Below are 72,089 nucleotides of genomic sequence, written 5' to 3' on the forward strand. Positions count from 1 at the left end.
TCTCTATTGATCCCTGGTTCCTGCGCTATGAGGCTGAAGTGATCTGAGAGGGAGGTTGATATCTCATTGTGGTCTCTGAGGAGTTCCCCTTCATTGTTTTTCAGTTCTAGGATTTTGTTGGCACTTCTGTAGTCCATGGCTGATCTATGGAAGAACTTGGTATTTTGCTCCCCTTCCTTCAACCAGAGGATTCTTGATTTTTGCTTCCATAAAGATTCTTCCTGCTTGCATCTGTTGTGCCATTGTTGAGTAAGCTCGTTTTCTTGTTCACTGGTATCCTCACCTCTACATCCGGCCGCACCATCCTTGTGAATTTGTTCCAGCTTATTTTCGATGATAGCTTTCTCCTGAAATATATTTCCGAAAACTGTTTTATTCCAGTCCTTCAGTTTCATTTTGATATTTTTTAGTTTCTTTTGAAGATTGAACATTTTGGAACCTTCCTCACCTAAAGGTTCTGACCACCATTTTTCCACCATTGTGAGGAAGGTAGGGTGTTCTATCCAGAACTTCTCGAACTTGAAGGGTTTGTTTCTGGGGGTACCCTGAAGCTCGACAGCTAGTGAGATCGGCCAGTGGTCCGATCCTCCGCTTGGGAGGATGTTCGATTCAACAACCGTACCCTCTAAAATTAGGCTTTCCGAGACTAAGAAGCGATCCAGTCTGGAGGAAATGAGTCTTTCGCCCCCCCTTCTGTTGTTCCATGTAAATTTACCACTCTTAGGGTATACATCTACCATTCTTGCATTATCAATGAAACTTATGAAGACCTCCCCATCCCTGTTTAGTTTTCTGAGGCCTCCTTTTTTCTCCAGGAGGGAGGTGATCATGTTGAAATCTCCCCCCAATATGTATTTAGCATCAGGGTGCCTATCTATGAATTTGGTTAAAGATGCTAGGAAACTGATCTTGTCTTCTAACTTCTGAGGACTATATACATTGATGCATAGAAAAGATTTGGAATTACCTGTAGGTTGCACTTCCAGTGCCAAGTAATTTTTGCTTGCTTCAGCTGTTATAATCTGGTATCTTCTTGTATCCCAGAAGGTAGCTAAGCCTCCTTCTCTCCCTTTGCTTTCGATCTCTAAGACTTCAAAATTCCTTCCTAACTTAACTCGTAGCCTATCTATGAGAGCTTTATTGCATTTGGTCTCTTGTAGAAACAACATATCCGGGTTGTATTTTTGCATCTGCCGCTTCAGAATCCTCTGTTTGGCCTGACTATTTATCCCTCTTGCGTTCCATGATACAATCTTCATATTTAAACAGTTAGTTGGAAGGACGGATAATCACTTAGCTGCCTTATCTTACCTGCATTGATCAGCATCTCTCCCAGTTCCTGCAGGTGCTCTCCACTTGACTTGCGGCCTCTACGGCGTTTGTGTCTCGAGCTAGAGGTTTTTCCCAATATTGCTTTGTAGTGTGGGATGCTGCCTTTGATTATGCCTAACTTTCTCTTCTGTTTCTCTATTACTGCCTTCTGCCGTGCTATGAAGAGGTCATTGTGTTGGAAATAATACTGAGAGGGGGGGTGAATCAGTATTATCAGATCAATAATACTTTTCAATTTCATGCTCAGAAACATATACGCGACTTCAGTTAAGTGAACCCGCGTGTACACGCGACTGTGTCTAAAGCAACTAGCGTATATTCAGAGATCTTATGATTCAGTTAGCTTATCTTCAGTAAATGCATCAGAACATTATTAACCATATTAACAGTAAACAGGTGCAGTATAACAGAACAGATCATCACACATAAGGCACACACATGAACACCATGATATAAGGTGGAAACCCAATGTGGGTGAAAACCACCTGCTGCAATTTGTTTCTATCTTCCTTTAATAAGAAACTTCTTTTACAATGTACTGGTGCAGTCCTTTACCAGCACGCAGGCTACAACCTGCAGAGGGCTACAACCCTCATAGCTCTTGTACTAGCCGATCCATTTACTAGTACGTAGGTGCCTACCTATAGAATGCTCCAACCTTTACTCGTTTTCCAGCTGCTCCTAGAAGGGAGCTACAACCCCCTGGCTCTTGTACTGGCTGATATGTTTACCAGTACGTAGGTGCCGGCCTACGATCTTCCCGGGACCACGTTTCATCAATTTTCAGACTGGATCCATGAAACTATCACCATTGTAGAACAACCTGTATCATCAATCTCTGAATCACCCAATACTGAATCACTGAAACCCTATCAAGAACACAGATAACATAACAACAACCAGATCCAACTCCATCTTCATACTTCACATTGTATACGCCACTTCGACGAACCCAACCTGTGTGTATACGCTCTTTTACCAAAGCCAACCCGCGTACAGATCTGCAAATTCAGACTTAAAACTCCGCAGCTATATCAGACATCAAAACATACCCAGATCATAACAATAAACATGCGTCAATAGATCTAGTCTATCCACAGTCAAACCATAAGAAGATAATCATTCCAAGCCTTGAGATCTCGTTCCATCATTCATCATCCTCCACATGAGTGAAACCTTGGTTCAGATCACCAACCCATAACCAGCACTTGGATCTCACACTACCTCAGATCTTCACACTCACACACATTCCATTCCTCTTTGCCTAATGATCTTCTCCTTATATAGCCTTAGGCCCTTCACAATACCACGGTCCAAAACCATAGAAATCCAATACCATCAACTTCAAAACTAGGGATCAACACGTCCGTCGAGACGCCAAGGTCCAAAACCATAGGCACAACTTCCAAGGAATAACCGCCGTGGACCAAAGATAAGTTTTCCACATACACGCGCTTTTACTGAAGCCAACCTGCGTGTACACGCGACTTGGTATATAGCGAACCTGCGTATACGCGACTTGGTATATAGTGAACCTGCTTGTATACGTGACTTGGGCTTAATGAACCCGCGTGTATGAACTTTCTCTTCTTCTTATAGTCTGATCATCAATTCCTTGCTGCTAACCTTCTGCACTATGATTTGTCATCATTGTGGTTTGCCATCAAGGACAACACTTATCTCATAATGCCAACAATCTCCCCCTTTGGACTTGATGACAAAGCTAACTTGTCACACTTAGAACTATCATCTGATTCCTTTGAGCTGTCCTCCATCAGTCACATCTGATATCTCTTCTGAAGATTCATCCAGTTATACATAAGTGAGATATTCTTCTATGAGAGGGTTGCCATCAAGTACAACACATGCATCATAATGCCAACACATTGACCTTCCTTATTTCTTCCTCCAGTACTGCTTCAATCCCTTTGGCTCTCCAGCTTTCTACAAGCACTGTAAGGTCCATCCCTTCCATAGCTAGGGTTTCTTCGAGCTCCAGATCCTCGCTCCCTGCTTCACTTGTTAACATCTCTGTTTCTTCGTCTGTTTCTGCTGTTCTGTCCTGCATGTGGATTTCACCAGTGAATGCTCCTTCCGCCGTTCCTTCTCCTGTCGGTTCTTCCTGTCCTTCTTGCCCTGCCTCCACATTAGGTTTATTCTGCTTTTCCTCCGAGTCAGTCTCCAGGTCTAGGATCTCAAAGGGGTTACTGAAGTAGTTTCTTTCTGTATTTCCTTTAGTATTCCTTCTTCTATTGGCGCGCTGCCTGTTCTTTGGTTTGGTGAAGATGTTCTTGTCTTTGTTGTTCTGTGTTTTCTCTTCTTCTGCCTCCTTTCTGTTCAATGGACAGTCTCTTACCAGATGTCCATGCTCGTGGCATTTCCGACACTTGAAAGGTATTTTATCATAGTCTAAAGCCTGAAAGTATTCCTCATCCCTGTACTCGAGCCACAAACCTTCATGTAGTGCGCCTGACACGTCCAGTTCCACACAGATTCTAGCATAGGTGGTATATCTTTTCTGCATGGTTGCCTCCGAAGCTTTAACAAAGGTTCCTAGCTTATCCCCTATTTGCTTTAGGGCATTCAATCCCCAATAATCTATTGGGAGAGAGAAAAGTCTAATCCAGACCGGTACTTGAGTGAAGGATTCCTTCTCCGGGACGAAGTTTGGCTTCCAGGGTCTCATATATAAGCCTGCTGCGGCTAGGAAATACGGGCCACCTTCGAACACTCTATCTTTATCTTCTAAACTTGTAAAGACTACTGTGAAAAATCCTTTGGCTCCCAGATGTAACTGCACATCTCCTTTTGGCTTCCACTGCTGTCTTATCCATTGGCACAACGTCCTTTCAGATGGCCAGACTCCCATAAATTTACAGATGATGGCATGTTCAGCCATGTGCTCCCTGTAGGCCTGGATTTCAGGGTCAGTGATTGTCACCCGTAGGCTATCTTTTTTCTTTGGCTTACATGCACTGCTGGTCACCGGGTTTCTGTTGGGGTTCGCGCTGGACTCCCCCTCCTTCTCCGGTAGAACCTTGCTTTTGTTTTTTGGTTCTTTGTCTTCTTTTGGTCGTTCCTCCTCATTTTCTGAGGGCTGCGACTTGGCATCTGTTTTGTCTTGTGTGTCTGCACGGTTCTGCTTTTCTTTATTCCTGTCTTCTGAGGTATTGTCTGTCTTGTCAGATATTATTGGTGTCTTTTCCTTGTTTTTCCTGCTACTCTGCATCTTGTTGTTCAGTCCTTCGATTCTGACTCCTTCTTTCATTTTCTGTTGCTGTTTCTGCAAGATGACCTGCTTAAAAGTTGGGGTCCCACTGGACCCCTCTGCTCCCATCCAGTCCGACAGCAGTTGCCCCTTTCGAAACAATGCTGCCAGTTTAATTCTGTGGTGTTCCAGGCCTGTCACAACTGCTGGATCGCATAAACCCTAGCGCGCGCTCCTAATGTGGATCCAGAATCATTTCCAACGAAAGGTGTCTCAAATGAAACCTAATCGGCAAAGTCTTTAGTTAATCTGTCATCATTGCTTCCAAATGTTATATCATCCAAATATACCTCGATAATCATTCAGTTATCTTGATCCACTTTCACATAGAGATTATTATCAACACTTCCTTTCTTGAATCTTTGTTGATGTAGATACCTATCAAGATGACCATACCAAACCCTAGGAGCTTGCTTGAGACCATATAGCGCCTTCTTTAATCTGCAGACGTAGTCTTCTTTGTTAGAGAGCAGAAAACCTTCAGGTCGTTCAATGTAAACTTCTTCCTCCAATTCACCATTTAGAAAAGCTAACTTAACATCCATTTGGTAGACCTTGATTTTTCTCGAGCAAGAATAAGAAAGAAACATCTTGATAGCTTCCATTTTGGCAATGGGAGCAAATGTTTCTTCAAAATTGATTCTGTAGTGCCCACTCTAGTTTCCTGACCCTAATACGACATTATCTTAGACACTCTATTCTTCGAGGACCTCAGATTGAGGATCTGGACCCATGACACTATTATTAGCGATTGAGATATTCATGGTTGTGATGTTATGAATGCTTTCCATTGATATTATGGTAGCATGAATGGTTATGTATCTTATCTATCAGTATTCTGATGATTGCAATATTAAATAGTTAAGTTGGTCTCTATTTGAAATTATGACGAGGGTAGTAAAGAATATGTATGCGCTCTACTAAAAGCATAATGAGGATAAATTTTATGGATAGGTATATTTCTATGATGTTACGATGTTGATAGCTTAATGAATATGTATATTTCCATTGATGATTATTGATGATAGCCATGAGGGATGTGTCCCCTATGTTACCTACTTCCTTTAGTTCAGACTTACAATGGACAATGATGTGAATGACCAAGAATTGTTAATGATGTTATTATGATAATTGACTAACATTGAGAAACCTTGTTACTGCTGATTATTGAGTATGGCAGGAAACCATCAGAGGCACTCGCATATGACATGTCGATGACACCTGGTTTGATGAAAATTTATATTACTTTATCTTTGAAAGTCTAATACGATCTTGGAATTTGCCATATATGTTTAACTATATTCTGATGATATATTAATGGTTGCAGGCACATATTAGTTGCTTGACCGAATGACTCACATATGGGTGATGGGGTTGTACAAGTGGATGGAACTACATGGGAGGGGTGGGACAGAGTCCCTGATCTCACCCACTAGCACTCCTGTCGTGACTTGGGCTGGAAGGGTTGAAACACCTTCGCCTTGAAGATCACGATGCCATGAGGGCAGGTTCCAAAGTTGGCTCGCTCATGAGGACTTTACCGGGGGGCGCGCATCAAGGCGGATTCCTTGATCCCCGACACCATTAGTCTCACTATAGCAGACAACATAAGAGATGATAGTGGTCTATGACGTTGCACTATACTTTCCCCTCATAATCACTAGATGCTTGAAGGGCAAGTGGTGTGGCACCCTTGGAACTTCAGGGGAATTTCTTGAAGGGCACGACCAACTTGGCACCCTTGGAATCACAAATAAACTATTAGGTGTGGCACCCTTGGAACTTCTAGGGAAGTTCTTGAAGGGCACAACCAAACTGGCACCCTTGACATCACAAATAAGCTATTAGGTGTGGCACCCTTGGAACTTCTAGGGAAGTTCTTGAAGGGCACAACCAAACTTGGCATCCTTGGAACCATTAAAAATAAATAATAATAAATAAATATAAGCAAGGAATGAAAACTAGGTAAATTTACATCAAGGGTAAATGATGATTAGAAACCAATGAAATTAAATCAAAAATAAAACTTGGAATAAGGAGGATCATAGGAAGAATTAAAATAGAGTACCTTAAAAACTCTACCCTTCCCATTTTAGAAAATACTAGGAAGATTATGTGGTTTAATTAGGAAAAAGGGGAAAGACAAACATAATGGTAAGGAGAAAGATTAATCCTAAACTAATTTAAACCTAATTAAGAAAAGAGGAAGGTGAATTAAAATGAGATTAATAAATTAAATTTAGAGAAATGTAGAGAAGCTCCATGTGTCAACAACCAACATAAGAATATCCATCTAGGAGATAACCTGAGTTAAATTAGGGAGTAGATTGGGGATAAAATCTTGACTCATTAATTGACTTCAAGTAATGAACACAAATTAAGGAATAAAAGGGGGGAAATAAAGAGACAACTAGGAGAAGAAATAGGAATCTTGTTGAGGTGAGGAAACTATTAGTTTTAAATAAAAATTTAAGTAAATAATTTTGGGAGACCCTTGATATGAGAATGGCACATGGGTGGGTGAATAATCAAGCTATTGAATTATAAAAAAAATATTAATTATGCATGACATGACAAGTGTCACCCGAGGACTCCTATAAAAGAAGGGGCAAGCCATGGGAGAAAGGACTTTTTTTTGGAACCCTATGGTTGGGTGGATGAGATGATGTCAGAGCAGTGATTACGAAGCTATAGTGAGTTTGGTGAGGTAGAGGATTTTAGAGAGGGGACTCTTGAGCCAAGGTGTGCTCTCCTCTACCAGCCAATGCTTTCCTCCATTGTACAACCCCATTGTAGCTCGAGGGTCCACGGGGAAGAAGATACCCAAGGAGTAGGCTGGGAGGTTAACCGGTGGGTCTTCGCATTCGGATCAAGTGCGTCATCATTCACTCGCGGAGGTGACCGACTACAAGGGAATACCAGTAACAGCAGAGCAAGCAGAGTCTCGCCTTCTGGTGAATGGTACACATGTATTTCATTACTATTGATCTTAGTTAAACATATGTAAATGTATGTTATGATATGTTTTCCTGAAATGAGTGTCAGGAATGTGTGTGCTAAATAAATTTGAAATCTCAATGCGTTTCTTTTCTGGTTGCATTTAAAAAAAAAAAAAAAAACTGGTCTGAATTGTGGTCCTTACACTTGGTATCAGAGCCTAGGTTGCAGCACTGAGCCTACATGGGCTAGAGACAGAGCACATGTGCAAAATAAATAAATAAATAAATAAATAAATAAAATAAAATAAAATTTTTGGAATGGTTGCCAGCTGCTTGATAGTTATCAAATAGGGAACATGGAGCTTCTAGGTCAATTGCATTGTTCATTCACAAACAGGGGACAACACTTTGACCCAATTCGTTTTAAATTAGCAATATTCAGCTTTATAGGGTAGTTTCAGTGGTTGGCGTAGCCCTTAGGTAGGGTTTCCAGAAATTACAAGTATGGGCTTCTGTTTCGACAGGAGCTGTTCAGAATATTGGGGACTTGATGATAATACAAGGAGATCGGGGCACTTCCTGCTAATTGTAGAGTGTAACTTCATTCCACTAGATCTACATAACACACTTCTATTGAATGCACATAGCTTCTCATATCGATCATAATGTTTTCTGCCTGCATTGATATTGCAACATTGCGATTATCAACCTCGTCTACGTCTGTGTGAGTTTTCGAGTAATCCATGGCTTCTTTTATCAGTCTTCTTCTGTGTGGCCTACTATGGAAGTGACATTTTGTCACAATATCAAAATTCAGAGACATGTTTACGTTTATATGTTCTTCACTACCTTCGTTGTTTCTGTTCCTGTTTTTAAAGCCGATGAAGCAAAGATACATATGATTTCCTTTTCCAGGCATGTTCACAGATCAAATCCCTTGGACAGCTCCATGCTGACATTTTTGCAAATGGACACAGCCAGAACATGTTTTTAACAACCAAACTCGTGGGTATGTATGCTGTATTTGGCTTTTTCAAGGATGCATGTAAAGTGTTTGACAAAACACGTCAACGAAATATATTCATATAGAATGAAATGAGGGCTATGCCTGCGATGGATCATGTGAGGAGGCTCTTTCGCTCTATTTCCAATTGTAGCAGGCAGGCATACAACACAACAGCTTCATGATTCCTTTTGTTTTCAAGGTCTGCGCAGACCTTGTGGCTCTACAGTGGGGTATGGAGATCCATGTGGAAATAACTAGAAGGAGATTGGACTCGAATGGTTGTGTAGGGAACGCCCTGATGGATATGTATGCTAAATGCCAGAGAATGGATATTGCATGCAACCTACTTATCCAAAATGTTTGATAGAGATGTGGTCTAGTGGACGATGATGATCTCTAGGTATGGTTAGGATGGGCATGCCAACGACGCCTTGATGCTGTTCGTCAAATGAAATCGAGTGGCATGATGCCGAATTTCAATTGAGTTACCATTCTGAGTACAGTCCCAGCATACGCTGAGTTGGGTGATCTACAGGAAGACAAAGACAATATTCTACATCATCATTGCCACATGATTTTCCAAATATAAAAGCATCATGAGTCAGAAGACGTATTTCCATTGTGTTTTCACCCAAAAGCCACTAAATTGTGCTTGTTGGCGACCGTTTTTATTTAGCAGAGTTTTGGCATGATACTGCCCACTGGTTATGGGTGCATCCTTTCTAGCTCATTTATGAATATGGTTACTTATTAGTTGAAGAATTCTCGCAACGATGTTTTTGTCTATACCTGATATTAAATGGTACCCTTAGCAACAATGAAGCAGCAACCATTGTGCAGCCGGGTGAAGGGTTTGGAATGGAATGAATTTATATTATATACTGTTTATCTGTAACAGCATATAATGTAGAAGTATCCCTGCACAAATTCCATCCATATACAACATTCAGCACAAACATGTGGTATAGGTTTTCGAATGTTGAAATTTTGCAGCCTTTGGAGCCTTAGTATGTGATGAGCCAATTGAAGGTACATAAGGTAAATAAGTAGGAAATAAATCATGCTAGAGAGAACATAGAGTGAACAAATATGATGGAGGCATCATATGGAGTTCTGTGAGAATGGTTTACTGGATATTTAGAACTTGGTAGAAGAGGTACATGGGTTCAGAGAGTTTTAGGAAGCCTTTATCTAGGGATTCTATTTTGTTTATTCCTTCTAGGAACAAAGCAATTCCTTTTTAACATACGTGCTTGATCATAACTTGAATTCTGTGTTCCTTTCTAATTCTTCATATGTTCAGGGCGCTTGAGCAAGCTCTTTGGTATGACATTTTGATTTACTCATTTGTTTTAGGCGCAAAGTAACACCTTGTTAAGAACTGTGCTTGTTAGTTTTGATAATGTTTTGGATTGTCCCTCAACACTTTCTAAATATTCTAGGTTACCACAATTTTTTTTTTTTAATTTCAAGTTTATTCTGAGGCTTTTGTGATATGTAAACTTGATCATGATATCCATTAATATTGTGTGCTACTAATTTGCCATTAAAGGATCTTTGTTTGTGGTAATCCATGACTGTCCAAGAGAATATATCAGTTAGTTTGGTACTTTTTAAAGCAAACAGTTTGCTTTACAGATCACTTGCGAGCCAGACTTCCACAATCGGAAATTGGTATTAACTTCTCTTCATGGAAACCCTGTGGGCAGTCTGTATGTAGTCTGGGACATGTATGTATCCAAGTAAATAGTATCTGAAACAAAATCTCCGTTTCATGGTATAAGTGCTTACAGTTGTACAAAATTTTACTGTGGGAAGCTTTTATATTATGTTCCATGCATTCCCAAATTATTGAAACTTGTCAGATCCAAATTACATGTTCCCTCGATACACAGAGAGGAGGGAAACCTTGAGGGATCAAAGTGAGTGTTGGTAGAAATTTGAAAACATCAGAGGGTGTGATGGAGAGGATGAAGCAGTTAACAGGACTGAAAACAGTGAGAAGAGGGTGAAGGGCCAGACCTATAACTCTACTAGTTTTATTATTTGGGACTGTTTTTATGCTCTTATTACTTCAATGGTTATACTCCATCCCACCTCCCAAGTTCAGCCCATAAACGTGCCCATCATGCAGATATAGCAAGGAAGGATATGTTTTGAAAGAGGAGTCAATTTGTACAGAGACTTATGGAAGAGTTTGTTTCCCTCGTATGACTTTCGGTCATTCTCAAGTCACAATTTGTGATGGTCAACCTCAATTTTATTCGGAGATGCCCAAGAAAATGCGTTTTCATATGGATGAACCTAGGAAAAAGGTTCCCGTGAGAGGTGGGTTTTGCCCTGGATGGGATCCTGATAATTAGAGGCCCCTAGAAAAGACAAACCAGGGACAAGTGGGTATCCGAAAATAAAGCATGCTTGGTGGATTCATGGATTGCAAATGGTAGCAGATCTCACTTTGATGCCTCATGGGAATGCTGGACCCAACCCACATCATGAGTCTGAGAAGGTCATCCCTGCCATTCTCATGTCTCAGCTATACTCACTGAAAAATTCTAACTTTTGCTAGTTTACAGACCCCTATGACCCAACATCCATTAGCATGTGGCCTAAGGGCCTGCTTAAGGTTTTGCATCGCAAATGGAGGTGGAGTATCTTCACCCCATGGTTGCAGATGAATTTCCAATCTGCTTTAAGGATCCATAACCTTTGTTGGATTGACTAATGCTGCCTACATTCCTAATGAATTTGCCCATGATTGGTTGAGACAGAAAGTCTTGGCACTGTAAAAAACTCCTTGTATGAATGCTAGAAGGCCTTTGTTGGATGTTATCATATGCAATCAGCCTAATTCTCCAAGAAATATAGCTAATTTTAAAGAAATGCAGGAGTTGCTTGAAAAAGAAATGCATCTAGCAGTAAAAGTAATTGAACCTGGACCACTCGAGGTCTGTCAGCAAGTTAGGCTGGTAGCAGAGGTAGATGTTCTGTTAACTCCTCATGGGTCCCAAAATGCTGCAGTTTTGTTTTCATGTCCTAGCTCTAATTTTAGAGGTTTCCCTCTTCCCGATTACATTGATTGGCTTGGAAATTTGTTGCATGCTGGAAAAGTGTATCACTATGAACTTTATAGGACATGGACAACTGAAAGGTTGGGAATGCCTTTTCAAATGCGCCTATATGCAGTTATTTTGGGTTGGAAGAGATGCTTTTCTGTGAGGGGATGCATGAATTATGGAAAGAGAAGATTTTTGTGGAATTAGATCAATTAGAAGAGATTTTACACACCTTTACATACAACTGTCGTCTAGCAGTCCATGGATCAAGATGTCAGAACATATGAAACACAATTAATTTTGCCTCTTGAACATTAATATTCTTTTAAATTTTTCATTCCTCAATATTTTTTTAAGTATATTTGTCCTAGATGATCTCGAGAATTTCATATAAACTTTGCACATTGTGCTTTGTGAACTTGAGGTGGCTTTTGAATTGGTGAGCCTTCCAGAATTTTGAGGGCATCTGAATATATGCTGCATTCATCTTACCCTTAGATATTAAAAACGGTTTTGTTCTGCTTTAAATCCTTCTCGCTTTTGCTCACATGGTTTTGTTTTTAAGGATGTTCTTGTCGATGAACTCCAATAGGTTTGGAGCACAAGGTTATAGCTTTACTTCCATGGTCTAGCACATGACATTCAACACGTTTTCTGAGAAGAGAGAACATTATGAATTCATTATTTATAACAAAGCGCTGTCTAGCTTTGTTTGTTAAGTGTTTGATTTGACTCAATGCTCAAGATCTATGCAAATTTGTTTGGAAAAATGGAGAAAAACGTTCAGTGCTTTAGGGCCCAATGAGGGTAAGAAGTTGGTAGATCTGGCAGTCATTAATTTCGAGGGAGGTGATTGTATTTGTCATGACTTAAAGTGAGATATTTGTACCTAAAAATGGTAGTCAGTGACAGTCTTCTTCCTCACGCATAATTGCTTCGTGTAGCATGGGATCAAATGGTTTTCCAAAAGTATTGACCACATCAACATTAAATCCTTTCATGATTTCTACGAACTGTTTATAAATACTCCAGGAAAATTAGGAGCATTATTAGCGTCTAATGGAAGCCAATCTGTAAAGTAAATTGGAATGATAGGATTGACGACTCCTTCATTTCTAAATTGTTTTCGTGCCTACATTGCTAAACTATTTTCGTACAGGGGTTCATAAAAGTAATAATAAGCATTATAAAAATATTTGATAAAAAAGTTTAAGGCATATCTTAAACAATTTAAGAAAATAACAGGGGTTCAAGGCATATCTTAAACAGTTTCTATATTTTCAATTCAATTTTCCAATTGCCCGACATTAGCCATCTTACTGGCTTTCTTTTTAAGGAATTCTTGAACATATATCTCTTTGTATTCTGAGTTTACCAGTTATATGGTGACGTAGAACTCTCAGTTGTCACAATTAATTCCTACATATATTGTTTCTATGCTTTATTGCCAAAGAAAAATAAAGTTGTTGAAGAGTATTCAGAAGCCTTTTCCATTCATTAAAACATGGAACATGTAATCATATACATTCGACATTTTCCATTCATTAAAATTGGGTAAATCTAGAATATTTAAAATATCTTTCTTCGATATTTGTATTTCAATTTTCTTTGCAACGATTTTCCATTTCAATTGCATTTACAATTTATGGATTCTGTGCAGTTGGTCAAGTATTTTGGTCTGTAAATTATTTGATATTTTAATGTTTTCGAGCATGTTATTTTGCCATGGAGAATTTAAGTGAGATATATTGAAGGTATTATTTTTAATTGAAATAAAATTTCCAATAAAAAAATTTACAGTGTAATTCTAATTATTTAGTTTCTATTAAGTATTCAACTTTCTTGACTTATTGTGATTTTTCTCTTGATGTTTAGCTTGCTCATTTTGGTTCTCTATAAATTGATACAATAAAAAGTAATCTAATATATAAACTTAAATCATAATAGTAGTAATAGAACTATATTTATTCTTGAAACTTCTATAAAGAATTTATCAAATTTATAATGGAATAAACCCCTTGCTGGTAGATGAAGTTTGATTCCAAGAGTTCAGCCTTATTTAAGATTTATTTTATCCAACAACAAAGAATGATCCAGCAAAGAGTGATTATGTACATGCAATGTCTAAATAGGTCTTATTGTTTATCAATGGTAAAGGATTAACTGAGACTAATTCCTATTAGAACAACTGAAAATGGACCAGAACAACAAGAAGCAACATAGGAGCATATTACAATCATGATAATATTATACATTGTAATATTTATGATTTATATCTTAATCTATGTTTTGGCTCTTTCAAAATCGTCCATCATAGGCAACAGATTTTCAATTACATCACCTTGAATGTTAGGTGCCAAACTTAGTCGTTCTTTCTCTGCTCTCTTCCTGTAATCTCACAGGGAGTTTGAGCTTCTCTTTGTTTGATTTGATTGACTTCTTTGTTCAATGTTTTGTAATGTAACAAGAAAACTTTGCCTTTATGACTTTTTGGATTCTTTGCTAGTTCGTAATGCAGAAATAGAGCTATAGTATTGGTTTATGGTTATCTGGAGCACCATACTTCTACCTATGCCATTCGATACAGTCAATGATCATTTTAGACATGGGTTTCTCTCTATTGTTTTACATTCTGTGCATATCTTTGGCTTCAATCCATATAGTTTTTAGTTCTGCTTGGAATGAAGAAAAGACTGGTAAATGATGTTTGCCTGCCATCTTTGGTCACTAGTGAAACTTGCTATATGCTTTGTCTTCCATTAGCTTGGATGGCCAAACTGCGAGAATATGCATTCCTCATCACCAGGAAATTAAGAGCCTTAATAGTCACAACACCTTTAAAGATTGCAACAATATTGCACTCCTTATCATTAGATTCAGTAGGATTAAATGAAGATAGGCCCCAGATAGCCTCACTCGCTTACCCTAGCGAAAGGAAGTAGGGTAGCTGGGTTTGAAGGGATGAAGGTTTGGACTACTCATTCATTGCAAGTTATGATTACGTTCTATGTAGTTAACATCTTTTTATCTCTAGATAGTGTGTACCATTAGGTATCCACTAGAAAGGAGTGGTATGCATTTATTTTAAAGTGCAAATGGTAGTTGTACAACATTGAACTTTCAAAACATGGATCATGAAGGTAAATCAAGTCTCTAAGAAGGTGTAGTAGGCATTGTTAGGTCCCCCTAGCAAGCAGTGGCATATGTTTATTTTCAAAGTACTAATTGTAGTTCCTAACAAAATTGAAGATTTAGAACATGGTAAACAAAGGTGGATTACGTCATAGGTGAATATCAAACAAAAATTAACACAATTATTATTGACCATTACAAATATTCAAGTCCAAGCTTAAGGTGGGTAGTTCCTCCTATGAAAAAGGCATAGGCATCCCCTATGAATTTGAGTTAATGCAAAATTATTGCTATCTTAATTGCATGATTGAATGAATAAAACTAGAGAGATTTCTCCTAAATTAGTCAATTTGTCATTTGAAGGAAGGTGGGTGTTATGAATTGTTGCTTTAAATAGCTGTGATTTTGATTATGATGATTTTGTTGGAAAAGTTTATGTATGACGCTTCCTTTAACTATTAATTTTATTAATATCTATAATGTATGTTTTGTACATTTATACAAAAAGTGGGTTGCAATGTTCCCCAGATATAGTCCTTCAGTTATAACGGAATTCGTGTCATAGATACCTTGGGAAAATTTTAACCTGCCCACCAGAAGGTTGGCAAGAGTTTCAGGAAGGGTTCCTAAGATTATGTGTCGTCGTTTCTCCTTTATGTTCTAAGGACTTCGGGACGAAGTCCATTGTTAAGAGGGGGTGTATGTAGTGCCCACTCTAGTTTCCTGACCCTAATACGACATTATCTTAGACACTCTATTCTTCGAGGACCTCAGATTGAGGATCTGGACCCATGACACTATTATTAGCAATTGAGATATTCATGGTTGTGATGTTATGAATGCTTTCCATTGATATTATGGTAGCATGAATGGTTATGTATCTTATCTATCAGTATTATGCTGATTTCAATATTAAATAGTTAAGTTGGTCTCTATTTGAAATTATGACGAGGGTAGTAAAGAATATGTATGCGCTCTACTAAAAGCATAATGAGGATAAATTTTATGGATAGGTATATTTCTACGATGTTACGATGTTGATAGCTTAATGAATATGTATATTTCCATTGATGATTATTGATGATAGCCATGAGGGATGTGTCCCCTATGTTACCTACTTCCTTTAGTTCAGACTTACAATGGACAATGATGTGAATGACCAGGAATTGTTAATGATGCTATTATGATAATTGACTAACATTGAGAAACCTTGTTACTGATGATTATTGAGTATGGCAGGAAACCATCAGAGGCACTCGCATATGACATGTCGATGACACCTGGTTTGATGAAAATTTATATTACTTTATCTTTGAAAGTCTAAGACGATCTTGGAATCTGCCATATATGTTTAACTATATTCTGATGATATATTAATGGTTGCAGGCACAGATTAGTTGCTTGGCCGAATGACTCACATATGGGTGATGGGGTTGTACAAGTGGATGGAACTACATGGGAGGGGTGGGACAGAGTCCCTGATCTCACCCACTAGCACTCCCGCCGTGACTTGGGCTGGAAGGGTTGAAACACCTTCGCCTTGAAGATCACGATGCCATGAGGGCAGGTTCCAAAGTTGGCTCGCTCATGAGGACTTTACCGGGGGGCACGCATCAAGGCGGATTCCTTGATCCCTGACACCATTAGTCTCACTATAGCAGGCAACATAAGAGATGATAGTGGTCTATGACGTTGCACTATACTTTCCCCTCGTAATCACTGGATGCTTGAAGGGCAAGTGGTGTGGCACCCTTGGAACTTCAGGGGAATTTCTTGAAGGGCACGACCAACTTGGCACCCTTGGCATCACAAATAAACTATTAGGTGTGGCACCCTTGGAACTTCTATGGAAGTTCTTGAAGGGCACAACCAAACTGGCACCCTTGACATCACAAATAAGCTATTAGGTGTGGCACCCTTGGAACTTCTAGGGAAGTTCTTGAAGGGCACAACCAAACTTGGCATCCTTGGAACCATTAAAAATAAATAATAATAAATAAATATAAGCAAGGAATGAAAACTAGGTAAATTTACATCAAGGGTAAATGATGATTAGAAACCAATGAAATTAAATCAAAAGTAAAACTTGGAATAAGGAGGATCATAGGAAGAATTAAAATAGAGTACCTTAAAAACTCTACCCTTCCCATTTTAGAAAATACTAGGAAGATTATGTGGTTTAATTAGGAAAAAGGGGAAAGACGAACATAATGGTAAGGAGAAAGATTAATCCTAAACTAATTTAAACCTAATTAAGAAAAGAGGAAGGTGAATTAAAATGAGATTAATAAATTAAATTTAGAGAAATGTAGAGAAGCTCCATGTGTCAACAACCAACATAAGAATATCCATCTAGGAGATAACCTGAGTTAAATTAGGGAGTAGATTGGGGATAAAATCTTGACTCATTAATTGACTTCAAGTAATGAACACAAATTAAGGAATAAAAGGGGGAAATAAAGAGACAACTAGGAGAAGAAATATGAATCTTGTTGAGGTGAGGAAAATATTAGTTTTAAATAAAAATTTAAGTAAATAATTTTGGGAGACCCTTGATATGAGAATGACACATGGGTGGGTGAATAATCAAGCTATTGAATTATAAAAAAATAATTAATTATGCATGACATGACAAGTGTCACTTGAGGACTCCTATAAAAGAAGGGGCAAGCCATGGGAGAAAGGACTTTTTTTTGGAACCCTATGGTTGGGTGGATGAGATGATGTCAAAGCAGTGATTACGAAGCTATAGTGAGTTTGGTGAGGTAGAGGATTTTAGAGAGGGGACTCTTGAGCCAAGGTGTGCTCTCCTCTACCAGCTAGTGCTTTCCTCCATTGTACAACCCCATTGTAGCTCGGGGGTCCACGGTGAAGAAGAGTACCCAAGGAGTAGGCTGGGAGGTTAACCAGTGGGTCTTCGCATTTGGATCAAGTGCGTCATCATTCACTCGTGAAGGTGATCGGCTACAAGGGAATACCAGTAACAGCAGAGCAAGCAAAGTCTCGCCTTCTGGTGAACGGTACACATGTATTTCATTACTATTGATCTTAGTTAAACATATGCAAACGTATGTTATGATATGTTTTCCTGAAATGAGTGTCAGGAATGTGTGTGCTAAATAAATTTGAAATCTCAATGCGTTTCTTTTCTGGTTGCATTTGCTGCAAAAAAAAAAAAAAAAAAAAAAAAAAAAAAAAAAATTGGTCTGAATTGTGGTCCTTACAGATTCCTTCAACTTGTGCATATCCTTTGCAGACTAATCTTGCCTTGTTCCTGGTAACCTGTAGTCCTTGAACTATTTTGCTCCCCCTGAACCTGTTATGAAACTTCCATCTTGTTCAAACTACCTTCCTATCAATAGTAAACTTGTGCAATATAACATTGCATAGAATCGTCCTCTACAAACATTAAGGAGTCAACAATCCAGATTGTTCAAAATAGTGAGTCACCTAATGGGCCATCTTGACTTGAGTCATTATCTGAAGCAACTGCTAATTCCTCATGACCTTTTTCTTTTATAAATCCTGAAAGCATCACTGTTGATGCCTTGTTATCTTCTTTGTCTTCCTGTACCTATTTCCTTTTTCGAACCTTCTTAGTCCTACAATCTCGAGCCATGTGCCCATAGTTATGACACTTGAAGCATTCAATGTTGTGCATAGGGGATTCCATCTGATATTTGCAACCGCGAGCGCTATGGCCATATTTATGGAATTTGAAACATTCAATGTTTGGCCCATCTAACACGTATTCTCTTTTGACAAATCATTGTGGAACCTGTCTCGTGATCCTGCAAACTTGCTTCTAGGGTTTTGCAAATAATTATTGTACCTGTCAAAAACTTCACAATACCTAGCCATATGTCCGTAGTTAGCACATAAAAAGAAAAAACCGTTAAATAAATGTGTGTACCTATATGGTTCATTCGGATGCGATGGTCCTTGATAGTTGTTCCTGTCAATAAATTTACAATCCTTGGCCATATGTCCATAATTTGCGCGTGAAAAACAATAACCATTAAATAAACGAACATACCTGGAAGATTTTTCATTCTTCTTTGGAGGCGGTGTTGTAGTTTGTTGTGGTCCTTTGTTCTTGATAACTTTGATCTTGTTCTTTGGAGTTGCAACATTCTTCGTTGGCTTTTCACTTTGATCAACTTCCTTCTTAGAATCATCCTAGGAAGATGTGGAGCTTGTACCTTCATCAACTGGAGCTTTACCATCTTTAACTGCCTTCATTTTTGCTTCTTCATCTGTCTTATCTTCTAAGCGTTCTTTTTGCGATCCCTTGAGTTTTTTGATCTCATCACGGGTTGCATCAAGTTCTTCTTGATTTCGAGAAAGATCTTCTTGAAACCATCTTTTCAATATCTTCCTTCTATTTTCTGTCTCATCAATCTGTAGCTTGAGAAGAGTGGCCTTCTCTACTTTTCTGTTGAGAACCTGTATTTGTTCCTTTTGCTTCTCATTTTCAATCTTGAACCTGTTTATTTTTACTGAATATGTTTCTAATTCCTTTTTCTTTTGGTAAACAACGGATATGTATCTTTGATCATATTCCTTCCTTTCACTTTCTGCTTCCTGCATCTGTTGTGTGATTCTGCTAATATTTGCAAACTCTGTGTCGTGTTCTTGTTGCTTATGTTGGACTTCTCTCTTGAGGTCTTGTGTCACTGTATTCTTGATTTCTTCCAATTGATTTCTAAGACTACTAATCATCTTCTCAGACTCTTTATTTTCTTTGATGAGTTCTTTTGATGTCTTCAGTTCTGCTTCCAAAAGTCTTGTCTTTTCCTTTTGACTTTTGAGTTCCTTTATCACCTTGATCACTTCATTTTGAAACTCTATTTTACTCATTTCTCCCATTTCTTCATCATAATCAAAAGGATCCAAATTTTCAATAACATCTTGACCTGATTGCTTTGTTGAATAGAGATTATAAAGCTTTCCCCAAAGAGCTTTAGTTGTAAAACATTGACCAACTTTTGATTTCACAGAATTTGGCAAAACATTTAAAATTACATTCATGGCCTTTGAATTTTACCTTTTAGCTTTGTCGGTAGATGTGTCTCCAGAAACAATTGATTCCCATACTCCATGTGCCTGCAAATGTACTTCCATCCTGGATTGCCATATCTAGTAATTATATGCATCAAAATCAGGGGTTGGTACACAATACTCACTTTCTTCAAATTTTGTTGTACCTGTACCTTCCTTTGAAATCATTGTAGCTTGCTTCTTTGACTTTCCCATCTCTATGCTCTAAAAACTGACTTCCAACGGTTAAGCTGTTACTGAAGGAAACAAGCTCTGATACCAATTATTGGAAATACTGGGGGGGGTGAATCAGTGTTCCTTAGCAATTAACACTTTTAAATCTTTTCAGAGCATGAGTTAATCTTCAATTATTATTAATGTTTATGCAGTAATAACAGTAAATAAAAGAACGCAGTAGACAAAAGAATTTTAGGTGGAAAAACCCCTCCGGGTCAAAAACCACCGAACTCTTTTCTAATAAATTCTTTAATCTTTAGCCCCAATTGAAATGAAAGTAGCAACTTCCTTGAATTATAGAAAAGAATTCTTCTCCAGCTCCCACTGGAAGGACGCCCCAACACCCTGGTTTCTTCAATAGTCAAAAGAATGGATGCCCCAAAATCCCAGACCAACCTACCACCCTGAAGTGTTCACAGGCTCCACCTTGTAAGCGACTTCATGCACCAGCCTAGCACCTCCCTACCACCCTATAATCATTGAAATGAGACAAGAATTTGGATTCCATACCAGGGACAATGATCCATGATACAATATGATTTACAATGATTTTGACCGAACACCCAATCACACTATGACCTGAAACCCAACCATGACATCATCCCAACAAAGACTCCTATACCTACCAAAAAAGCCTTTTCAAATCTAGACAGATTGATTCTTTTATAATAATGACTCTTCTAAATGTGACACTTTTACAAATGACTCTTTTACAACTTTATAATGATGACTCTTGGCCTTGACACTTCTTCACAATATACAGATGGTTGTCATGTCTTTAAAGGATGTCCCGATGCAATGCTTCCTTTGATTTGATACTTCAGCTCTTGAATGCTCGCTTGATATTGTACTTGAATCTTCTTCTACCTGCATGCAAATTTTCCCAGCGAAACCCAATCTCAAAAGGAAAAACAAAATACCCTTCAACTTACCTCTGCCTGCAAAACACATGTAAATGCATAATAATGAATAAATACAAATCAAAATTACAATGCGTACCTGAAATGTTCTTGGCACTTCTTTTTTTTGACTTGTTGCAGCAGTAGACAAAGACTCTCACTCTTGATATAGGCTTGGACTCTATGCAAGACTATATCCAAAACTGACCTAAAGACATATACAATAGAAATTGATGAAAGACCCTACACTTGTGATGAACCAAGTTCTAAGTACAACAACGGAGAACATTCTATCAACTATGATAAGACAAGTAACATGAACATACACCATCATATAGATTTAGCAGACTTGGTGTAGCATCAAATGTGTAGTATCAAGAATAGGAAGTCCGAAATTTGGTATCAAAACTAACTGTGACATATAGAGACATAGAGATATAACTGAGACCCGTTATATACTTACGTTGTCCTGCAAAAACATATGCCAGAGATGATACTCAAAATTAAAATGCAAACACTTAATCATACATACCTTGCTTTAGGAGACTTACCCTTGACTGTTGATGTGTGGTCCTTACTGTAGTGATCCTTGAAAGCATGATGTTTCTTGCCTTTTAGGAGCTCGATATTGAATCTATTGTATCTATGTAATGTCAGATCTCTAGGGTCTGAAATTTCGTCTTGTAGTAGCCCTTTGATTCCTCTTTGCAACCCCACAGGTCGGATCAATGTTGGATTCTTCAAGGAAGAGTTATGTCCAATCTCTACAATGACCTGATTATAGCCTGGTTCAGTAGAGTGAACTTGTATGAAGTGCCATGTGTCATTATTGCAATCTTCGGCCCTGAAAATTTTACTCAAAAAACTAAATTTCTTCTTATTTTTGTGACTATTTATGAAATTTGAATCCAATTCTAAAAGAGAAAGTTATGACGACTTTCCCTACGTCACTTGTTTCACATGGAATTCAAGAGCCTGCAAAAACCCTAACTTCCTCAGATCATATCTCTGAAAACATAGTGAACTAAGATATAAAATTCGGTCATGAGGTTAATCAAGATTTCCAATCAAATGGGTTTTAATTTCAGCTTCTGAAGCATCGCAGAAAACAATTTATAGTGAAAATTCCATGATGACCTGTTTGAAGCCACAAAATCCCTACAAGAGGAGGATATGAGGGTCATTATTTATATGAATGTCTTGAGTTGAGAGGGTCCTCAACAAGTGAAAGTTGGAGGGATTTTAGGAGCAAAAAAATACTATTAACTATTGACTATTCAATGACCACAACCAATTATGAGTGCCATGCCACAACCCCATAGGGTTTTAGCCCACTAACTGAGGTTACTAACTTCAAACACAAATAACTCTCAAACCATGAAGAACTAGGAGGTGTACCATATATCAATTTAAACATCTCAATGATTAGAATCCATCGATAAGATATTTGATGCAAAATGATATGCGTTTTCAAGTCAAAATTCCCTTGCAAGATTGGGGTAACCCTTGGTGCTGCTTGGGTTGACATCAATGACAACCACTGATCAACATTTTCTTCATCAAAATGGGATTCTGAAGGCATGTGGCGGTAAAAAGGGTAAAAATACACCATTTCCCTTTTGAATCACTCAATTTGGCCTTAAAATGAGTTCGTGGCATATGTTTTTGTTGCAACATTAGGTAGCGTGAAGGGTGAAACAAGGCAGAAATTGATTTGACCATATCTTGCAAATTGTGCATCTGTTGGTCCTAAATTTTTTATGGTAAATGCATTGAGGTAGGGTAAATAAATACACAAAATTTCAAGAAATTCCAGTGTGTATTTTTCAAGAAATTTGTCACTTTTACCTACAACCATTTCTCATTTTTCTCAAGATCTGTGCACCCATTGGATGATATATTTGGGGAGAATATGCATAAAACTAATGGTAACAACCTCAAAAAAATTAAGGAGAATCTGATTTTTCATTTGAGAGATATTTGAAAAAAAATTGCTACAAGAAGGGGACAAAATCTATGGAACAAGGTCAAAGTGATGGTCAACGCATCATGCAACAACAGAGTACTTGAGCCAAATCAACACCTACATCCAAGGATAATTTTAGGGGCGAATGTTCGCCCTTTGACGAAATTAAGGGGTTTTAAATTTTTAGTGGGCGAATATTTTGTATCATAGTACATTTTTACAAATCACCTCAAATAGCCCACCTTATTTTAAGGGAGAGGGTAAAAAAGGTAAATTTAGCCCTTGAAATTAGGACTTACAACCTTCCATTCGCCCATTTTCAAGAATAGGTTTTATTTAAGTGAATCCTATGGGCCAAATACCATATTTATGAAAGAGGTATGGTAAATTAATAAAAATATAAATAAATGAGAGGTATGGTAAATAAATAAAACATTTTTTATATTTACTCCATAAGTCACCTTATATACATGTAAGGGTGTAAACAAATAAAAATATAAGTAAAGTGGAGGTATGGTAAATAAATAAAACGTTTTTTATATTTACTCCATAAGTCACCTTATATACATGTAAGGGTGTAAACAAATAAAAATATAAGTAAAGTGGAGGTATGGTAAATAAATAAAATGTCTTTTTATACTTACTCAAAAGGTATGGTAAATAAATAAAAATATAAATAAACTAGACGTATCGTAAACAAATAAAACCTCTTTTTATATTTAGTCCATAACCCTCGTTCTATTTATGAAGGCTCAAGAAAGAGGTTTTATTTAAGTGAATCCTATGGGCCAAATACCATATTTGTAAAAGAGGTATGGTAAATTAATAAAAATATAAATAAACGAGAGGTATGGTAAACAAATAAAACATTTTTTTATATTTACTCCATAAGTCACCTTATATTTACGAACACTCAAAAAATGAGTTATATTTAGGTGAAACCTATGGCCAAAATACTATGGGACAAATACCATGGACTAGATTGTTATTAATACCAAACAAAAAACCATTATTAACCCTAATATTAGAATTAATAAAAACAAAAATGGCACATGGTATTGACCCATGGTATTCACCAAAATGGCACATGGTATTGACCCATGGTATTCACCTGGAATGTAGCCTATTCGAATGAGGGAATTAAACTAGCATGTAGCCTATGCTAAGATTCACTAGGACTTTACAAAGTTTTATTTTTTAGTGAATGACTCGCCAAGATCTTACAAGATTTTATAATTGAGTAAAATATTCGCCATGCTTGGTGAGAGATTCGCCAAAAAATTATATATACATATTATATTATTGATAAAATCGCCTTCCATTTTTCCTATATACCATGGAGATTCGCCCATTTATTATATTTATAAATTTAGGGGGGGTTCTTAAAATTTTCCCTGCCTACATCCCCTACTTCAGCATTTCAAGTTCTTCAAAAGGTAAACTTGAGGTAAAACTAACATTAGACTTTTTAATTTGTTACAATTTTTGGCAATTGTAATAAGAAAGCTATTGAAAACATGTGATCTATGTATTTCACCCTATCATATTCACATTCTTCAAACTATTTTTTTCAATCCTTCATCCCTACTCTACTATTTTCAACCCTCATACCTTATTGGATGCTCTACCAATGTTGTTATGACTGAGTCCCATACTACGGTTTCTTAATATTTTCATGAGATATTATGTTTACCTTTTCTTTTCTTGTTGCATTATAAATTAATTCATGCTTATTCGATGAACAATCTCACCTTTTGGCCTTTATTCACGCTTTCCTTAATGGTCCATAAACATGAAATTCTTGAGAAAATAAATTATTTTACAGATATAGCAAGCTTGACTTCATGGTACATGTTTGTAGCACATGATCAAAAGGTGGTGGTCTGTTTACATACAACATTCATGGTGCACATGGATATCATTCATTATTTGGGTTGGAAAGCACATGGATGTAGTAAGAGTCTTATTGATGCATTCCTCACAATATGGCATGTTGGATATTCTACCAAGGATTAAACAATTTGTGCAAGATTGAGTAAGTGAAAAAAAATTCATAAATTATTTCTAAGATTGAATTTGCAAAGGCTTTAACAACAATGACAAGTACTTGGATATGCTACTTTATGGATACCCTTGTCTTTCACACAAGTTGTATATGATAATGTGTAGGGGATTAATAAGTAATGCAGATATATTTGTTTTATTAAAGGAGAAAAAATTAGTAGGCATCATATCATTCATGAGTAGCATACTATGGCAAGAATTTCAACAAGAGGATGGATAGCTCTTCTTTTTCATTTTGCAACTATCAAGAAATAAGTGTAGAAACAAATATTTGTGCTACCAGATGTGTAATTTTGGAGAATGAATTCATTGGTTCACTGAACAAGAGAGAAAAACAAATCTTACCAAGATAGATGATCTACACTAATCCCTTGGAGCTTTGGTCAAGGATTCAGTTGAAATGACAAAATAAAGGATTACCGAGAACTAGTTGAATTGTGAAATTTTGCAAAGCTTTGTTTGCATGAGGACATGCAAAAACTTAGGTGTGGGGGAATGTTGGGCCTCCAATTTGTCATGATTTTGCTAATCAAACCATCCATTTTTGCATCATTCCACTCACCCATTGTCATCATTCTTAACCATATTAAACGCACCAAATTCTGGCATAATGTTTACATGGTTTGTTATTATTATTTCCATTATTTTTAATGACTCTTAAGAAGAACTTTGATTGGTTTTACTAATGATAGTTTTGCCAGTGCAAGTTTTTTCAACTCAATCAAGTTTTCGTAGCTATCTCCATGATTGAGGTAGTAGTACCACTCTAGAAGGAAATCTAGCACATGGAAATTGTTTCTAAAGGTTTCAATATGGATTTGTACCGGTTAAATTCCACTCAGATCACACGTGTGGACCTCTAGCATCAAATCAAAGGAAATACATGGCAGTTTTAACTAGTCAACTTCAACCGCATTTTCTGAGCAAATGAAAGAAAATTTCGAAAAAAGAAAACATGGGTATTGTTCAACACAAGCCCAATTAAGTTCTCATTGAGCAATTTTCTCAAATTTGTTATCATTTGAGATATTTTCGAGGTTCTTTGGAGCCTTATTTTGCATATTACGTGGATAAACAGTTTTTCAATTCATCATTTAATGCACAGTCAACAAAGAGGCTAGAACGAGTTGTTATTTAGAAAATTCGTGGCAAGAAGATCATTATGAACAGATCTGGGCTCATCTTTTATCCTAAAATCCTTCAAAACATATTTGATTTTATTCTCAAATTGATTTGTTGAGATCTCATGGCCAGAATTCATGCAATGAAATTCTGAGTTTCTAGTTGCTTCAAAAATCTATAAAACATTGTAATCTATTTGATAAAGGAGGAGATTTTCAATGTATTAAGCTTAGGTCTAAAGTTGTAATTATTTTTTAAAGTTATCATTGTGAAAACTTTGTTTACACGCTGCAAATAATACAAACTTTGTCCATGGCATTCATGTAATTGTTAATTGTTAATTGATAATTCTCTTCTCTTGATTTGAATTTTCAACACCTCACAATCCTTAGGAGGGCACCCTAGAGATCTATGAGAATAATGTAGATGTTTTCCTTTTCTTTCTGCTCTACGCTTAAATAAAAACTATATTTCATTTTAATGCTTTGTTGCTTTAGATTGAATTCATTTCATTATGTTTATGTGTTTGCCTATATTTTTCCTACACGACAAACACTTGTTAAAAGACCAAAAACAAACAAAAATATTTACTTTGACTTTTCTTTTCTAGCTTAGTCTCAAATGTATGTTTAGTAGATTATGATTTTCTCTAGTTCAAGTTCATTCATCATAAGGTTTGTTATTCCTTCTTTCTAGATCTATTTCCACAATAATGATAATCAAGGTTTATTTTTGAAGTCTCATAGATTAGCGTTGCCTTTAATCCATAGACTAAAATTGATTTTTCAATTTGATAGATTAGGATTGCCTTTAAATTTAATAGTGATTTCAAGCATGATAAACTAGATTTGATTTTAATTAAAATAGACTAGCATTTGCTTTTATGATTAATAACATAGAATTTCAAGAGATTTCATAGTTTAGAATCAATTTTCTTTGAATCTCCTTACAATTCAATTGTCGATTCGATGTTTTTACTAGATAAAGTCTTTGAAAAAAAACATGTACATTTGCTTACCAAGATCTCATAAATAGAATCTAATTTCTTTTTGAAGTTTCCAATTCATTTCATTTATGCATAAATATTGAAATCTAATCTCCTAGCACATACAGTGTAGTGTACTTCACAAGCTCATGTACCCAGATTGACATATAAATGCAAGTAATTTAATAGTCAATTAAATTACCCAACAAGTGGCATTCATGAAAATAGTATAAAAGCTACATGAAATCTTGAAGATTATTGTAAGTGCATAGATCCAATTTTCACAGGAAATTTTTGAACTGAACTATTTTTTTGTTTGATTATTCAATTAGCTTGCAACTTATCTTACCGTCCTCAATTTGATGGGACAAACTGAGATTGTGAATACATGTTTATAAGGATGTCTTCATTGTTTTGCATCTGGTAAACATATACAATAGGTCATTGGCAACAATGGTGGTTCAACACATCCTTCCATACATCATAAAAAATGTCACCATTTGAGGAACTTTATGGATATCGTTCTCCATCCATCACATCACCCTTGAAAGGGACTCCAAAGACTGAAGTAGTAGAGAACCACATAGGCACTAACAATAGGTTCTCAACTATTGAAGGACAACTTGGTTATAGCACAAAATAGGATGAAACAAGAAGCAAATCAAGATCACATTGAAAGAGAATTTGAAATATGGAATTGGGTATATGTCCCTCAAGCAATAAAAGAAGGAAGCTAAATTAGCATCAAGGTATTATGCCCCCTATAAGGTGTTAAAGAGGATTGGAAGTATGGCTTACAAAATGGAGTTACCTCCATCTTCACTTGTACATCTAGTGTTCCATATTTCTTGCTTAAAGAAGGTAATTGGTGACAAGATCCCAATCTAAACTATTTTCTCAAATATTAATGAAGTGAAAATTATACTGTAACTAGAAACAATCCTTGAAGCAAGGATCAAATAGCTAAGAAATCAAGAAATTATTGAGTACCTCATTAAATGGAAGAACCTACCGATGGAAAAGGTGACATGGGAAGATGAATTATTCATATAGACACTTGTTAAACATAAAACCTCTTATTAATCCCTAAATATTGAGTTATTACAATTGCATTGTTATATTATTATGTAAGCCAAAACTTTTCATTGCACTTTTTTATTATAATTGTACCTTTGTCTCCTATATATTCCAAGCAGATCTACCCTTAAGATCATCATATCTTGTCTTGTTTTGTTTTCATTGTAAAAGAAGGTTCAACCCTTGAAGTGGATTGTATTCATTGACTTCTTAACAATTTTAAGGCACATGATTTATAAATATAAATAAATTACAACTAGAAGATAAATGGTATAAGTTAGGATGAAATTAGAAAATGAAGTGATGAAAATACCAAAATATAAATTATATACATAGGATGATGATAATTTACTAATGCATGCCACTGAAAGATCATATTCAAAATTTAATCTTAAGAGAAGTTCATAGAATAGTTTATATCACTCGTCTAGGAGTAAAGAAGATGAATGTAGACTTGAAACAATTGTTCTTTTGGAAGTAAATGAATAGAGGTATGATTAATTATGTAGCTAAATGCCTTGAATGTTAGGAAGTGAAGGTTGAGCATCAATACCCAACAAGATTTGTGTGACCACATGCAATATTAGAATAGAAATGGGAGGTAATTTTGATGGAGTTTTTAGTAGGATTACTTATGACATCGAGGAGACATTATTTTGTCTTTATAGTAGTAGACATTTCAACTAAAATTGCACATTTTAATCTAATAAAGAATACTCATCAAACACCATAGATTGCAAGAGTGTCTATTACAAAGATAGTAATATTGCATGGAATTCCAAAGAAGATAATGTCTTATAGAGGGTAAGTATTGAAAAAAATATTTTGAATGAGTTTTAAAGAATGGTGGAGGATAAAACTTAATTTTAGTACAACGTACTATACTAAAATTGATGGAAAAATAGAAAAAGTAAATCAAATATATAAGGTATGTTGTGTATGTATGTAATGGATTAATACAACCATCATGAATAATTTTTATCCCTTGTAGAACTTGCATATAATAAAAATTATCAAAGCTCATTTAAGATGACATCATTTGAATTTTTCATTCTAAACCATGTAGGACACATATTAGTTGTAATAGGATAAAGTTCTAATTAGACTTGAAATAGTCTAAGAGATGGAAGAACAATTGAAGATGATGCGAAGAAGGTTTAAAGAAGCATAACATATGCAAAAGAGTTATGCCAAAGTCCGTTGAACTGATAAATGTTGTAAAGTTGGGGATAAGGTATTTGTGTGAATTTTACCACATAAGGCTCCATTAAATTTGGAAACATAACCAAGTTTTTTCCACCGTATGTGAGACCATTCAAAGGATATTGCATTGCCTTCAAAATTAAATCATATGGATGCTATTTTTCCTATATCTTTTTTATGTCATTATATTTTAGACTATTCTTATGTTATTTGATGGGTCCAACCCTTTTGAACCTCGCGATTAATCAACAATTAAGTTATGATTAATGTGGTGATTACAATTATAAGGCTCTCAGTGATTTGGTGGTTGATATTTTTGATTGTTTAATTATTTGCTGGTAGTTGTTGATTGATGTGAGGGGAACACCTATCCCATCCTTGAAATACGCTATTTCGCCTTTAGATTACACACCTGACCTCTATTCACTTGGCATTTCACTTCGTTCTCCGGTGGATGAGAGGGTTTCTCGACTATTCCTCTGCGACTTTTGGTGGTTTGTTTCAGTGGCACTTGACCTGCATGTGGCCTCGACCTCTACTCTATTCACTGGGCTCTGTTTCTAGTCTTTAATCTCAACCCTATTATGTTATCTGGGTTCTGTTAATGAGATGGCTCTGTTTATACTTCTCGCTCCATCAATGAGCTCGAGAGGCTCAAGACTTGATCCTCTGTGGTCTGCTACTGGGCTTCTCTGCCTTATAGTTTTTGTGGGTGCTATTTGTGGTTGCTATTTTCTGAATGCATTTGTTCCTATACTGTTTTCTTTTATCATCGTATGTACTCTGTTGTTTAACTGGTTATTTGACTGTGGTATTAGGTCACAGCCATCAGGGGACTCGGCGTTCGGCCTCAACTCGTCGGCTATACGGTGGTAAGTCCTCCCTCTATGCTTTAACTGTTCAGTTGGTTTTCTAGTTATGCTAAGGGACTTGCTCCTATGTGAGCAGGGTTCCCTTGCTGGTTGGCGACCGGTCGAAACCTTTCTCCAGTTCGACGCTGCTCTTCTGGTAAGCATAAGCTTACAAACCCTCACCTTGCATTACTCTGTTTCAGGGTTTTAATGTTCTCACAATTCTAACGTATGGTTGTTGTCCTTGCAGGTGGTTTTTCAGGTGCTTCAGGTGTGGACTTCAATTCTGTTGTTGCTGGCCCAAACGGGTAGGGTCTTTTCCTGTAATCACTTGTTAGCAGTTAGGGTTTCTAGGGTATGAGCCTCGGCTCCCCTTTCAGTCATTTTCTGGGTCGACTTCGTCAATAGTTTTGGTATGGGTACTCTCTGTCTGTAAGTGGTTTGGACCTGTATGCGGTCGCGGCTCTTAACTTGTTAGTCGGGTCTTCTCTAGGTTCAGGTCTTGGCATTCACAATTAGTTTGCTTATTTCCAATACTAGGGTTTCGAACCCAATCCCTTTGTCGAACATGCAATGTATTTTTTCTATCTTGGGACTGTAATGATTCAGATATTTGTATAAATTTGCCTGTATGATATTCGTAAGGAAATTACAATGTTTCAGTTGGAATGATACCTGGTGATTACTGTAATGGATTTGTTCTTGTATGAAACCCTCCGTCTACTCTGGTGATTTCTTTTGCCAAAATGCTCAGCGTATTCTTGTAATTGTAGGTCTTTATTATTACTGGATGTCTTGGTGTTTGACTGTAGCCTCATTTGTAGATTTGATGTAGTCACTCCCACCTGCTCTTGGCTTCGTCAATTTTGTTGTTTCTTTGATGCCTGTAAAAACAATTATTCTGCCAGTTCTTGCCACTGTTTGTAAATGCATTCAATTTATCATGAAACAGAAAGAAAATATGTTCATTTACGAATGGACTCAAATGATCTTGAAAAATCTCTTGTATGACCCAAGACAAAGTCCAAGCTGACTAAGTCCCACGGTCTACTCGGAATAGGCAGTGGTGTGTAGAGTCTCGTATTCTGACTGTGTCCTTTCGCCAATTGACACACTTTACACCTAGTTACAAATCGTTGCACATCCCTTCGCATATTTGGCCAGTAATAAAAGTGACTGAGCTGATCTAAGGTCTTATCAATGCCGAAATGTCTGGCAAGACCTCCACTGTGCTTCTCCCGAAGGATGTTCTCCCTCATCGAACAGTCGGGAATACATAGTTGTCCTCCTTTAAACAACAATTTCTCCTGTAAGTTATAGTCCAGCCATGGACTATTGTTCCTCAACAAAGGATTCTGGTAGGCTTCATAAGCCTCCTTGAAATCCGCATCCGTCTGATACAAGTCTTTCAGGTGTTCAAAACCCAACACTTGTATCATGCTCTCCTGCAAGAGAAAAGCTCTCCTGCTCAACGCATCTGCTACCTTGTTGGCCTGTCCACTAATATGCTTCAATACGAACGTGAAGCTCTGCAAGTACTCAACCCACTTTGCATGCTTGTGGTTCAGCTTATGCTACTGCATAATGTACTGCAATGCAGAATTATCAGAAAACAAAACAAATTCATTACCGAGCAAATAGTGTCTCCAATGCTTCAATGCTTGGACGACAGCATAGAACTCCTTGTCGTAAGACTAGTACTTCTACCTGCTTTCATTCAAATTTTCATTGAAATAAGAAACCTATTTGTCCTGGCTGTGTACAGCCCCAATGGCTGTACCACTAGCATCACAACGAACTTGGAACAGTTTTTTAAAATCAGGTAACCTCAAAATCGGTCTTTCAGTGATCTTCTTCTTCAAGATCTGGAAGCTTTTCTCTGCCGCTTCAATCCAACAGAAAGGCTGACTTGCCTTTTTTATTGTGTCCAACATAGGTGTGCAGATCTCACTAAAATTCCTTATGAACTTACGATAGAAACTTGCCAACCCATGAAAACTACGAACCTTGAACAGAATTTTTGGGGATGGCCAGCTAATGATAGCTGCAATTTTTTCTGGGTCCATTTTCAGCTCATTTTTTGCAATCACAAAACCCAAATAAATCAATTCCCTCTAAAGAAAAGAACATTTTTTCAGATTTATCAGCAACTTGTTTTGTTGTAACTTCTCCAGCACACTTCGAACATGTCGAAAATGTTCTTCTCTGGTTTTACTGAAAATCAGTATATCATCAAGATATACAATCACGAACTTTCTAAGGAATTCTTTCAACATCTCATTCATAAATCGCATAAAAGTACTAGGGGCATTGCTTAACACGAATGGCATCACCAGCCACTCATACAAACCTTCATTGGTTTTGAAAGTTGTTTTCCATTCGTCCCCTTCTCTAATTCTGATCTGGTGGTATCCACTCTTCAGATCGATTTTCAAGAAATACGTTGCTCCACTTAAGCAGTCCATCATGTCATCCATTCATGGCAATGGGAACCTGTACCTAATGGTAATCTTATTGATGGCTCTTGAATCTGTGCACATTCACCACTCTCCTCCTTTCTTGGGAGCTAAAACTGTCAGAACTACACAGGGACTTAAACTCTCCCTTATCAACCCCTTATCCAACAATTCCTGTACCTATTTCCTGATCTCCTCATTTTCCTTAGGACTCATTCGGTACGCTGCCTTGTTCGGTAAACTAGCTCTGGGTATAAAGTCTATGTGATGATTGATACTTCTCTTAGGAGGCAATTTATCTGACAAATCATCCACCACAATGTCGTTGAACTCCTGCAACATGTCCTGAATTTCTTCAGGAAAATATGCAATTTCAGTGTGTAACAACACTGTTTTTGGCCTCCTCACAACAACATATTTTATTTCGCTGTCTTCGATCTATTTCAAAAATTCCTTTCCTCCCACCAGTAATGCTTTGACTCCAGTAGTTTATGTTGTCTCCTCCTCCTTAATGGGTACAAGCATGTGTTTAATCCCATCTTTAATCCCATATTTGATAAATTTGTAACAATTTGTCTTTCCATCATGCACTACCTTTCTGTCATACTGCCATGGCCTTCCTAGTAGTATGTGACATACGTCCATAGGCATAATATCACAAATAACCTTGTCCTTGTATCTGCCAATATGGAACTCAACTTCACAATTTTCATCAACCAGTAGTTGATGGCCTTTCTGCAACCACGACACATTATAGGGGGTGGGGTGCTTCAACCGTTTCAAACCCAACTTCTCCACCATCTCTGTGGAAACTAGATTATTCGTGCTCCCACTGTCGATAATCAGCTTGCAGCATTTTCCGTGTGACTTACAGACTGTCCGGAATAATGCCTTTCTTTGGGTTTGGTCAGCTGTCTCCTTTGCTGGTTTCAGCAGTACCTTATTCAAAATTAAGGCCTCCCTTGTCTCCAACACATTCTCTACCTCCTGGGGTGGTGCCTCTACTTCCTCTGGCTGTGCAACATACACTCCTCTTGGGCCAGCCTGTTCTCCTTCAGGACACTCAAAGGATCTGTGCCCCCACTTGTGGCACTTGTAGCACTTGTAGGCAGCTCCTCTGCCTCTACCATTTCCCCTTCCTCTCTGATATGGCCTTCCTCCTCTAGTGTTGCCCTCTTTTTCTGTTGTCCCTGAAGTCTTGGAACTACTGCCCTCTTCACTATTGTTGGTAGCTCTTCCTCTGCCAAAGGATTGTCCTTTCCCTCTGCCAGTTCCTCGTCCTCTCCTGGCATTCTTCTTTCTTGTGATCTTCTCTTCTGCCTTTAAGGCACTCTGGTATGCTTCTTCTATGTTCCTCAGAGAAAGAATACTTATCTCATCCAATATCTCTAGCCTTAGGCCATTCACAAACCTTGTTGTCTTTTCCAGGGTGTCTTCCGTATAACCAGCTCTCAAATTCACCCGGTAGAATTCTTCAGTATATTCTTTCACCATCATTCCTCTCTGCTTCAAGTTCTGTACCTGTCGATGCAGAGCAATCTGGTAATCTTTGGGCAAAAACCTGCCCTTCATCTTGGTGACCATTCTAGGCCACTTCCTAATTGGTAATTTATTCATCCTTCTTCTCTCTGCTTGGACATTGTCCCACCACAAGGCTGCGTGTCCTTTCAGCTTGGTAGCAGCGAATTTAACTCTCCTATCTTCGCTGACCTCCTCACATTCGAAATATTTGTCCAGCTCGCTAATCCAATCCAACAACACTTCTGTGGACAAACTGCCATCATAGTTCAGAATCTCAGGCTTGGGCTTACTGCTAGCCAACAAGACTGACCTCAATAACCTGATTTTAGGTCCTTCCTCATCCGATCCATCTGTCGTAACTACAGCTTCTTCTTCACTGTCATCTCCTACTTCCAGATCCCTTCTCCTTCCTGCCTCTATTGCCGCCAAACGGGCATTCAGGATCCTAATCTCTTCCCGTAATCCTTCCTCTGCTACTCTCTGAATACCTCTCCCACGACCTCGTCTTCCAACTTCCATTTCTTATGAAAACTCAAACTTGCTCTGATACCAAAAATGATGGGTCCAGCCCTTTTGAACCTCGCGATTAATCAACAATTAAGTTATGATTAATGTGGTGATTACAATTATAAGGCTCTCGGTGATTTGGTGGTTGATATTTTTGATTGTTTAATTAATTGCTGGTACTTGTTGATTGATGTGGGGGGAACACCTGTCCCGTCCTCGAAATACGTTATTCCGCCTTTGGATTACACACCTGACCTCTGTTCACTTGGCATTTCACTTCATTCTACGGTGGCTGAGACGGTTTTTCGACTGTTCCTATGCGACTTTTGGTGGTTTGTTTCAATGGCGCTTGACCTGCATGTGGCCTCAACCTCTACTCTGTTCACTGGGCTCTCTTTGTAGTCTTTAATCTCAACCTTGTTCCGCTATCTGGGTTATGTTAATGAGATGGCTCTGTTTATACTTCTCGCTCCGTCAATGAGCTTGAGGGGCTCGAGACTTGGTCCCTTGTGGTCTACTACTGGGCTTCTCTGCCTTATAGGTTTCATGGGTGCTATTTGTGGTTGCTATTTTCTGAATGCATTTGTTCCTATATTGTTTTCTTCTATCGCCGTATGTACTCTATTGTTTAACTGGTTATTTGACTGTGGTATATCAGGTCGTCGCCATCAAGGGACTCGACATTCGGCCTCAACTCATCGGCTATACGGTGGGTAAGTCCTCCCTCTATGCTTTAACTGTTCAATCGGTTTTTTGGTTATGCTAAGGGACTTGCTCTTGTGTGAGCAAGGTTCCCTTGCTGGTTGGCAACCGGTTGAAATCTTTCTCCAGTTCAACGCTACTCTTCTGGTAAGCAAAAGCTTACAAACCCTCACCTTGCATTACTCTGTTTCAAGGTTTTAATGTTCTCACAATTCTAACGTATGGTTGTTGTCCTTGCAGGTGGTTTGTTGGGCGCTTCAGGTGTGGACTTCAGTTCTGTTGTTGCTGGCCCAAACGGGTAAGGTATTTTCCTGTAATCACTTGTTAGAAGTTAGGGTTTCTAGGGTATGAGCCTCGACTCCCCTTTCAGTCGTTTTCTGGGTCGACTTCGTCAATATTTTTGGTATGGGTACTCTCTGTCTGTAAGTGGTTTGGACCTATATGCGGTCACAGCTCTTAACTTGTCAGTCAGGTCTTCTCTAGGTTCAGGTCTTGGCATTCACAATTAGTTTTCTTGTTTTCAATACTGGGGTTTTGAACCTAGTCCCTTTGTCGAACATGCAATGTATTTTGTCTATCTTGGGACTGTAATGATTCAGATATTTGTATAAATTTGCCTATATGATATTTGTAAGGAAATTACAATGTTTCAGTTGGAATGATACCTAGTGATTACTGTAATGGATTTGTTCTTGTATGAAACCCTCCATCTACTCTGGTGATTTCTTTTGCCAAAATGCTCAACGTATTCTTGTAACTGTAGGTCTTTATCGTTACTGGATGTCTTGGTGTTTGACTGTAGCCTCGTTCGTAGATTTGATGTAGTCACTCCCACCTGCTCTCGGCTTCGTCAATTTTGTTGTTTCTTTGATGCCTGTAAAAACAATTATTCTGCCAGTTCTTGCCACTGTTTGTAAATGCATTCAATTTATCATGAAACGGAAAGAAAATATGTTCAGTTACGAATGGACTCAGATGATCTTGAAAAATCTCTTGTATGATTTTATTCATTTTTCTGCTATGATGGAATCAATCCTTCAAATGTCTCATTTTTTCCTTTTTGTATGATTTGTTGAACAGTTTTAGAAACTGTCAACAGTTACAAGTAGTTACATTGGATAACTGTTAATTTTTGTTCACCTAAATTCTATAATTAATTCAAAACAGTAACTAAAGGAAATTAAAATGAAATTAAAAACATAACTTGCTGTCAAGTCCTAAATGCTAGAAATTAAAGGAATTTAAAAGACTCAGGTACAATGACCTGTCAACCTGTCAACATGTAACCTGTGAGACAAACACGTTCGTTTTGTTCACCCTGAGTTGGATGCTCTTGCATCATTATTTATTCTAGTCATTTGTAGATGTTGGATGGGGGGGCCTTGATGACCAAAGCAATCCACATATTGAATTGTTGCACTCAATAGATTTGACATTATTTGGTAGTCCAAGTTATTTTTCATTTTATAACTTCGAGATGAAGTTTCTAGAAGAAGGGTGTATGTAGTGCCCTCTTTTTCTTTGACTAGTTTGACTAATTGGATCATATTAACTGAGCGCAATTTGATTACAAAATGACCTAGTTTATTGATATGTGTTGTGATGATGAAACTAAAACTCTTATCACTATTTTGGATTCTTTTCACTGACATGATAATACATATGAATGAGTTTTATTTTACTATTTATATAATGACATGTATGCCTAATATAATGTTACTAATGTTATTAATTCACACGGTTATGAAACAATATATGAATATATATTTAAATGCATTATTTTCTAGATGCAATTAATGGTTTTACAAGTGTGACGAGGAAGTAATTGGTGCACAATGATGTTAGATTGTGTCAATATCACATGGACTCTAGATCAATACAAAATGTTATGATATGGCATGAGAAAAATTATATGTTTTTAATTTATAATTATGGGACTTAATGTATTGATTTCAGTGTATGCAGATATAGAAAATATGCTTTCTATTCAATTGACAAATGAGAAATGGTACTATATCGAAGATGTACATAGTATCATCAAGAGAGGAAGAACAACATCCATATTTTCAAGTCTATGGTTCGTAGCTTGAGTGGTTGGGTGGATTGTTTGTTCTTGTTCCCATCCATGTTCAATCCCCACATGTGACAAGTTGGCATGTTGTGCTATGGCTAGAAGGGTAGGGACCCCCTGGGATATAGGTCCAATACAATGTGCCTCAACATGTCATGGCTCTTGCTAAGTCATAATTTATTGGTATATTTGGCTTGTATGCTATTTCATATACTCTTAGGTTATAGTGGTAGTCACTAGATTTGATCTCAAGTATAGCCTAGATCACACCAATGAGTTACATATTCCCATGGTTAAAAAAAAAAGTCCCTATTGCCAATGACTGCCACTCATTTCTCGTGTTTCAAGTTGAAAATTTTATGATGCTTTTACCTAAAGGTTGCATGGTGTTGTGATGGTAGGCCATGAATTCAATCACTCACAAGGTTTAGACGAGGGGTGCACAATAACATGCCATCATATTCCTTAGTGACAATGGGTCTCCCAACAAGTTAGTAATGCATTGAGTCAATGTGGTCCCAATTATTATACTATTTTCCCCACCAAATATAATTGGATATTTGAAGGGCATGCATGAACATGGTTTCAGTAATACTTATTAAAAAGGTAATTTTTGAATTGCATGAAGCATGTTACCATTGATATTAATAATATTTGCTATGCAAACCTGGAAAGCATAAATAACTTGTTGTGCCGAGAGGTGCATTCTACTCTATAGTACGAGAGAGATATGTAATTCCATCCATGCATAACCATAAGTTGACACATGTTCCTTTTAAAATAAAAATTAAATATCACTAAACAAGAAACAAAGCAGGCTATAACAAAAAGTAAAAATTTATATACATATTTGGTTGGATTTAATTAAAAACATTATAAAACATCAATAATTTCACTCTCATTGTGCTTACTTGATTCATTGATTGATATTACAACTCACTATGAAGAAGATGTGTAATTCCTTACTTACTTAATATAGAGTTGACACGTAGTATTTACTATATATATATATATATATATATATATATATAACAAAAAAAAATTTCACTCTCTACCATAAATAAAATATTTCAATATCTATATTATTTAACACAATTTTATGTCAATTTTATATAAAAATCAATTATATATATAGAGAAATAAAGTAGTTAAAAGTAAAATAAATAAATATCTCTCTCTCTCTCTCTCTCTCTCTCTCTCTCTCTCTATATATATATATATATATATATATATATATATATATTTTTTTTTTTTTTTTTCCCCTGGAAAAATCCGTAACATTTCATTAATATGAAAGATTACATATGTAGATGCTTTTTTCCCCTGGAAAAATCCGTAACATTTCATTAATATGAAAGATTACATATGTAGATGCTTTGCGCATATGCCTTGGATTCACTGTTTCTCTGTACATTTTGCTCAAAATTGCATGTCTATACTATTTGTTTTCTGTTCAGTTCTCTGTATGCTATATAGATTTTTGATGCCATTTTTGGCATCCTTCAGTCTGTACAAAAAAGATTATACATAATATACTGTCATATATAAAACTGCTGTCAAAACTGCAAGATATAATTATGTCGCATGTTGACCCGCTGTAGGGTATGTCGGGTCTATGTATGGGCGGTGATAAAATTTCCGTTCATGCTGATCCAAAAACTCGGTGATCTCCCATAGTCCATATTCCATCAGCGCGGCCTCCTTGGAAAGTTTGTCAGCATCCTGGTTATGTTCCCTGTAGATGTGAGATACATTGATTTGGTTAAAAGCCTCTTTAAGCTGAAAGACTTCATCAAGAATGACACTAAGTGTGTGCGAGTGACATGTAGAAATTCTATTGAACCAATTTGTGACAATCTGTGAATCTCCAAAGATGTTGATGCTGGTGCAATGGTGTCTTAATGCAAAGTGCAGCAAATGATGCAGGGATATGAGCTCAGCAAAGTTATTAGTTCCAGCACCCAGACCCGCTTTGATGTTGAAGTAATGGTTATCAAATATATGTAGGATGATGCCCCCCCCACAGCTTTGTGTATTGGCTGCTCCATCAAAAAAAGCCCATGGGGTACCCTAATCGATGTTGGGAGGAGGGTTTTGTCTGTGCTGTTTAGGGGGCGGTGGATCAGGTAGCTCATTAAAAGCAGTGATAATTCCCGCTTCTATAAGAGGCCAGTGTATTGCCCTCTTTTCGAAGATCGATGTGTTCCTAGTCCTCCAGATGGTCCAATTTACAATAATGGGTAAGTTCACTGCCTTCGAGCCCTTGTTTTTGTTACCCCATTCTATCCAAGCGTTGATAAGATCTGTTCCACTCCAATCCCCAGAGTAATGAGTGTATTGTTTAATGTTTTTCCATACTTGCTGTACAGAGTTGCAGCGCATGAAAAGGTGTTCTGTAGATTCGTTTTTGGCTTTACACAACACACATCTCGTCGGGCCATATATGGCACGGCGCATGAGGTTTTCCCCTGTGGGTAATTTATTCCATAGGACGCACCATGTGAAGAGTTTTGATCTGGGCGAGGCTGATAACTTCCAGATATGCTGCCACCATCTATCTAATACCTCCGGTTTCCTCTGCATGATAATCTGTTTATAACCCTCCTTTGGTGTATATATCCCACTTTCAGCCTGTTGCCAGATGAGTTCATCTGGTCCCTCCACTATTCTGATGTGTGATTCTGTAAGTGCTGCACAGTATTCTTGCCAGGTTATGTGCCATCTTTGCGGGAGGTTAAGCTGGTTGGCAGTCTTCCAAGCCTGGTGGAATATATCGGATCCCTCTTGATCTGCTATCTGAGCAATCACCCTGATACCTTGAGAAGTGAGGAATTCAACCAGCTCTTGTGGAAGCAGATGTCTCCCCCCGCAACCACTCCAGGGGTCTAATCCTATTCGAGCTCTGCCTCCGTTCCTTATACGCCATACAATGTTGTTTCTAATGAGTGGAAGAGAGTGCAGGAGGGCTTTCCATATTGAAGAGATGCCAATTTTGTTCCATGTGGGTAGCCTAGCCCATTCGATAGTATTGAGGGGCCAGATATATTTGTGAAAGGAGATGTTTGTCCATAGGCTATGCGAGGTCAGCAGAGCCCAACCCATTTTGGCTGCCAGAGCACTGGCAAAAGATACAAGATCCTTCAAGCCCCAGCCACCCCATTTCTTGGGTAGTGCGATCTTGCTCCAGCCAATCCATGCGAATGTGCGTTTCTCTTCATTGCCTGCCCAAAGATATCTATTGCAGAGTCTCTGGATCTTTGCAAGGATATTCCGGGGGATCCAAGCGAGTGCCATCCAAAAGACCAGAGTTGCTTCCAGTACTGATTTGATCAGTGTTATTCTGCCTGCTCTAGAGAGATATCTATAGCACCAGCAAGATATCTGCTTTTCCACTTTGGTGACCAACCAAACCCAATCCGCTATTTTTTGATTAGTGGGTTTTAGCCAGTAGCCAAGATATTTTAGCCCCCTGTCCAAGGGTTGTGTGGTATAAGGGAATGCTTGACTGGCTGAGAAGGATTCATTAACAGTGGTGCCCACCAATGTGATGGTGGACTTTTCCCTATTTACCTCCATCCCGGTGGCATGAGCAAAAAGCTTTAAGATCCTCTTGAATGTAGATGTATCTTGAACACTGCCATCTAGGAGAATAAGGACATCATCTACAAATAGTAGATGTGTTAGATAGCACTCCTCTGTAATTTTAAGTCCTCTGATGGTTCCTTCCCTTTTAGCAGAGATAATGAGGCGGCTGAGAGCTTCCATAACCAGAAGGAAAAGCAGGGGAGATAGAGGGCAGCCCTGTCGCAGGCCTCTCTCCGAGTGGAAGAAGTGGGATGCTGCTCCATTAATCAGGATGTTATAGGTGGGGGAAGTGATGCAAGCCATAATCCAATTGATAAGCTGATGGGGGAAACCCAGATGTATAAGAATCATCTTAATATAGAGCCAGCTGACACGATCAAATGCCTTGGAGAGGTCGATTTTGAGGAGAATGCATTTGAGATGCTTGGTCCATATGGAGTGTATGGCTTCCTGTGCAGAACCTATGGCTTCATGAATCTGTCTGTTCTCCAAGAAATCAAACTGCTGTGGGGCAATATGATTTGACAGAATGGGCCTGATCCGGTTAGCAATAATTTTGGAGATAATTTTATAGAGGACATTGCACAATGAAATGGGTCGAAAGTCGGCAAAGGATGAAGGGGAGTCCGATTTGGGGATGCGTGCAATAAAGGTGGAATTAATGGCATGGTAGAGTTGTCCCGAGGTTCTACTCTCCTCCACTACCTTCAGGATATCTTCGCCAATGATGTCAAAGAATGAGATATAGAACTCAATAGTCCATCCATCTGGGCCTGGACTCTTTTCCTTTTGAAACCACTTTATGGTGCTTTCGAGTTCTTCCATGGTGACTGGATCAGTGAGAGCATCAGTATCTTCATTGTTTACAAACCTAGGGAAATGTGAGGCCACATTGATGATTTCAGCTAGGTTTGTACCCGCAGGGTTCTTGAAGATCCCTTTGAAGTGTGATGTGCCAAGATGGGAGAGCTTGTTGAATGTGTCCGCCAGTCCTCCATCCGGGAGGGGGAGATTCCAGATGGTATTTGCCACTCTCCTCCCTTTTGCGAAGTTATGGAAGAATCTTGTGTTCTCATCCCCAGCTTTTAGCCAGAGTGCCCTGCTCCTCAGCCGGATCGATTCCTCCCTGAGCTTGAGGATGTTTTGCTTCTGCTTCTCCAAGTCAACTAGGCGAGTCTTGTTCTCCTCAGAGATGAATCCCAAGTTGTTCTCATCCAATAGGGCTTTAAGATCAGCTTCCACCGAGCTGAGCTGTTCATCTTCCATTGCCTTTTTTGATTTAGCCCACTCTATCACGATGTGTTTGAGTTCTGTTAGATTTTTGACAAAGCCTCTTGCCATCGAAGTTTCTCTGTTAATTGGGTGGGCTTGCCAATATTCCGAGACAATTTTGGAGAAGCTAGGATCCTGGAGCCAGAGGTGATTAAACTTGAATGGAGCTTTAGGTTTTGGATGGGGGCCCATGATCTCCATTAAAATTGGAGAGTGATCTGAAATACCCCCAGATCCAACCCACTGCTTATAATGATGAAGCTGGTGAACCAACGGACCTTTCATCAGGAATGGATCTAGCCTTCGAGCCAGTGCTGCAGTCCCAATCCTTCTGTTTCTCCAAGTTGGGAGGGGGTTCTGCATAGGGATGTCGATTAGATCATATTGTTCTAGAATTCTTCTCATATAATCCGTTATGGGATCTACTTGCGCCGAAGAGCCCCAGGACTCCCGAAACCCCAATGAGAAGTTTAGGTCACCCCCCAGGATTAAATGCTCCAGAGACATCAGACTCCTACTGAGTAGATTTCTCCAAAAACTTTCTCTCTGCTGGCATGGCCCATAGATATTGATGATGCGCAGAGACAGGCCCAAGTCCATAGAGAAGATGTCAGCTCCCATAAAACCCTGTCCTCCCCAGGATGAGTCCATTCTGATGGATTTTGGATTGTAGCCCATAGCTAGTCCTCCTGATCTGCCCATGGCATCCAAACCTATGAAGTGCCATCTAGGCGATATAGAACTCAGGGTATGTGTAATGGACTCAGCAGAACCTAGGGTTTCTTGAAGGAGAATGATATTCGGGTTCTCGACCTCAAAAAGTCGTTTGAGTGCTAGTTTTTTAGGGGAACTAGCCAAACCCCTGTAGTTGAAGGAAAGGAACTTCATGAGGGACCCCGCTTCGGGGGGTTTGATGCTCTAAGGACCCCAACAATGGTGGATTGACGTCTAGAAGCAACTTCAGCCCCAGCACGTCTGATAGCCTTGTTTAGATTTGATTTTCGTCCCCTGGTGGAGGAGGGTCCCGGGCCTAAAGGAACAATGCCCAGCCCATTCTGGGAATCAGTGGATGCAGAGTGAGAGGTCCGGGGACGGAGGGAGTAATGGTGAGGGGGGTTATGTCTAATAGGTGACTCAGAGGGAGGAGATGAGGGTGGCAAAAGTGCGAGTGAGAGGGAAGGTGGAACAGTGGAGGGAATCAAAGGGGGCGGTGGAATAGTACATTGTGCCATTGAGAATGTAAAAGAATTTAAAAATTCTGTTGAAAGAGCAGGTGAGATAGAGGGGAGAGAGAGATTTGTACCCGAGGATTGTGCTGCTGCAGTAGCTGCCCGTGCCCGCGTCATAGGGTGAGAGGACGAGTCCTTGTTGATCATCGCTGGACTATGCTGAGCTCCTTGGGGTACCGAGACTCCTTGCGCCGGTGGTGGAATATATGGCGCGGTCCCTCTGGAGGCAATGGGTGTGATCTTTGGAGAACTGTCCGGGCGCTTGATCATTGGGCAGTCCTTATATAGATGCCCCACTTGATGACACCGGTTGCACCGGAATGGGACTCCTTCATAGTCCAAGATCTCGACGCGCCTGTGCTTCCCCCATTGCAGAGTGATTTCCTCCTCCAATCCCTCCCTGGTATCGAGATGTACCAGGATGCGAGCCATTGTTCTCTTGCGCGTGTCAACATAGGATCGGTCGTGATCCAAATAAGTCCCCAAAGCATTTCCAATTCTGATGAAGGCTTCTTCGCTCCAGTATTGAAGGGGAAGCCCTGGAAGTCTTACCCACAGTGGCCCAGCAGCAATTTGCTCTCTCTCAAGATCGAATAATGGAGTCCATCTTTTTAACAGCACAGGTGCCGTCTCAATGTGCCAATATCTTTCAAGTACCACATTCGTGTGCCCTTCGCTAGCGAAGTGGAGGGAGAACCACCCTCGTGGGAGAACCTGTACCTCCGGCAGTTGTGGGAGCAGGGTTCCCCAGATATCTTTAACCCAGCGTAACAGCCGATCCACCGTGAAGGTACGCCCTCGCACATGACCCACCAAAACTATGCATGCTAAAGCCATAGTTTCCTCAAAGTCCGAAGAGTTGCCAAAAGTGACAGTGATGTCTTTCCTGGTAGCCCTAACACACTTCGATTTCTGCTTCTTTGAGCGTGGTGCGGACGGGTGATCAGAGAAAGGGTTTGATGTCCCAGCCGGTGTGGGTTTTGTGGGATTTATATTAATGACCGGCGTTCCGAAGCACCCTGAGGGTTTTGCCCCATTGTTCGGGGGGGGATTTGTCGAATTGACCCTCTGATGAGATAGAGCCCTCGGCTCTTCCAAAACGTTTTGAGGGTCATGCAGCGGCGATGGAATTTCATCAAGAGTCAGAGAATCAGGAGGTAAGGAGGCGAGAAGAAAAGCGGTACCAGGCGAGAGAGGCGGTGCCTCCAGACCGAGAGAAGATGGAGTAGGGTCCGGCAAGGAAACCACCGGCAAGAAGTCCAGTCCTCGCGATGCCTCTGTGGTCGGTGGAGCATATCCCGGAGTAGCTAGGTTAGGGTTAGCAAATATCGTCTGACCATCCAACAGATCCTCGGAATAATCCACGAGGTCCGTTTCCGGTTGACCCTCCATGCCGGACAGCGAAAACAGTTCCCTGATATTCGTCGATCTGGCAGCAGCTCCGAAACCCTAGCTACCGAAACCCTGATCCTGTGGTCCTACAACTGCGAACTGTAGCTTAACCGAAACCCTCGCGGTTTTTGTTTGCGAACGACGTCAGAGCCATTTCCTCCTCCATATATATATATATATATATATATTCCAAAGGAAAAAACGAAACTTTTTATTAAGATTATAAAAAGTTTACATTGCATATGCCGAAGCATCACTGTTCATTCTAAGTTCTATCAAGTATGGATTACAGAAAATTTCTGCCTTATGCCTGAAGACTGTTCCCTTTAGGAGCTGAAGCTTTCCCTGATTTGTGTTGTCTTGTGTTTCTTATGTGCGTAAAACATGCACAGAGACTATGAAACGATCATGAAGGAAAAAACTAACAAAACCGGGTCTCCTCATAATTGAGGAAAACAACCCGTCACTGAAAAGTTTAAGAAAGGCCGCATTATCGTTGTTGTTTGTTTTGTGATTTTATATATACACAAAATTTGTTGATAGTAAGTAAACAAAAAAAACCCCTGCCAGAGATATCAGAATGGTTGAATATAAGGAGGCTGGTCTGATCTTCTGATTTGGCCTTGATCGTCTTCTACTATTTTCCAGCTGCCCAAATCCTGTTGAAGACCATCTTTAGAGAGCTTATCCGCCAAGTCATTTCTTTCCCTGTAAATGTGACATATGGAAAAACTATTAAACATTGATTTCAGTCTTTGAACTTCTCCCAGAATTTGTTTTAAAATTTGATTACTGCATGAACTTTGACCGTTTACCCATCTGATCACATTTTATATATATATATATATATATATATATATATATATATATAGAGAGAGAGAGAGAGAGAGATATATATATATATATATATATATATATTCAATTTCAAGTGTGAGGAAGATATGTATTTCTTTTACTTTTTAAAAAATATTTCATGTGTGTGTGTGTGTGCGCGCGCTTTTGGATCATTGCAAAGGTTGAAGAGTTGGTCCTTTAGATGACTATTTTGTGTGGATTAGTTAGTGTTGATTAAACTTGTCCTAGAAGATATAATTGTTTATTAAATTCCCCTTGCATGGATCTCGAAAGGTGTCTTGGAAAAAATTCAATGAACATGGTTCAAGTTTATTGGTCCGGGAAGCAGGATCGAGGAATCCTCCCTTGGGTAATATGGACCAACTTAGTTATGGCAAAGCTCTTTGTGGTTGGGTCTTGAAGAATATTTTCTTATTCTCCAAATCCTTGGCTGCCAAGTGTGGGTGGATATTAATCTCTACACAAAGCTTATGGACGACGATTGTTACTCAAAAACATATAACCTTGAGTTTACTAGAAGACTGGATTAGGAGGATGGACAAGACACAAGAGAATATCTCTATGATATAGAAGGTTGTACTTAACTCATTTGAACTCATGAATAGTGGATTTTCTTGGAAATTTGGTAAGGGGGGTCGGGTGAGAATAGGTCTTGACCCCTGTACAAGAAGTGGACAAGGTCAGATAATCCCACCCCTCTAATTGATTTCTTGTGTGACATGTGTTTTTCTAAACTCTCCCACATTTATAATCCATTTATCACAAATATTTGTAACCAAGGTTCACTTTTAGTTGACAATTTAGGCTTGATGATGGTTTTCAGGGAGACATGGAATGGCTATTTGAATTCCCTTCCAATTGGTCATATCAGGCTGACAGACAAAGAATATGAATTAGCATCGAGCATTTCTCCCTTTGGATATTATACCCCTAAACTTGGATACATCTCTCTTATGGTTGTCAAAGATGATGTTGCTATCAAGTGGTGGTGGAAGGTGTTGCTGAAAACTAAGTTCCCAGCAAAATTTGAACTTTTCATGTGGTTCCTAATTGAAAATGAGGTCCAGACTTTAGAAATTCTCCATAAAAGATTTGTTTCCAAGTCAAGCTGGTGCTACATATGCAAAAATGATGAAGAAAGTGCACATGACATCTTTGTGACACGTCCTTTTTATCATCATATATGGTATGTTTGCAAAAAGGTTGTAGGTCACTCCGGGGTATGGGATGTGAAGGATTTAGAGGGGGCCTGGAGGGTCTAGGTTTCCAACCTATCTTGTCGGGCATTCAAATCTCTGCCCCTTATCATAAATTAGGGGGTTTGGATGGCACAAAACATAGCCATATTCTTGGAAAAACCTTCTATTTCTGAACACATTGTTACAGAATATCTAGCAATCTTGGAACACTTTCCACAAGAAAAGTGTGTAGCCCCTCCTAGAGCATATCAATTCAGAGAATCCTAATCATTCTAAAACTTGGGCCTTTTTTGATGGAGCATATAACAACTTAGGGTAACATAATGGAGGGGGTTTCATTCTTTTCCTTTTAGAATCGCATTCCTTTCATGTCAAAATGGGTTTCAGTACAAGATACAACAATAAGGACTAAATTTTGGCTTGAAAAAACCTACTTCTCTTTGCCTTAACAAAAGGCTTTTCTCAAATCCAAGTTTATGGAGACTCCATAATTATTATCAATTGGCTTAATAACACTCAAGCATGCAGAAGCATATCACTCTTACCTATAGTGGAGGAAGCAATTTGACTTAAAAACTCTTTTAATTTGTTCTCATGCTCTCACATCTATGGGGAAAGGAACACAAAAGTATATCGCCTCTCAAAAGAAGGTTTGTTGATGGAAAAAGGCCCATGGGAGATTTTGGAACAATGTGTTGGTACTTCCAGTTATGCTCTCTACCATAGGCCATTCAGAGAATTATTTAGAGGGGGAAAAAGCATTTAAACTCACACATCAATACATATTTGGTTTATGAATAATTTTCCATGTTTTACTGTTATCTAGTTATAATTTTATCGCTCTCTCTACAACTTTCTTACAGTTGATTCGTGTTTTTTGTAATTTTGGTCAAATATGGTTCAAACTGTTTAAATGTTGATATCTATATGTTTTTGTAAATCAGGTTGGTCTGGATGTAGGTCCCAAACTAGGTTTCCTTTTTTGAATGCACAAACAATGCGCATATAGAGAATGTAATTACATCATTTCCATAAATGAATGCAATTATGGTTTTTTTCCCAAGGAAAGAAATCAACCTCCCTCTGAGTGAGGTTTTTAGTACTATTCCAGCCATACTTACACGCACTTAAAAGTGTTTTTCTCAAGCTCAAATTCATTACAAAAATATTCATCAAGGCATCAAAGCTTATGTCATTAGATGAGATTTGAACCTAGGTGGGGAGGAAAATAATCATTCAGCCCAACCACCCAAGATTGTTAGAAATATTGAGGGGTGGGTGAATAAGTATTTCATTCCCAAAAAATATTTACTTATTTTTTTATTTTCAAAGTCTTCATGAACACATTATGTTGTATATATATGAATATTATAAAACATGAGCACAATTTAACATAAAAACAAATAAACCATAAAAGTACAACACATAGAGACACCATATTTTTAGATGGAAACCCAAAATGGGAGAAAAACATTGTTGTTGTTGTATGCTTTGTCTTCTTACTATTAAAGAAATTATTTACATCATGTATTGGTGCAGGCTTTTTCCAGTGTGTAGGCTCCTACCTACTGAAGGCTCCTACCTTGATTGATTTTTCCAGCTGCTACTTAAAGGAAGCAACCACTCCCTCTAACTTCCTATGATCCACGTTTCACAATGTATTACACTGGGACCACGTGTAATAAAAATGATCTGGTAGGTCACTAAACCAACAACACATCTAAGAAATTTATATCCTCAAACTTGTTCAAGCAGAATTCTAACTTTCATCAAATTGAACCAATACATCACTACAATAGCTCATATATCACTTTTGCATATAGATCTGAAAAAGATACATCAATAATCTTCAAGAGAAAAATCACCTTATAAGAAAGGCAACAACAACATATCATTATCAATGCATGGCTTATCTTTTGTCTCTAATTCTTCTTACCACTTCTACTTGTTGAAGGCTCCTACCTTCATTGATTTTTCCAGCTGCTACTCGAAGGAAGCAACACTCCCTCTAACTTCTTGTGATCCACGTTTCACAATGTTTTAGACCAAGACCACATGCAATAAAACTAATCTGGTAGGTCACTGAACCAACAACACATCCAAGAAATTTCTACCCTCAAACTTATTCAAGCAGACTGTTAACTCTCATCAAATTGAACCAATACATCACTACAATAGCTCATAAATCACTTTTGCATATAGATATGAAAAATATACATCAGTAAGCTTCAAAAGAACAATCATATTATAATCAAGACAACAACAACATATCATTATCAATGCATGGCTTATATTTTGTTTCCAATTATTCATACAACCTCTACAAACTTAGGATTTGTCCTTGCAACCATCACCACTAGACCATCTCTGGAAACATTATACCTCTAATTTTCTCACTGCATAAAATCTCTAAAAACAATATGCTTATGATCTATTCACTGCAAAAAAATATTTGAAAACATTATACTTCTGAACAGTTCAATGCATACAACCTCTAAAAATATATTATTTCTTACCCAACAAGACATACAACCTTTGCATTTATCATATTATACCAGGACAATTTCTTTATTTCTACAAACACTTACGATAATCACATAGGCCTTTCCTAATACCAAGATTTACACATTAGTCAAGTAGATCAAAAACTTGAGCATAAGCACAAGTAGCATACAAGAGTCTTTGTCATTACTAAATCTCTACCACACTTACAACCACATACTTATCCATGCATACATACACAATTATATTGATTTGAACCTTTTTCTCCAATATAAACAAGTGAGATATTGTTTCATATAATCATATCCCTCTAAACAAATCAATCAAAGTCTTCACTATTCTGCGTAAGTCATCCAAAAAACCTCCTTGTTTCTGTAAAACCCTTCCATTTTCCACTACAAAAATATCTCAAAAGTATACAATATACATTGCATAGTATTAGTAATACAATCAACACTAATTTCTGTAGTCAATGCATTAAATACATATAGTGAAGATCTAACCAAGTGATGTGAAATGATTTAGCGACAAATGGACATTGCTAGTACCAGATCTCATTCATTCCTTATTAAATCAAACCCTAGGCAACAACACATTATAGATATGCTCTTGTTTTCCTACTTTACACCTACATCAGACAAATTAGAGTGAGATGGATATGCCTACTCTCAAATCTCTCAATCCTAGACCTCCTCCTCGCGCTCTTGTGCACACCTGTAAGAGACAAATCAGAGAAAACTCAAGGAATGCACACACTGGCTTATCAACTTTTGTCTCCTTTTATAACCTTTATCGCTTGCCAATACCAAGAACAAATCCCATGATTTCATTGATAGGAAACTTTGACGAGATTAAATGGATTTTTTTGGATGATTACCTTGGGAAAAAACCATGTTTTGGCCCTAAGTTTTTTTGTTCTTTTCTGCGCTTAAAGGTAGTAATGTACTTCTTTCCTTAAAGGAGTGCATTATAACTCATGTTTTTTACACAATAATAGCATTACCCTAGGGGTTAACACTCCTCTAGCACAAGCAACCTATGTGACTCTATCTTCATGCCCTAAAAGGTGTCAAAACTTAGTTAAACTTGTCTTAAACTTTCTCCAACTTCTATCATGAATTTTCCAATACTGGTAGGTCATGTTAAGCTTTGATAAGGCTTCATTAATACCTTACAAAAATTAGTAAACCTTCTCCAATCCACCACCTTTTTCTCCTTAGTTGTCTTCACCTTCAAGCAACTTCAATCCTTTTCCATCCTTTTGCAATTGATCTAGACCTTGTGCAAGATTTTTCAAGTCATATGCAATCATCAAGACACATATATAATGAATAGGACACCTACAATACCTTTCCAATCACGAGGAAACGTCCTACATCCATGAACTACATCAATTTTTCATGCTTACCAATAGTGACAAAACCATAGTGACATGATGTGACCGTGTGACAAAACCACAACATAGTGGACAAGTTGACATCAAGTACAACATATTAGTCATAATTTCAACAAAGATAACCCCAATTAACATATTAAATCAATATAGATATATAAAAAAAAAAAAAAAGTAATTGAAAGGAAAAACTTTCAATTACTCAATAAGAGGAAGTTGTGTGATTCATTTCATTTTCAATAAGAAGTTGAAATGTGACATTTAAAAAATATTAAAAACAAAAAAATTCAATATGCTACATAAATAAAATATTTCAATATTTGAATATCATATATATAGACTGAGAGTGAGAGAAAGAGTGAGAGAAAATTCCTTCCCAATATGAGGGAGACATGTATTTAAAAATATATTAATAAGAAAAAAATATTTTAATGTGGACAATCTGGGCTATAATAAAATATTCCAATGTCGATGTTAGGTAAAATATTTCATTGTCAACTATGTATATATTATATAAAACAACTAACAATAAATTTTTCCTATGCTCATGTTGAGTAAAACATTTCAATGTAAACTATGTATATACTATATAGAGAAATTGAAATTGAAAAATTTCTTATGCTTAAAACATTTTACTTTAATTATCCTACATTTTGGCCATTTTCCAAGTATATTGTTTTGGTTAAATTGTCTGAATAGGGAGGTTGGAGCGGGAGGGGCGATAGTAAACCTCGAAGAAAAGACATAATTAAATTTCACATAGGCACTAGGCAATGCCACGAACAATCAAGTAGAATCTCTTTCCCTTTGGAAGGGTTTGAACATCAACGTCTCTAAGGGTGTCGGGAACTTGATAATCATTGGTGATTCTATGACGGTAATCCAAATATGCTTGAAGCTCACTCAGAATGAGAACCTCCTCGAATCTGATTCCTCCACATTCATTATTAGGATAAATTATCTTTTAAAAAAAATTGAAAATGTTAAAATGTTCCATGTGTTGCGGGAAAACAACCATGTGGTGGGCGTGCAAGCCAAAGTCAAGGTCGATTTAGAGAAAGGCTCCTTACAAATAAACCACTCCATTAGAATATGTCACATTCCTTGATTCGATATAAATATTTCAGACCAGTGCAGTATAGCTGGGGTATGTGTTTGCAACACATCAATCTGATAATTATTAAGGTCAGCTTCCCGATGGCCTTTTGTAGTGTGTTGGGAGCAGGGGTGGTTGGTAGGAAGTTATGGAATAGGTGTGATAGACAAAATTCGAAGGCCATGATATGTGACAAGTGGGCGATGTGTCCTCGATTATTTATCTAGATTATTTGTTTCGACGGTAGAGGGGATGGAGGGTAGCTATTATGCCATGATGCAGAATCAATTCTCATTAATGAAATATAAGATGAGAATGAATGTCAGGATGAACCAGTCTATTATTTATAGAAACTTATTGTGGATGGTTAATAACAAGATCTTGTTAGTTTAGGGTAGAATGGCCAAGAAAATGGCTTTTGCTAGCAATGGAAGTGGTGGCGAAGCTGGGTAGGGTCACAACCGAAATTTATAGGACATGTTTGATATCTCCTACAAGCATGTGATAAAGGAAATTGTAAAATAAATTAATGAGAATATGGAAATTATGTATGCCCAATTGTCGGGTCTCGGCAAAGACATGGAATTACTGCAGAAAACTATGGAGAGTCTATGTACAGACGTGATGACTCTGGGTCACAAGGTGGAGAACATTGAATTCAAAGTCGAGACTTCCACAGTCGGGGTATTGAAAGAAGTATTCGGATTTGCGGACGGTTATGTCCCTCATGTTCAAGGTGTTGCAGGCGTTGTTGTTTGGGACATGGAACCTGGGGTTGGTGGTGTTGAAGAACTAGTTACCACTGCATGTTATCATTCCGTAATTTCCTAGGTTGAGGAGAGAAACCTAGAGGTAACCACAAACCACTTGTAAAGCTAGGATCTAACCCTTCCAGATTCAGAGAGGTCTCTTTTTCTTTGATTTGGATTTCTGTTTTTAAGATCTTAGGCTAGTTTTTAAGATTTGAGGTGGGTTTTTCAAAAGTTTGGTTGAAAGATGTTGGAAAATTCCATTGGGAATGGAGTCATGGAATTTTGAGTAATCAATTATAAAAATAACAGAGAAACTGTAATAGGGCAGGATAGGAAAACTCTTGGATCTTATAGAGTGCTTGTGGTGTGAATAATATGATCTATATTTGAGTTCAATTAAATATAGAGCATACAAAGATGAATTTTATACTTAATATCAAAAAGAAAACATTGATATTGTTAACAAGTCAGAGAAGATTACACTTAAGTAAATTCGGCCCTTAATCTTATTGCAACAATAATGAGGGAAAAAACATATGGAAATTGAGGAAAAGAAACAATTTTACATGAAAGAACACATCACCAATTGCTTGACACAGGAATCCTGGAACAAACTTTGTCTGTATTTCTGTAAATTGATCACGCAATCCACGACCTACATCAATGTACAACTCTTTTATTCATACATAATCAAATCTTGTTTACCTTTTCATAAATTGTTTATATAGTGCTTTACATAACAGTTTTACAAAATAATATTCATCGCATAATTACAGAAACATATATTAAATATCTCTTAAGTTCATGTATGCAAGAGATAAACTTAAAAATATTATGTATTTCCTAGAATAACTATAAGAAAATATGCTTGCATTTAGGCAAAATAAATATATGGTCAACTGCTTCCCTTGAAAGTAGAGCAAGTCCATAAAATGTAGTTTTAGAATTTTTTCTAACATAATAGGTCCCTCTAAAATAATCCATCAAAATTTTTCCTTCGCTCTTCTTCAATTCTGTTGGAAAATATTTAGCATTCAAATATGGAAATTAGTTTATTAATGTTGACCCTCTGCCTTTGAATCTGGAGTGGTTGTAGTTGTTTTAGCACAAGCTTGTTGACTGTCTATTCCAAACTACCATCCCTCTTTTCTTGTGATTCAATAGCTGCAGACTCATCTGTCTTTAACACTTCTATGTTATATTATCGGAGAAATTCCGCCTTGTTGTTTTACTAACACTCCTCAGACCCTTGTGCTTGCTCCTTTGGCCTTTATTTTGTTATATAAGCGGGTGAGTGATTATCGGGTCAATTCCATAAGAGCCCCTTTATAATGTAACTTACCACAAAGTTGTGATTTTATCCTAGATCCTTTTATTTTAGCCCTTCCTGCATTTCTTCACATAGGACCGAGGGTTGTGATCATCGGCTTAACCTTGAGGTGCTAGGCATTTTATTCACTTTCAGGGGTTGTTTTCCTTTGTTAAGTGCTTTAGTGTCTTAGTTCTTTAGGTCTTAATGACCGCACGCCAACCCCTCTATCAAAAATTTTCAATTGGAGCTTTTTAAAGTGGAAAGTGTTACAAAGCGTCAATTTGCTCTGGACCTCTGACCGTCGATTATGACATCATCACTGCAACATGGCAACTCATGAGTGGTGATAGGTGTCACCCTGATTTTCCCCCTTAGGACCCCTCAAAATGCCAAAACTTCCTGCAACGTGTCTACCATACAGCCACGTCATTCTGACATCAGATGTCATAGAGCTTTATCGGAACCAATCGCATTCTGCCACTCATCCCGCTAGAGGATAGAGAAAAGGGCTTGTTTAATCCAAACTTAAACATGAACGAAAAAAACTTACAGATATAATCATAAATGCAGCAAAAAAAAACCACTTCACTTCATCAATAGAAAAATGTTGAACTATGCTTACAAACATAATGGAAATTAGATAGCTCGGGCGCAAAAAAAAAAAAAAAAAAAAAAACACACACACACACTTCACTTCATTAACAGGAAAATATTGAACTGTGCTTCCAAACAGAATGGAAATAAAATAGCTCATACGATGGTAGATTACCTCTTAGAAGAGATGTGGCAGCTACATGCCTTTGAACTATGTTATAATGAGGCTCAAGGGCCTATTTATTATTGGAAAACATGAGAAAACCCTAAAAAATCAAAACCCTAACCCCAGGAGATGTAACACCAAGAGTTCGTGGGCCCCGTTGGGGTTAGTTGGGCAACCAACTTCCCAGGGTTTAGCGTGTACATACCTTGATGGAAAGGTCTCTTTGAGTACTATAGGTTTCATCACATGCCCTTGCCAGCAACTATGGGCCTGCTGCAGACCCCAAAAAACGTCATTTAGGGGATCAAAACTGCTCCAGAAATTCAGGACCCGAAAAACTGCTAAAAATAGTAAATGTTGAAATGAACAAGGAAATAGATGAAACTAAGTGTGGGGTCTAGGTGGAATAGGCGGGTGGCCACCAATATCCACCTGGATCATTCCTCCCCCCTTAGGAAACAACAGTTCCTATTGCGTACAGAGCCTCCATGAGGTGAGGAAATTTTTGTTGAATTTGGTCCCTAGCGAACCACTTGCCCTGGTGAAGGAGTTGGCCTTCTTTGATAAATCAATATAGTTGCATCCTCTGTTGGCGAGTTTTCTTGATCTATGTGTCCATGATCTGATCAATTTTGGCATGTTCCATGTAGTCTGGCTTGATCTCTGTTGGTGTGAGTTGTTATGCAATGTCAAATGTGTCCAACAATGGTGGAAAGTATGGTCGAAGGCGGTCTACATTGAACACTGGGTGTAGACCAAGGAATGGTGGGATGTTGAGCTCGAAGGCATTGTCACCGATGGCCTTGGTGATGGTGTATGGCCCATATCGGAGCGGGTGAAGCTTGTGGTGGGGTCCAGCAAGGCGCTCCTTCTGCAAATGTAGCCAAACTTTGTCACCCACCTAGAACTTGTGCGACACTCGATGTTGATCATGGCACTACTTGTACTTAGCATTGGCTCTGTCCAATATATCATGGACCTACTAATGGATGTGTTGAATGCACTCAATGAAGTTGTTAGCCCTTTCAGCTTTGAACTGAACATGAGTTGAATCTACTTGAGTGGCTGCAAATGGTATGGCCACATCAATGGGGCATAATAGCTGAAATCCCAACCCTACCTAAAAGTGGTTGTGGCCTCTTGAGTTGTGGAGAGCTCTATTTTAGTTGTGTTGGACATATGGGAGACTTTCATCCCATGTGCGTGGATGCTTCGAGTTGTAGATGCATAGAATGTGTACAATCATCTTGTTGACAACCTCTGTTTGGCCATCAGTTTGGGGATGGAAATTCATGCACTTAGTAAGTTTTGTATCCAACATCGACCAGAGTCTTGACGAAAATTCACTCAGGAATCTGTTGTCTCGATCTGATACAATGGATTGTGGGATCCCAAAGTGTATCCACACTTGCTCAAAGAAGAGCTTAGCAATGGACTCTGTTGTGATACTCTTCTTGTAGGCCACCATGATTGCCATCTTAGAGAATCTGTCAACGACCACAAAAACACAATTGTTTCCATGCTTAGCAGAAGGAAGGCTCGACATGTAATCCATGGATACAGATGTTGGCATTATGATATTGGTGTTGTCCTTGATGGCAACTCACTCAGATGAAAGATCTAAGTACTATAGGTTAACAACAAAGAATTATTGTTCAGGCCACACATTAGGAAGAAAGAAAGGTATACGCAGGTTCAACTTGACCAACCCGCTTATACACGCAAGTTCATTGAACAAAAGGAGCGTATACGTACACATGCACTTTCACAGTATGAAAAGCACATATATCTTGGGAAAAGAAGTTTTTGGGTCCAAGGTATCTAACCCAAGGTATTTGGTCTATGGTATTGGTCCTAAGTGGTTTTGATCCATGGTATTGAGAAAGGCCTAAAACTATATAAGGAGGAGAAGATCATTAGGCCAAAGTAAGCAAGTAATGAATATCTGATGAAGTATGAGATCAAGCATGCAGGTTATGGGTTTGTGATGCTTTGCTTGATCTGAACTAAGGATGCACCTATATGGATGATGGATCAGGATCCTAAGGCTTGAAATGTATTATCATTATGTGGTTTGATCTTGAACATTCTAGATCTGAATACTGACGCATGTTTTATTATGTAAATGTGATGATATGGGTATGAATGAAGTTTGAAATAGTTGTGATGCTTTAAGTTAGCATTTCCAGATCTATACACAGGTTGGCTTTGGAAAAATAGCGTATACATGTCGATTCAGCATACAGAAGTAGCATATACCTCACAGGATGGAATTTGCAGATCTGTATGCAGGTTTCCCTTAGTAAAAGGGTGTATACACGCTAGTTCAGCTTATGGATGTAGCGTATATATTCTAAAGTATGATCTATAAGGTTTTTGTTCGATGTTGCAGTGTTCAGGGTTCTGCAGTATGTTCTGGTGAAAGTATTCTGCATATTAATATTGGTTGATTGTGATTAGCTTCAGTGTTAATGGATGAAATCTAATGATGGATCAGGATCATAATGACTTATCATTATGTGATCTGATAATGAATGGGCTAGATCTGATCACTAACACATGTTCTATCCTCTATGTATGATTATGTCTGAATTCTGGAAGTGCAACAAAGTGTTTGCAGATCTACACACTGGTTTGCTTCAGGGAAGCTGCATATACACGCAAGTTGGCTTCTGCCAAATAGCATATACAATCTGAAGCATGGTTTTAAGATGACAACTAATTCTGAATGATAATGTAACTCAGAACTATGTACTGATCTATCTGTTGCAGTTGATTGATTAAAGTATGAATGAATGATTGATTCAGTTGTGTCAGAGGTTCAGAGGTTGTCAGTGATTGATTGAGTTTGGTTGATTCAGATTGAGTTTCAGTGATTGGTTGATGCAGATATAGTTGATGGATGTATTGCAGTGGTGATTGATTTTGAGCTTCAATGTTGTTGATGGGTCCAGTATGAAAATTGGATGAAACGTGGCCTTCAGATTATGATGTTGTGTTCCAGGAGTATCCAGTCTGAAAATTTATGAAACGAGGTCCCTGGAGGATGAGAGAAGGTTGTAGCCTTCTGTAGGTCAATACCTACATACTAGTAAACATATCAGCTAGTACAAGAGCTAGGGGGTTGTAGCTCCCTTCCAGTAGAAGCTGGAGAGTGAGAGAAGGTTGTAGCCTTTTGTAGGTAGAAGCCTGCGTACTAGTATGAGTCTGCGCCAGTACAATGTTGTAAACAATTTTTCTTAATATTAAAAGAAGATGGAGACGACAACAATAGGTGGTTTTCACCCACAGTGGGTTTCCACCTTAAATCATGGTGTTCATGTGTGTTTATTATGTGTGATGATCTTTCTGTTATTAACTGCACATGGTTATTGTTTAATGTCTAATAAAGTACTGATACTCAGATTAAAGATCAACATATGATGAATTAACAGAATCAATAGTTTGTTGGATATACACTTGTTTCCTTAAACACAATTGCGTACACACGCGGGTTGCCTTCATTGAAGTAGCGTATATGAAATTGAATAAGAAAAGAAAAATATTATTGACTTGATTAATACTAATTCATCCCCCCCTCCTTCTCAGTATTATTTCCAACAATTGGTATCATAGCAGGTCCTTTGGTAGAAGCTTTATCGCTTGAAGGAGATCCATAGAACAATGGGAAAGAAGCTAAAGAAGAAAGTTCCTCAGAAGAAGAAGACATCTCAGAGGAACTATGACAGTGGAAGCAACACTTCAGATTCAGAATCACCTTAGAATGAAGATGAACAAGCCAAAGAACTATCAGGAATGAATTTGTTATCCTATGGTGATACATTTCTCCATCCAATTGAAGATTATGAAAGTGATAGCGAAACAACTAAATTTTCTCTTATGGTTGAGGAAGTAAGATATCAAAAAGAGGTAGAATTTAAAAGGCTTACGAACAAAATTAGAAATCAACAAGATCTATTGGACAAAAGGGAATGTGCCTCCAAAGAAGAAGCTACCAAACTAAAAGCTCAACTAGAGGAAGGAAACAAGGTAAGGAAGCAATTCAAGGAAAAGGAAGATCAATGTCAGAAGCTACAGGATGAAGTGACATCATTAAGAAATGGAGTAAATGAAAGGAGCACAACAATCAAGAAACTCAGAGATAGATCTAGTTACTATGAAAGTCTTGAAGCTAAGATCCTCTCGCTAAAAGAAGATCGTGAAGAATCAAATAAGCAGAATAAAGAACTACTCCAAGCTCTTTAAAAACAAGAAAACGAAGTTCTTGAATTAAGACATCAGTTCGAAGAAGGAAGAAAAGCTGAAGGAATCATGAAGAAGCAGTACCTTGAAAAGGAATAGCAACATCAGGTTGAGGTAAATATTCTAAAAGATAAATTAGAATAAAAGGATAAGCTCTTATGATTTCAAGATAGTACTAAGATCTTGGATGATATTCTTAGTAGTTAAAGGTCTCCTGCTATCAAAACTGGTCTTGGTTTTCATGAATCTGTTGAAGGTGAATCTAGTTCACAAAGTAAGACAAGGAACTCTAATACAAAATTTGAAATGCTCAACAAGGAAATGAGAGGTCAATCCCATCATCAACCAAGGGAAGAAATTCTTCAAAGAAAATATTTTACTCCTAACTATGGAAGTGATAGTCGGTTATTTCCTCAAATGAATAATGTTGAATGTTATGTATGTCATAATTTTGGACATGTTGCAGCCAGATGCAGAAGAAGAATGGTTCAAGACCATCACACAGAAAGATCATCACGTTCCAGGTACTTTAAGGGATATTGTTTTGCTTGCAATATGTTTGGTCACAAAGCCATTAACTGCTATAGAAGGAATATGAAACATATGAGATGTTATGCATGTAACAAGCTTGGACATATAGCAAAGGAATGTAGGAACAAAGTACGGGCACCATACCAAAAGGAGAAAACATCATCACACTTGAAGATATGGAAGAAGAAGGAAGTACAGTCAGAAAGAGGTGACACGGCACAATGTACAGACATGACAGACTCAGAGGGAGCTGAAAGTGTGAAACTTCAATGTTCTAAATCTCATACGCAAGTTTCATGAAGAGAAGTCGCATATATACGCGAGTTAGACACTGCACAGTCGCGTATATGTTAGTTTGAGGAAAAGCAATGGGACAGACTCAGGAAAAAGGGTCTGATATGGTTCAGTCAATTATTTGCTCTGTTTGATGATGGTTACAATCTGCTAATAATGTGTGGAAATGTATTGATACTCATAAGATGTTGTTTTTGATCCTCACAAGTTAACTTGATGTATATCTAATTGATGATGATGCCTTGATACTTCTTGCTGATATATGCATGATTAGATCTGACAGTGAACAAATGGAACAGGTTCAAGGGGAGAACATGTTATGCTTCTAATAAAGCATTGTTGGCATTATGTTTAGAAGTCTTTAGTACCTAATCAATGATGATGCTGCTTATATGGCTAAATGATACATCTTGTTATGATACGGTTATGAGTTTCCCATGAAAAAATCTCATATGATTCTTGGGGTCACATGGTTGATGTTCAGATAAGATTTATGGATGATTCTCTAATGATGCATATATACACAACTTCATTATTTGATGATGAGTCACTCATTTCTTTATGTTGTTGTTGTCATGCCTTCAAAGATGCATGAAGATCGTATAGTACAGTTATGATGTAGGATTCCTATAGTTCATAGCTCTCACATGGTTGAGGATTGTTGATGTTGATGATATCAAGAAATCTTGACAAATGACCATAAGATCATGGTTTTCTATATACATATTGCTATGCTGGATACATGGATGATTACTTAAGTTGCATACTGACAAATATTGTTGGTTGGCCAAGAGAATGGTGTTATTACAGGTCTCATGAAGACATAGCTATTTGAAGACATGGATATTCGAAGACATGGTTTACTTAGTCACATAATGATGATGAGTTCTTGCCTTATGATGATAGGTTGATACTCACATATTATCATGGTTGATGCTTATCAGATGTGGGATGTTCCCTAGTGATGATACATGGTTGATTGTGGAAAGATCATGCAGTTCTTAATGATGATGTGAAAGATCATGTGATGAGTATGGTGTTTTCTCATATGATATGGTATGAATGGTTTTGTTACTGCTTGGAGATGATTCATGGAAGGAAACGAAGCAAGTTGATCTTGATGAGATCAAGAGGATGAGTTGATACAGACATACTTTGTCACAGGTTGATGATATCTACACTGACATGGACATATACAGGTTGTTGGTCTGGATGCTGTTGACAGATGCTTATGGAGCAGATCATACATGGTGTATGATAGTTGCTAATGACTATCATGGTCTTATTTAGATATTTGGTCTATGTTATAAATGTCATGTAAAGGTCATATCAAGAATCATGATGTAATAATTTGTCTCCATCCGTTGTAGTCTTTTGATGAGTCCCTTTTTGGTCATATGATGTAATTTGTACCCCGACTATGCATGGGAAGGATGATGTAATATTTCAGTCATGTATAAACAATTTGTATATCCCCACTTGGTTGGGTGGATGAGTCAAGTTTAGTATATCCCCACTTGGTTTGGAGACTGAATGTATGTATGAGTCATTGGTGATAGGAAGGTCAAACTCACATAGTTGAGTTTTAGAGTCATGTTATTTTTCTTGAAAATATTTGCAGACTCTGCATATGCTCAGGGGGAGCAGTACATGTTACTAGGAAATCTAGTGTCTATTTAGAATTGCTAGTCCCACTAAGACGGGTAGCTATCTTAGAAACAAACATATTAAAGTCACTTGTTTTTCCTTTACGAGAGAGAGATGAGAAAGAAGCATAGAGTACCAACCTCAGTCTTTCGCTTGGATCCTTGTTTGTTTCCTTTCCCCTTTGACAGAATCTCGCCACTACATCCTTACTTGTCCCACTTCAAAGAGCACCTTGAGAGTCATAGCAGTGTAATACCATCAAAGCATAGAGATCTATCACTGTAAACAATATAGGATCAGATATATATTGACCATACAAATGCATATATCAACACAATATTCAAAGATACACAAGAATATGGAGGAAAACTCAAATAGCTTTATTGATAAAAGTAGTAGAAGATAGGATTACAACCACTTGGTCTGACCCCTCGCCATCCTCCCAGCTTGAAAGCCCTCTTCACCTCATACAAAGCAAGATCACCCAACAATGTCTTCAAAGAGAAACCAACAACACTTATTTGCAAATTACTAAATTCCAACCTTTGGATCTCTGGGATGAGGGATCCATTTATAGATATTTGCAGGGGGGTGAGTCAGCTTCTGGGATTTTGATTAGTGCCATCTCTCTGATAGTTCTTGGTTCCACTTGGAGATTTCATGATCTCTTACTCATCCTTGGGCAAACTCAGGAAGGCAAGTGTCAAATGAGCAGCTTCTAGAAGATTCTCAGGGTCTCCACCTAGCAAACTACTTATGTCGTTTGTCTGCTCTCGCTCATCGCACCCTACAGAAGGGATTTCCAGTATGCATCACACTTTTTGCATGTGGCAGGTGAGATGCATCGCACCCTTTGCACTGGGCAGTCTGTATGGTCCTACTTTGACCAGTTCTGAGTGGTTTTTCATGGAAAACTTCCGGGAGATGGTGTAATCCGCTAACCTTGCTCCTTTAGGGTATGAAACAACACTTTTAGGGACTTAGAAGCCCTTGGTTTATGGACATATGTGATTGGGGTTGCAGCGCCCAAATATGTCTATAACAGTTGCCCCCTAAAGCATGAGGTCGTAAATCTTTTAATGACGGGTGAAATGCTTTATAATGAGGATCTGAGGTTATTCGCACTGGAAGGTGACTTGTAATAAGATACAATACAATACATTATCTTCATAATATTTTCATGATCTAGCTGAGGTGGGCATTCCCATGCTCAGCTTGATAAATTCATTTTCATGTACATAGGACAGACAACCGTCTGTGTGCAAACTGATGATTCTGGTAGAGCCATCATCCCTTAGTTTGGATGATTATCTGTGCAGCAATGATGTACATTTGATGTCTTTATTTTCCTAATTATATCGCAGCCTAGATGGATGAAACTAGATCCGGGGTCTTCAAAACTCATTCGATCTTCGCCCGAAGGTACAAGTCGATCCATGTGAAAAAGATGTTCTGATGTCGAACATGGAAGGACATCGCCTAATTACCAGCCAATGATGTAAGTTGTTAACAGGCGCGAGAGGAATCACTGATAATGATGATGACCCTTAAGGTACTGCAGTACAATTCACGTGGTGCAAATACATGAGTTGATGTCGAACACCACGCAAAATCTTTCGGCCGAAGGCCATTAATGTGAACCTATCGCCGGAAGTGAGAAACTTGCCATTGAGGTATGCAAGCTTCAAAGTACTGGAAGGGTTGTCCCTGGGTCGGCTTCTTGGATAATGAGCTGATGTCGACAAGAAGTGACCCATCGTAGGAGGGCATTAATGGATCCCACATCTACGACACGAAACGGAGCAAATGATTTTGTAGAGGTGAAAATGATCTGATGATACAAGGTTCAGGGTGGCGGTCATGAAAGAATGAAGCGTGAAGGTATTGTAGCAGATGAGACACAAGATGGGTAGGTGAATTCTCTGAGCGACTTCTCTTGAACATATCGACGACAATGAAATGGATTGGTAGAGTTAACCCCAAAAGTGGATGGTACGGTGGACCAATGGTGATATGACCGGTGAACGGAATAACCCAACCCGACTCAATCATGGTGATGGAGTGAAAGTGTCATGTTCAAGAGCGACTTGCTACCAATAAAGTTTCTTCAAGTTTTCTTCCCAATTCTCCCTAGTCATTTCTGACCAGTACCTATTTATTTTTGTCAAGCTTGAGGAGGATAACATATGCTTGTTCTATAATTTGCCCTTCGGGCAAACCCGTCACTATGTTTTAACGAGCCTAGCAACAGTGAAACTCGCTCTTGTCTGAATGGACAAGTTTTTCGCTATTGTTTTAACGAGTTTAACGACAATGATAACTCAGTCCTTTTCAATTTTAGAGAGTCTGAAAAGAGACGGAAAGAAAACTCCAATATTCCTTTTTCATAATATAATCCCTTAAGTATGAAAAAGTATAAAACAATGTGAAAGGGATGACTTTTCGATAGTTTTAACGAGCTAAACAAGAAAAACGCTCGATCTTTTTGTGTAATGATCCCTCAAGTCCAAAAAGATTAAAATCTAGAGGAGGGATAGCACTTCCGATCACTTTAACGAGCTAGAGAGGCCAATTTCTCAACAACCTTTTCATATTTTACGAGTCAGATGAAAAGAGCTTAAAGGAGACTCGTTTTTTGAGGAACGAGTGATTTTCTCAGATAGCAGCTGGTTCCAGGTAATGTTTGGAACTTTTCAATCATGGCAGTGTAAAGAAGGTGGCTAATGGGATCACTCATCGCAGTTGTTCCTCAAAAGGGGTAAACAATCAAACGGAGGTGTATGATCAGCTAAAAAAGAGTGGAGGTGATGGTAAGAACACGACCAAGGCTCAAAAGCTGATAATAATGCGATCGCAATGGTTATTTACCGAAGGTGGGTTCATTTTTTAACGAGCTTAAACTCTGGTGGAACATATGCTCATTGCTAGGTTTATTTTTTAACGAGCTTGAACTTCGCGTAAAACTGCTCGTGGCCTGGTTCATTTTTTAATGAGCTTGAACCATGCGACAACATATGCTTAGATTCAGTTTCATGTTTACACAAGCTTGAAACGAGAAACTATGCTTGTTATAAGTTCGCATGCCCCCAGCATAATGACGCAAATCGAGGTGCATGCCCCCCAAGCTTCATTGCATTCAATGCGGTGGTTGGAATGAAGGTTTACCTTTGAAATCTTTGAAAGACTCGACTTGGATTTTACGAGATCGTAATCAAAGACTCGATTTGGAAAGGGAGTTGTTTCATTTTTTAATGAGGTTGACACAGTAAAAGAATTATCCTCATAATCCACCGTATTTACAATATTTGATAGAAAATGAAAAACTGAAGGATGATTAAGGTTGATGGAATAATCTTCGTGGTGATCTAGAAGATGGGAACGACGGTGGTAATCTTCCCATGGTGCCTCTCCTATCATCATTGGCTGAATGATTCCTTCGTCTGAAGAATGTACATGTGACCAAGGATCTGAAGAGGTGCCATATTCCTTAGACCTATCTATCCAAACACTCGATGAGCGTTGATTTGGGTTTGCCCCCCAAGCCAAGAAAATTGATTGCTACAATATTTCTAAAATGGCGATGATCCATGCTGAAAAAATGTTCGGGAATCTTCTGAATCTTTTAGATATAGAAGATATCATATTGCAGGTTTCCACCGTGGCCACTTCCGCCAGATTACTCTGTGACGGTAGGGTAAAAGTACCCATCAATGTAGGGTCTTTTAGCAGGCCTACTCCGATATTTTGAAGCGAATGAGAGCTTCCATGGATCATCGGGATGCTTCCCGTAACTTGTGAACTGTTGGGGAGAAAGGTTTGTTGGTCGACGATTGTAATTCCTCCTTGAAAAGGAAATGAAATCTTTCTGAAGTATGTTGACACAACAACGACCATTGCATAAATCCAAGGCCTTCCCAGTAGGATGTTATAATCGAGGTTTCCATCGATAACTTCAACATCAATTTCTATTGTTTTGCCCCCCAGTTCAACTTGTAAGTTACTCAAAATCCCATATGGAGTGTATGTTCGTCCATCGAATGCTTTTAACGTTGTTGACGATCGTGACAAGGGTGGTGATCCTAAAGTTTTCCAGCAACTCATTGACATAATACATGTAGATGCCCCCTCATCAATAATTGTTCGATGAACAGTTTTTTTGAGGGCTTTCACTTGAATGAGGAAAGCGAGTTGAGCTGGTAACTGAGGTTCATATCCTTTATGATTAAAGGCCACAAGATTGGAATCCGTTGGGTCAATCCCACCTATTGCTGATAATAGAGCCTGCTTTTGGGAGGGGCAATTTTGCAGTACTTCAAGTGTCGACATAGCAGACGGCGATTGGGCCAGGTCCTCTACTATATTATAATTTTGTGCCACTCTGGCATGAGGATTAAATGTCGATTTGTGTACTACTCCCTTTGGTGGCTTTATCGTTAGCTCAGGAATGATGGGTGGCACAACTTCGGTTAAAGTTGTTGTCGAACTACTAGGTTGATCAGTAGCCTTGTTGTTCGACAGTTGTGGATTCCCGTAATCTTTACTCCTTGTCGATATCAAAGCATCATTTTGCTATTTTGAAATGGACAACATAAGCACTTGGGATGGGGAAGCATTGTCGCTAGCAACCAGATTGGTTCTTGGGTTCGGAAATGGGTCAGTCAATACTGCTGAAGTTCTTGAATTCTTAAAGATTTTCTTAACTTCAGCTTTATATGGACAATCTCTCGTCCAATGATCCTCATCACATATGAGGCATGGCTGACTAGGTTTCCTTTGCCTAGAAGGGTTTGCAGAAGATTTTTCAGGAGACGAATCGTCCTGTTTCTTCTTTTTGCTCTTCCCTTTCTTCTTGCCCCCTGGTTGCTTCGGTTCTTTGCCTTTGTCGGTCGACACGGCATTAACCTCCAAGGCGAGAAGTTCTTCATCTACATTTTGACCAAAAACCTTACAGGCTTTCTTAGATGCAGCCTTTGTCGATTGCGTGCTTGTCGTACCTATCACGCCATCGTCGGCATGAGAGTCCTTGTTTGATTTAGGAGGAGGAGGAACGGAAAATTCTGGCCTTGGAGCATCAACGATTTTGTAATAGAGCGTGCCAGACTGGTATAGATCAAGTCTAGATATTGCACACAAGCAATGACCTGCTCTTCAGTGACGACTCCTCCCTTTGCCACATCTTCTATAATAGAAAGTAATAAAGACTTAATAAACCATTCAGCTAGTAGTTGATTAGGGACATATGTTTTTACCATTCTACGACGATGTCGCCATTCATGAATATGATCGGATATGTGAGTGGCCGTCATCTGTTTGAAATTGGTAAGAAGCTTTGTTCCTATATAGTACCTTATTGGTAATTGAAAATGGGTTAAAAAGGTGGAAGCAAGGGCGCTGAAGTTATCAAATGAAGCTCTAGGCAATTCGATGTACCATTTTGCTGCTGGACCAGTTAACGTTCGCTGAAAAAGGCAAAGCCTAATCGAATCATCATTTAGAGTGTTGGAGGAACACCACAGATGAAAGGTCATCACATGATTCGACAGATCTTCACCTGGATTTCCATAGAATTTAGGAATACCTTACGGAAGTTTATGAGGAATCTCCGACCACCAAGGGGCATAAGCGATTGGATCATTTGTTAACCGATTTAGATCTGGTAACTCTAAGGTCACCACGAAGGGCAACTGTTGATTCAGGTTCGACGAAGTGTACCTGGGATCAGATGGGATCGCCTGAGCAGTGGGTCTTTGCATACCAGAATAATGCATTTGATGCTGATAAATTTGATAAGGTTGTTGGGCATAACCAATTTGGGATGATTGATGATAACCGTTTTGAATATACGACTGCCCATTACCTGCAAAGCTCTATTGCTCAGGTCCTTGGTAAGCTTGCTGGAATTGCGGTTGTTGATGTTGCACCAGCCATGGCTGTGAAACCATTTGTTGTTGCCCAATATTGGATGTTTGACCAAGATGAGGGGTAATAGTACCCGTTTGAGCTTGAGTCGCTCCAGTTAAGGAGCCACTAACCGGCGATTGCGGTTGCATCGTAGAGACAAGAGGTTGTTGTATTACGACCTGAGAAACTTGAGGCTGGCATACAACAGGTAATGCTTGTACTTGTGACACTATCACAATAGCTAGTGTAGTGGGGATATTCGACACAGGTAGACTCGGTTGCATCGAGTATACAATTCTTGGTTGTTGAGGCAGTATTGGCACCCAACCACTAGATGTGATTCCATTTTGACAGGGAAGATCAGCCTTTGGAGACCAGACTACCCAAATTGATATTGTCGTGAAGGATCAATTTGTTAAGACTCAACATAATAAATTCCAGATATTATTCCGGACGAACAAACGGGAAGAGACCATATTGTCGAAACAGTCCCTGGGTGGACTCCCTCTAGTGGTTGAGAGTTAGTTGGGATAGATGGTATGCCAGTGAACATCATCGGGGTGGTGGCAGGAGGTTCTGCTACCGCTGTATTGGATGACATAGTCCTAGATGTCGATGGTTATACAGACATATCGAGTCTATCCAAAAGACTTCCTAGCGATTCTATCGAAACTTGCGATGAAGGGGTGTTAACTTATGAAGTAGAAGGATGTAGGTGGATCCCAGTTCCAAAATGCGATGGAGTACTTGGATGGAAGATCCTCCGTAATCTCTTCTATACCAATCAATCCAGGTGGAAGAGGTAGACCATCAGGTCCGTAAAATATTTCTGGCGCCTATGAAGGTATAGACTCTGCAGCGACAGATGCTGAAGGGGTAACACCTTCTGAATCAACTCTAGATGGAGCTGGTTCAGGAATAGAAGTGTTTACTGTTACACTAGGATCAGTTCTAATGTCCTCTTGTAACTTCGGAACTTCTTCTGTAGAGGCAGGGATACCAGAAATGGTTGGAGTAACTAGAGTCTCATAGGATGTTGAAACACAAGTTTCAAATAAACCAGGAGACTTTGACCCAGTTAAACGAGTTCGCTTGGCTCGGAATGGTTTCGTTTTCGGAGTCAAAGACGGTTGGCTCATCAGTCTCCGCAAATGACGGGGTTTTGATTGACTTTATTCCATGATTGTGGATTATTTGATCAACTCAAAATAAGAGGGGAAAATGTTATTCCGAATTAAATGAATTTTAGACACTTTGACACAACTTTCTTTTTCAATTTTTAAGAGTCGAGAAAAAGCTAAAGATGACTCTAGTCGCCTTCGATTTTTAATGAGCCTGAAGTGACAAGTGCTCAGATGGACCTTTTCCTTTAAGGAGTCTGAAAAGGAACGAAAGAGACTACTCTGGAAGTCTAGACAGAGGGGAAGTCTAGACAGAGGGATTACCAAACCAATCGCAAAACTGCAGATACTTTTTACGGTACGGCAGCCAATCTTCCTGAATGTTGTGTTCAATGCATTGTGATCGATAAGGCGGTAGACATGGCTTCCTAAGGATAAAGGATATAGCCTATTATGGTCTCCCAATATATACTCGATGGTACGTGGGAGCACAAGTCCATACTGGCACTTGTCGTCTCAAAGAGGAGGAATCACCCAACCTACGATGAAAGCGACAGTTACCAGGCTTTACGACGCCGAAATATGTCTCTAGCCTAGACTTCTAGATGTTGTGCGTTAGGTTCCAAAGCGTTTTTATGTTCATTGAATTTATTTTATAGTTGATCTTTCTTAAGAAGTTTGCCTTTAAGGTTCACCGCATGATGTAGATATACAATTCCTAAAATGCAATATAAGATGATAAACAGTCGTTTAATCTTCTATCTGCAATGAAAATCCTAGCTACTAAGGAAAGAGAAACGAAATCCTTTCAACATAGAGCAGAGAGCACACACTAGATGCACTGTCCTAAATCAAAATCAACAAGAAGTCTAAATGCAAATGCACATGCATGTATTTTTTTTCCGCTTTCTTAATGTGTGAATGACAAGAAGAATGCTAAGCACAAATCTGAACTATATCTTCTTTCAAAGCGACAATACTAACGATTTTCTTTTCAAAAAAAAAACAAAAGGGAGACAAGACAACTCTTTGCGATTTTGAATTGAAAACTACTTTCGACACTTGAAGTACTATTAATTAAGATCAAATACAAGAGTAATAGTGTAATCAACTATAAAAAAGAGAAGGATTCTTTTCCTTGACTGAAAATGCCAATTACGACACTTTCAAATCCAAAGACAACAGTTCGATTAAGCTACCATTTTGTAAATGAGAACCGTGAATGGCGAAAAATACACAAAAAACATTCACAAATATTTGCACAATGGAGGTTGGATGATGCAAAGGAAGGGGGTTTCAACAGTGGTCTACTGGTCACAGACAACAAAACTCCCAAATAAAGCTGAAGAGAGTGAAGAAAAAACCAAAATCTGGAGGCAGAACTAGTCTTGTCTGATCATCGCACCTGTAACATAGGGAAACAGGGATGCATTTCGCCTACTCCACTCGGGAGGTGTGATGCATCTAGATTGCCAAGAGGAGAAGGTGCGATGGTCCAGGGACGAGACTTTAACTTGGTTTTTGGTCACAGTTTACATCTTAGTTCAGGGATTTAGGCCGAGCTAATGATAGTCAGTAAACACAAAGTATAGGGGATGATCTAATGAGGTTACTTGAGCAACCTCTAGGGCACTTAAGATGTTTGCAAGTCAATTGTTCAGTTCATAAACAAACCCAGAGATTGACTGAAGCAGTGTTGATCTACTTTTCACTTGCATATCAAATGCAGTTCGAAGGCTAGCTGGCTTAACTTCAGGCTCCGTCTGTGGTTTATGAATCAACAAAATAGAGACAAGCAATCAAACTAATCGCTCCCCAGCGAAGTTGCCATTTTGTTACCGGGAAATCTAGTGTCTATTTAGAACTGCTAGTCCCACTAAGACGGGTAGCTATCTTAGAAACAAACAGATTAAAGTCACTTGTTTTTCCATTACGAGAGAGAGATGAGAAAGAAGCAGAGAGTACCAACCTCAATCTTTCGCTTGGCTCCTTGCTTGTTTCCTTTCCCCTTTGACAAAATCTCACCACTGCTTCCTTACTTGTCCCACTTCAAAGAGCACCTGTAGAGTCATAGCAGCGTAATACCATCAAAGCATAGAGATATATCACTGTAAACAATATAGGATCATATATATATTGACCATACAAATGCATATATCAACACAATATTCAAAGATACACAAGAATATGGAGGAAAACTCAAATAGCTTTATTGATAAAAGTAGTAGAAGAGAGGATTGCAAACACTGGGTTTGACCCAGTGCCATCCTCCCAGCTTGAAAGCCCTCTTCACCTCATACAAAGAAAGATCACCCAACAATGTCTTCAAAGAGGAACCAACAACAATTCTTTGCAAATTACCAAATTCCAACCTTTGGATCTTTGGGATGAGGGATCCATTTATAGATATTTGTGGGGGGGGTGAGTCAACTTCTGGGATTTTGATTAGTGTCATCTCTCTGATAGTTCTTGGTTCCACTTGGATATTTCATGATCTCTTACTCATCCTTGGGTGAACTCAGGAAGGCAAGTGTCAAATGAGCAACTTCTAGAAGATTCTCAGGGTCCCCACCTAGTAAACTGATTGTGCCATTTGTCTGCTCTCGCTCATCGCACCCTACAGAAGGGCTTTCCAGTATGCATCGCACTTTTTGCATGTGGTAGGTGAGATGCATCGCACCCTTTGCACTGTGCAGTCTGTATGGTCCTGCTTTGACTAATTCTGAGTGGTTTTTCATGGAAAACTTCCGGGAGATGATGTAATTAGCTGACCTTGCTCCTTTAGGGTATGAAACAACACTTTTAGGGACTTATAAGCCCTTGGTTTATGGACATATGTGATTGGGGTTGCAGTGCCCAAATATGTATATAACAGTACATCTCAGCATGAACAAAGGGGGAGCTCAATCATAGATTTCAGCATGCACTTAGGGGGAGCATGACCCTTTGCCCTTGATGTCAAAGGGGGAGAGTGATTTGGTGTTGTTGTTGCCATCAAGTCCAAAGGGGGAGATTGTTGGCATTACGATGCATGTGTTGTACTTGATGGAAACCCACTTGTAGCAGAACAACTCACTTATATATAACTAGATGAATCTACATAAGAGATATCAGATGTGACAGAATACATGGTAGTTGTATTAACAGATGTGATGCAGGGCAGTTCAAAGGAATCAGTTCAGAAGTAATGTACAATGGCAACTCACTAAGATGACAGTTCACAGTGCAGCAAGTTAACATTGCCATCAAGTCCAAAGGGGGAGATTGTTGGCATTATGATACAGTTGGTGTCCTTGATGCCATTTCACTCAGATGAAATATCGAAGTACTACAGGTTAACAGAAAAGAATTATTGTTCAAGCCACACAAAAGGAAGAAAGAAAGGTATATGCAGGTTCACCTTGACCAACCTGCGTATACATGCAGGTTCGTTGAACAAAAGGAGCGTATACATACACACGCACTTTCACGGTATGAAAAGCGCGTCTATCTTGGGAAAAAAAGTTTTTGGGTCCAGGGTATTTCTTTGGTCCAAGGTATCTAACCCAAGGTATTTGGTCTGTGGTATTGGT

This window comes from Pinus tabuliformis, chromosome 2_2 (genome assembly GCF_031772625.1).
Source record: "Pinus tabuliformis cultivar Carrire ecotype Pingquan chromosome 2_2, CPIR1, whole genome shotgun sequence".
NCBI classification, from domain to species: domain Eukaryota; kingdom Viridiplantae; phylum Streptophyta; class Pinopsida; order Pinales; family Pinaceae; genus Pinus; species Pinus tabuliformis.